The sequence below is a fragment of the Marmota flaviventris genome, chromosome 3 (genome assembly GCF_047511675.1).
Source record: "Marmota flaviventris isolate mMarFla1 chromosome 3, mMarFla1.hap1, whole genome shotgun sequence".
NCBI classification, from domain to species: Eukaryota; Metazoa; Chordata; class Mammalia; order Rodentia; family Sciuridae; genus Marmota; species Marmota flaviventris.
The window spans coordinates 60,461,703-60,533,791 of NC_092500.1; the positions used below are offsets into that span (position 1 = coordinate 60,461,703).

Below are 72,089 nucleotides of genomic sequence, written 5' to 3' on the forward strand. Positions count from 1 at the left end.
TGAGGATCTTTTCTCATCATTGAAGCCAGGGAAGGAATAGGTATGTCATTGGGAACTTCCCGTGGCACTCCCCTGGAGACAGACTGCCCAATGCATATGACCTTCCCCTCCTCTCTGTTAGAAAGGTCCTGCACAGTAGTACTGAAGATGGGCATAACCCACTAGGAACTGAGCAGCCTACCTGCCCCCACCTTTACCCTATTTTAGTGAAGATATTTCCTTGAAACTTCTTTGATGTTTTCTAATATAAATAAAACAAACTTGGGCTTCATTGTTCGTTAGAAGCTGGACCCATCTGGTCAGCTTTCCCATTTGCCTTTGCTTTTGAAACTACTTTCTGTGTTCTGTGATTATTTCATTGTTCTATTTTTCCTAGCTTTTATTTCTCATCCAGCCCATTCTACTGGAGGGGAACTCCATTTCTATCATGGCATGGGACTTGGGCAGTAGCTATCAGGAGGAAAACTCAGTCACATCCAGGACAATAACAACAACAACAACAACAACAAAAATGGAGATGCAAATGCTTTATAGGTAACGGCATTGTTCCCAGATGCCATTGTAGAGAGGAGTCTGGGAATGCAGATATTTGTAAATGAGGCTTCCAAGATGGAGAAATTCTAGAGGAAAAAGTACATGGGTGTTTTAGGATTGGAATCCACCAACATGAGTGTGATGACGGTCAGATTCCCAGCAACACTCAACACAGAATTTAGAAACAAAATGAAAAAAAGCAGAACATGTAGATTTGGGCCATTTATCAGTCCCACCAGGATGAATTTGTTATGGCTGTATAATTTTTCATCACTGATTCCTGAGTGTGGCCTAGTCTGTGTGTCCAAATAGGAGAGAAATTTGAGACAGGAAATGTCAGCAAACATTAGTACTGGGGTCAGGTGAACTTATTAACTGAGGTAAGGTTTTATTTTATTTCATTACGTGTTAATAAAGAGTGCTACTGGTGTGATAGTAAACCAATAATGCAACTGGACTGCCACTGCTGACCATTATAACTAGAGACCAACTCAAAACCTCTTATTAAAGATTCTTACTACTATATTGATATGCTATTTAATTCAATAGCTAAGACATTCTTTGATCAACCACTTCATGGAAATAAGTCTGTTTTATATTATCTATGTGACTAAATAGAAAAACACCATTCTAAAATATATGTGGAGTTTAATTTATCTGACAAATGCATTGGTGATCTTAATTTATGCCTGTCTCCTGCCATTTGGGCTCTAAGGATTCCTATTGCCATTTATGAAGAATATGGAACATTCACGTGGCATCTGCAAAGCATGGGGGGGACGTGTCTTTCTTATAGGCTTTATACTTATATTTTGGCAACACTGACACTATTCAATATTCAAATTTCAAAGACTCATTACATTTTAAGGCATCTAGGTTAAGTAGAAGGTTTGGGAAAACACATTAATTTGACATGAAAAATTTCCCAATTGGATAAAGTATTAAGAAAAAGCTAAGAAATTTTATTGAAATCATAAGATAGTTTACAAATAAACTAGAAGAAACCCCTGTATACTACCTAGTAGAAAATCAGAGAATTATTCAGTCAAGAGAAGTGAATATTGTTAATTGGACAGTGACAGTATATTTTTTAAATCTTGATTATGTTAAAAGATAACATTGTATTAATACATTCTGTTAACACATTCTGTTCTGTGTTAATACAAATAAACAAAACAAAACAAAATACATAAAATATGTGTGGTTTGTAATACCATGAAAATCATAGGTCTAGGTGTACCCATCATCATCTTTGTTTTATGTGAGGTAACCAGGACTGACTATGGTTATGTTTGTGAAGCAAAAAGTTCTCTGCTTTTAGCCTTTGTTTCCTCACTTGTTATGATAATTCATGCCCTCCTGTAAAATCCCTTATGACTCTTTACTTTCTTCTCTTTTCTAAAGGGCATAAAACTATTCTTACATGTCCATTCTAAAGACAGAACCAGAGTGAATTTTTTTTAATCCTACAGCAAATTCATTCTTCTGTTTAAATCCACTCAATAGCTTTGATTTCCCTTGGAATAAAATTCAAGTTCCTTGCTCTGGTTTATGATTCCTCTTGATCACACTGCCGTGTCATTCTAATTCATCTCTTGTTTGTTCATCTGTACCTCAGTTCCTTGGAGAAGCTGAAGTTCTTTTCCACTGTAGGACTTTTGCAATACTTCCTCTCTCTGAAATGCTCTGCTTGCATACTTTCATGGATAGGTCTTACTTTTGAGGCTCCAGCTGAAGTGTGATCCCTCAAAAATGTCTTTCTAGTGAGTCTTATCTATGTTGTAACTACTCCCAATGATATAAAACACCACTTTGTTTATTTTAGAATACTTGTTATAAATTGTAGTTATATATTCATTTGCTTTTTTACTTTCATCCCCTGATCTAAAATAAGTTCCACAAGAACATAGACCATATCTATTTTAAAGACCACTGTAAATCCAGGACAAGCTTTTTGCCTTGAACATAACAGATATTTAAGAACTTGCTACAAATAAACAAGACCAGTTTGTTCTTGACAATGGTTGACTGACTACATTTAAAATATAATCAAAAGTTTACATTTTCAGTTGTTTTGCATTTTAAGCTTTTAATATTCCATTAGTGTCTTCAGTATATAGAGGCAATTTTAGGAATTTGATAGATAAATACTATAAAGACTACAAAGTCTCCAGGTTTTAGACTTTGTAGTAGTGAGTCTTAGAGCATTATTTTGTCACCCACCTTTCAATTCTGCTTTTCTGTTACACTTCTTTCTGCATTGTGAGGAGATCAGGAATTCTTGCCCAGCTCCCTTCCACCAACTTCTTCCAGATGAACAATTTTAAGTGTTGGTGATGATGTGGAGCAATAGGAATTTTTCTGCATTAGTCTTGGGAAGGCAAAATGTTGTAGGTACTTTGAAAAATAGGTTGGCAGTATCTTATAATGTTAAACATACAACTGTCATGTAGCATAGCAATCTTCACTCTTTTAGTATTTATCCCAGATAGATGAAACATGTCTACAAAAGAATTATATATAAATGTTCATAAGAATTTGAACAATAATAGCCCAAAATGAAAAACAATTCTACTGTTCATTAACTGATGATTTGATTAAAAAACCTGATAAACAAAACCAAGAGATTTTTATCCTGAACGATTTGGCAAGAAAATGTTTCCTAGCAGGAGGAATAATTAACTGAGTGTAGTACTGGTGATAGATCAAATAAAACGATGAGTAAAATTTGACCATTTTCAAAAGCAATGGAGTGGTAATAGTGATCCTAAGAAAAGCTATTTTGATGATTGGTGAGAACAAAAGCTTATGGGAGTGGGTTTATGTGTGAGTGGGAGGAAATGATTAAAGACAAGGAATATAAGAAGTGTTTATGGAAATATTGCTATAAAAATCCAAAGAGAAATGTCAGATGAAGTGGTTGGTGGAGATAAAGAAGTGGTTTTAAAATGGAATAACTTATGTGCATAGAAGGACATAAGAACAATCTGTTAAATAAAAGCTGATGATTCAGGAGGAGAGGGGGTTGACTGTGGGAGCAGTGTCTTTCTGAGTGGTTGTGGGGACTGTTGCACAGTGGAGTATGCTCTCCAATCTATTCAGCTAAGTTCATGTAGATTTATGTGTATATGTGGGGACAAAGGCAATTAAGATATTTGAAAAAGAAATAGGAATGTTGGGGGAGAAGAAAAGAAAAAACAAAAAGAAAAAAAATAAAAAAAACACATGACCACATATAGGGACAGTCAAGAATGAATGAATTTTTTTTTTTTTCTGATTGAGTTATATGACTGCCTGAGAGCTACTTAAGAGACCATTTCCAATAGTTAGCCTTAGACAAGTTTGGCTCAGTTATCAGGGAAAAAACACTTTAAATTTTTTCCTGCTTATGTGGAAAGTCTGAAAAATCTATAACAGGCTAGTTTTGGGTAGTGGCCATCACTGTCGTTTTTTCAATACTCCCACCCCAGGATGATTTATTTAACATAATCCCTCAGTAGTAGCAGGAAAGAAAGTAAAGCATATGCTCAAAGAGCCCATGTGAGGGTGGGAATTTATGGAAGGTCTTTTTGGGCTGTTTGAGTCTTGAAGGATGAATGCCATATTTGGTAGGTGAAGGAGGAAGAATATTACAGATCGAGGAGAGTGCATTGCAAAGGCTAGTGAGTAATTTCATGTGACAGAACTAAATTATGATATGGAAAAGAATTAGAGAAGACAGTGGGAAGGAATTTTATACCAGGTTAATAAAGTCCTAGAATGCTGTTTTTAGGAGCTTTGACTTCAGTTTGTTCTCAATAGGCAGCTACTGAAAAAAAAATTGAGGCATGTGAAGAGTTTGTATTCCTTTTTGTAAGATTATTCTGGAAAGAATAGGAATGGTGGGTTTAAGGAATAATGATTTGAAAGGAGACGGAAAGACCAATTTGGGGAAAATGATCAAGAAATACAATTTAGGATAGCTGAGTTAAGGAACCAATCTCGGTGTCCCTCAAAAGGTGAATGAATGGTTGAAGAATATGTTATATATATACAATATGGCGTTTTAGTCATAAGGAAGAAAAAAATTATGGCGTTTGTTTGTAAATGGATGGAACTGGAGAACATCATACTAAATGAAATCAACTGGAACCAGAAAGTCAAATGTTTAATGTTTTCTCTAATATTCAGAAGCTGGAGAGAAATAATGATTTTTTTAAAAGAGGGAATCTCATGAAAATATAAGGGAGAATAGTAGTGTAGAGGAATGAAATAAGGAGGTGAAGAGGATGGGAAAGGGGAGGAACTAAGGGATGAAATTGACTAAATCATGCCAAGTGCATGTGTAAATATATCAAAAGGAGTCCTGCTTGTGAATGTAACTATTAATACTCTGATTAAAAAATAAATTGATAAAAGGGAGACCAATAAAGTAGAGGAGAGGAATCAGGTGAAGTTAAGAAGGTAAGAAACGGGTTAGTACTGGGGACTGAAATGAAGCAAATTATGTTATATGCATATTTTAATATGTAAAAGTAAACTCAACATTTAGGTATAAAAAAAGAAGTATAATATACTGATTCTCCATGTTCCTTATCTATTTATGCCAAGGACAGTATATTTCCAGTTATCCAGACTTAAAGTCTATGAGTGACTTCTCTTTCCTCTCATTTCACTTACTAATCAGACAGTAAATATCATTGATTAATTCTAATTTTTATAACTGCCTAATATAACATTTTCCAAAGTAGGAATGTTTACCTAAAGGGCAAAGTCCAATCCATTTTTTGATCCTGTTCTCTTGCAAGGTATGCTCTTTGCTTCTGACTCTTTATCTTTCTAGATATGTTCTAGGTCTAAAGAGAGTTCTATTTCTTCACAGGGTCTGTCACAATAGGAAGCAGTATTGCATTTTGGTGATGTGTAAGGACTATTCTACCTGATGTATGTCTTTCGTTCTGTGCCTCAGATTTATTATCTGTAATACAGGAATGATAAGAATACTATGTTATTATTAATTATTAACATGTAATGACCATAATAATTATATCCAATATATAGATTTTTAGTTGATTCTATTATTACCATACATATTTCTTAGTATAATGCCTGCCACATAGTAAATAGCGTAAGTGCTTTTATTGTTTTATTTGACCACAGGAATTTGTCTTCATTTTTGCAATTCAGGAGGCATTTCAATATATGTTGTTTTATGAAGTTTCTTGTATTGTTAACCTTTTATGGTTATATATCTTACATATTGTTCTTTTGTACTGGGGCAGATTTATTATTATTTTTTGCACTCCTATACTACAGAGTATAATAATGAACATATATTCAAGTACTTATTAAGGTGTGAACAAAATGCATTGAACACCAGAGTACTAGGATTTTCTCTGTTGCCAGGAAAAATGACTGCCTGAATGAAAAACACATTAGCTTTGTGTAGGTTTTTAATACCCCAAATAGCATTTTTTCACTTTTCAGAGCAGCCACTTTGGGATCAATTGTGCTAACAATATGTTCCCTGGAGATGTTGGTACTGAGGACTAATAAAGACCCTGTTCTTCTAGATCAATTGTGCTAAACAATATGTTCCCTGGAGATGTTGGTACTGGGGACTAGCAAAGGCACTTTGTTCTTTAATGAACAAAGGTTAAATGGATATTTAAGAGAAGCCATCCCACAGAGACTTGTGAGGAAGTTGCAATGGGATCTTCACAGGCAGGTGGTCAGCAGGCTGGAGAGAAGAGCAGCAGAGATGGAACAATGGGTTGAATGCCATCCTTGCATTGATTGGCCTGCAAAAGGCATTTTAAAGTTTTCTCTCAAATCTGTAATTTAGGTAGCCACAGATCTTTCTCATCATGGAGAAAGTAGTCATTTAACTTGAGGATTGTATTTACTTTTTTGTAGACTATTTTTTTAAAAGAACACTTATATAAGAGGAGGAAAATAATAAGGAGGGTGTCCACATATCCTATGCCCAATATCTGCTATTATTAACATCTTATATTAGTATGATGCCTTTCTTACAATTTATGAACCAATACTGGTCATTACTATTAAATAAAGTCCATAGTTTATTCAGACTTTTAACTTTTACCAAATACCTTTTTCTATTCTAGAATCCCTGGGATAGCACATTACATTGAGTTGTCATGTATTTTTAGGCTCCTCTTGGCTGTGCCAGATTCTCAGACTTCCCTTATTTTTGATGACCTTGGTATTTTTGAGGGGGTACTGATCAGGTATTTTGCACGATGCTCCAGTATTGGAATCTGTCTGCTGTGTTTGGGATGACCATAGAGGTGAAGCACAATTTTTGGCCTGTCACATTGAGGTTACTGATCAACATAACATATGACTGTTGATGTTGGCCTGGATCTCCTGGCTCAGACTGTTTGTCACACTTCTCCACTGTAAAGATTCCCTCCTCCCCACACTGTTTCTATACTATACTCTTGGGAAGGAAGTCCTATGTACCTCGCCTAAGGAGTGGGGAGCTATGTTCCCCTGCTTTATATTTACCTACATAAATTGTTTGGACTACTTCTGCACAGGATGTCTCTTCTCCATCATTTATTAATTTATTTAAATATTTATTTGTACCACTGTGGACTCTTGAATATTGGATATTTTGTATTATAAATTAATAATATTTTATTTATTTTGTTACCCAAATTGTTCCAGCTCTTTCAGTTGTTTCTCTGGACTTCTAACATACCTTATCTATATAATTGCACTTAAAAAGATGGTTCAGGAGGCTCATACTTGAAGAAATGTTCTGGATATCAAAGTCAGGGGTGAATGTAAGTGGTCCTGCTTGCCTTACGAGCACTCACTTTTTTCTTTCTGAGAGTGACATATAAATTCTATGTTACCAGGGACCTTTCCCTATTTGTTTAGTGTCATATTCTCAGTGAATAAAACAATGCTTACCACAAGCACTTATTCAATAAATAATTGTTGAATGAATAAATGAAATTAAAATGGCAGTTTTTAGAGGGAAGTGGTAGGAATATTTTCCTTGATAGCCTTGAGTATAATGTAAGGATATAAATAATAAGTATAGTACTTTATTTTCTTCCTTGTCCTTAAATCTTGCATTGTAGCACATTTCCGTGACCACACTCTCATTTCCTTAATCATGCAAATAGCATTTTTAGTGTAAGGTCTTAGTGACACCAAACTAGATCATATCTAATTAAAAAGATATTTTGGGTTGCAATTGTGGCTCAGTGGTAGAGTTCTTGCCTAGTATGTGTGAAGTACTGGGTTCAATTCTCAGCACCACATAAAAATAGATGAGAGGTATTGTGTCTACCTACAAGTAAAACAAAGATTTTTATTTTAAAAGCACATGTGTCATTTTATTAGAATTACTGGAGAAAAAAAATATGAGATACAATGAGGAAATATTTATAAATATTAAATGCATCCATAATTTATATTATTGAACTATGTATGACATCAGAAAGATTTTAGGTTATGTATTAAAATCTGACAACCATATATAGGTGATGAACTGGCATCTATTATCAAGAATTTTTAATTCTTCCTCTGCCAGAGGCATTTGCCCTCAAAGAATAATAGAAACAAGATTAATGCATACGTAACACAAACATTGAAAATAGTAGGGTTATAGTGACAAAAAATGTAGAATAAGAATATTTTTGTTGAGAGACTAATATTTAGATTGGAACTGTGATAGCAATGTAGGTGTATGAGAAGAAAATAAGAATTTTTCATAGAAAAATTAATAATGCTGAGTGACTAAAATTGGGCATAGATCAGGAAAAGCTGAGGGCAAGCAGGGTGACACACATATACACATTTGTGAACATATATGTTTAAAATTTGCCACTTGGTATAAAATCCCTCTACCCTACATGTAAAATTAAACTCCACAAAGTTCTGAATATTTTCATTAATCAGAGTTGACAAAGTTAATTCTGGTCCTCAGTTATTTGATGTACTCCATGTTGAGATTACAGAGACTTGACCAATGCCCTTCATTTGCATTTCCCCTTCTGAGTGGATACAAGAGAAGAGTGCTGCACTGTCCTGAATGGAAGTAGGTGATAAGCTTGTCTGAACCTACTTCATGTCAAGTGTTGGTCCTATCCATAGGTACTTGGTTCTTCAGTGTCAGATTGAGCAGATTTTAAAGATAAACTTTACAATTTTAATTTTATCATCATCAATCAAAGTAAATGACATTATTCTTCACATAAATTCTGCTTGCTAAAAACTCACAATGTGGGTGAAGTTATTAACTCAGAAAAAAATATATATCAATCACATAGGTATATGCTTAAATTGTTGATCAGAAGAGAAACTAGAGAACACTTGTTGTGTTTTGTTATTGTTGTAGAAAGGCAAAAAAAGAATGGCCTTTGGAAATAGTCTGATTTTTTCTGAATATTTTTCAAGTGTAAAGAAAGCTTATACCCATACTATGCCATATATGAACAATGTATAAGTGTGATTAAATTTTAAAGCAATTGATGAGCAATTTGATGTTTGATAAACATAGACAATAGTTACATAGGAACTGTGAAAGCACAAAAGTTTATTTTTATAATTACAAACCATGAAAACAATAAAAAGACTGTTTTTATCAATCAATAGAATGAATTACAAGTATTTGTTTTTCCTTCTCAGTCCCTTATCTCTAAACTCATCCTTGTTTTTCACACTCTGCCTTGATTTTATCTTTGACATCTTAGAATGTCCTTTACAAATGATGAACTTTTTTTTTTTTTTGATACGTTGATCAATCCTCCTAAACTCTAACATTCTTAAATCAAGAGATTTTGCAAATCTGAATAGTTGGGGAACTTACCCAACCAAGATTTAGTCATACTGCTTCTAAAATCAGGGCTTATTCGTTGTAAGTCCATGTCTAAACATCTTCAATGGCAATCTCAGTAGAGGATATTCCACATTTGGTAGTCTTATTCTTTCTCTTTTGAAGTCAAATTGCAGTATGCCCAAATAACATCCAGAAAAGCTAGTGTAAACATTTTTGTAGATTTAAGTTTTCTGGATATAAATTTAAAAGGAAGATCGTAATTATTTTCACTGATTTAGAAATAACCTTACTGACACCTTTGCTATATTCCTGAAAAATGAACATTTTAAAAAAGGAAGATCTTGGGTGTACTATTTTTTTGCTTTAAAGTTTTTCTATTGGTGCCTTTATCTCTTGTAAGCTTCAGTAAAGAGTATTTAATGACTCTTGAGCAACTGGGGTTATATAATGAAGTATTCCTAAGAACTGAGAAGTGGTCTCTGGAAATTTCCATTCTACACCATAAGAAGGGCATGTGGCCAGAGATGCGATTTCTACTGCTTTGCATTTCCTTTTTATAACTTTGGGTCTTTGACTAATCTCTGGGGCATTCAATAATTGAGCAAACCTTTCTGAATAAAGTAAACTTAGAAGAAGACAAAATAAATTGGTTTCGGTTTTTGGATTATAAGAGAAAAATGTTCCAGGGAGGGCATTAGCTTGATGAGTCTACCAAATTGGAAGTAGCCATGTTTGTCATTTTCATGAACAGTGCTCACAGTTATTCAGATTTAAATGTACGTCAGCCTCAAAAAACATCAATAGGCTCTCAGTTCTTTGTGAGAAATACAATCCGTTTTACTGTATCTCTGAAAGCTGCTTTTACTTGTTTGTTTCGAAGTGTATAGATGAAATGGTTAAGTGAAGGGGCAACTGAAGTATTGAGTATGGACACCACCTTGTTAATGGCCACTCCTTCCTTTGCTGAAGGCTTGACATAGATGAAGATGCAGCTGCCATAGGTGATGGAAACCACAATCATGTGGGAGGAGCAGGTGGAAAAGGCCTTTTTCCTTTGTTGGGCAGAAGGAAATTTTAGAATGGTCTTGATGATGTATGTGTAGGAGAGAGTGACACACATCAAGGTAATACTTAGTGTCAGTATGGCAAGAGTCAAGATTATTTTCTCTAAAAACGCGGTGTCTGAGCAGGTTATCTCTAGAATAGGATATGTATCACAGCCAAAATGATCAATCTCATTTGAGTCACAGAATTCCAGCTGGAGGCCTATGCCAAGGGGTGGGAGGATGAGCATCAGAGAAGCAAACCAACAGAAGAGGACGAGTGTAGCACAGACTCTGTTGCTTATGATGGTTGTGTAGTGAAGGGGCTTACAGATGGCCACATAGCGGTCATAGGACATGGCAGCCAGGAGAAAAAATTCTGTTGCTCCAAAGAGGACAACAAAAAATACCTGGGTGGCACAAGCATTGTAAGTAACAGTGTTGTCACCAGTTGTCATGGTGTACAGGAATCTGGGAATACAAAGAGTGGTGAATGAGACTTCCAGGAAAGAGAAATTTCAGAGGAAAAAATACATGGGAGTTTTAAGATGAGAATCCAAAAGTGTGAGTGTGATAATGGTGAGGTTCCCAGCCACACTCAACATGTAAGTGAGAAACAAAAATATGAAAATTAGAACTTGTAGTTTTGGATCATCCGTCAATCCCAGCAGGATGAATGTTGTTATTGCTGTATGATTTCTCATCCCTGCCTTGTGCCAAGTCACAAGCGAGTGGACCTGAAGAGAGGTGTCAAAAGAAGCCAGCATTGGAGCCTGACTGGAGACATCCCAGCCAGACAGCTCACTGCACTTAATATTCCTTTACCTGATAATCAATTATCATATTGAACACACCCATACCATTGACATCTTACAAGAAGGTTTCTACAGGAAATTCTGAATATAGATCTTATGCTTGTAATTCTCTAAGGAGAAGCTATATTTGTAAAGTGTCATTTAAAAATCAAGCAAAACATGAATCATATGTGCAGTATATAATTTATTAACAGTATTGCTTGGAGGTGACACTCTATTTGTTCTTATTCTGGAAGAATTATGACAACTTTGGACTTCTTTTCTCCTACCCTTATCTCTCTTTGCCTTCCCCTGCCATACTGTAATGTTCTATTTTTAAAATCAAAGAGGATTTGTTAATTAGGATTTTTTGTTGATCATTAAATGTTGTTGCAATGAGTTTTAACAGCAGCACATTCATTTTAGTGTTAATTCACCTGTTTGAACTTTAAATTATCTCTAAATTGGGTAAAGGGTTAAAGTACAAAGGTGTAGGGGTGGGATTGTGGCTCAGTGCTTGGGTGCTTGTCTACCTCTGAGGTAGGCAAGTTTGATCCCTGGCACAACATAAAAAACAAAAACAAAAATAAAATAAAATAAAAGTATTGCTTCATTCTACTTAAGAAATAAAAAAATTACAAAGGTGTACATGTTTTGTCATCCTTATATTTGTGAATAAAAAGCATTTCTTTGTATGAGTTCATTTTAGTATACATAATATTAGCTAAACAGTATATTGGGGTTCATTTTAATTTAATTATGTAAGTATGGAATATAATTTGCTCTTATTCAGTCCCCAGTACTTCTCCTTTCCCTCTCCTCCTCTATCTACTCTTTTTTAAAGCTTTTTTAAGTTATACATCAACACAATATCTTTATTTTGTTTATTTATTTTTATGTGGCGCTGAGGATGGAACCCAGTGCCTTACATGTGAGAGGCAAGCTCTTTGCCACTGAGCAACAACCTCAGCCCTCCGTCTACTCTTTTGATCTTTCTTCTATTTATTTGTAATTTTTTATATTAGTTCCTTGTGGATTTACATGAAAATGAGATTCATTTAGGCTTACTCATAAATAAACATAGGACCTTGCGGTCAGATTAATTTAACCCTTCCTCCCTTTCCCCCTCCTTCCTCTTAATTGCTTGCCTCTACTTCATTGATCTCTCTTTATAGTGAAAAGAGTTTCTAGCCAGTTTTGAGACTCTTGGGCATTGTGTTTCCTGAACCTTCGAAGTGGTATAAAGAACCATTTTCTGGAACCTGAGCATGAACCTGATTGAGTCCTGCTGTGGTGTTGGTCAATGACAGAGCCCAGAAGGAGAGATCTGTGGTGTTGCTTTCTTGGCAGCCTGGTCCACCCAGTCTTCTTAGTGCCACTCAGTCACCTGAGTCTGTCTGTGACCTCTTTTTTGAATGATTCCTGCTGTTTCATTCCAATCATTCTCCCTGCTAATTTACCAACTGTCTTCCTAATCTTGTTTGTGTTCTCTGGGTTTTTGGTAATGTAACTAGCTCAGGCAACATCTAGGAACAGATGGACTCTTACAAACTCATCTTTGTAAACAAATAATAAAGTTCCCTACCTTTCTCTTTGGCCTTTATCTCTGTCCATTTCAGTACTTCCCAGAAGTTTCAAGCCTCCTTGTATTCAAATTGATGTATTTTTCAGGAACCACATTAGATATGGGCTCAGGGAATTCTGCTTCACTTTGTATCCAAACTTAACCTCATTACAGTCCCATATTTTAAGCAGCTGTTTTCAGGTATACAACTTGTAAAAGAAAATATTATAAATTCATTATCAGCAGTGTATATGTATGTAATAACTTAAAATTATAAAATGTTATTCTAAAAATTGTCTGTTAGAAGGGGGATTGTTAAATGTTCAATTTTAGATATAGCTCACAATTTATTGAAAAAAAATCCTACAAACTATTGTATAAAAGAGGAAGAAACTGAGTTTTTAATTATTTAAACAACTGCCCCATTTGTACCCAATATTTGTGGTCCATTTGAGAATCAAGACACTGTATGTGAATAGAGAGTTTTGCATCCTAAGCACTGAAGAAAAAGTCCTTGGTCCCAGGATATGTTCTATATTTTGTTTTATTGTGACTTATCACTACCTAATCGAGTGAATAAGGCTTTTTCTTGGAGTGTTTCTGGACTCCAACTCCTGCTATTCCTGTTGATCCTGGTGTCACATGATGGACCTGATTCCAGAGGTGTGCACTGCAGCAGCAGTCTTGGCTGTCCCTCTGCTCACTGCACTACTTGCTATCCACTCAGCACTGCTCTACTGAGTTTTCTCACACATCACTCCTATCTGTCTGTCTGTCATCCCTGACAAAGGGGATAGGTTGGATATAAAGGAGATGCCTCTTTATTGAATAAAGTTTTTTTTAATTTGTTCTTTTTACATATCCATGATAGTAGAAAGTATTTTGACATATTGTACATACGTGGAGTATGACTTCCTGTTCTTGTGATTGTACATGATGTGGAGTTAGTTACACTGGTCGTATATTCATATATGAACAGAGGAAAGTTATGCCCAATTCATTCTACTGCCTTTTGAGTGAAGTTTTGAGGAACAGCTGATGAGCTGTAGCTAACACTGGTCATTTCCCTCCTTGTTCTGCTTCATTTTATCCAGAGTTACTGAGTGCTCATTTTATTGACAGTGACAAATTGCCCAGATAAAATACTACCTGGCCTCCCTGAGAGCTGTTTTAGCTGCCTGGCTAAGATTATGGCTGATGATAGTCTTTACATATTTTAATTGCTATTATTGCTATAGAACCATAAATTTCCCTTTGAATACTGCTTTAGTTGTATTTCAATTATTCACATAATTTTATAATTGTCTTTTAGTTATTTTTCTCAATAATCTTTATGAGTGATTTCTATCTTAATTCTCTTTGACCACATAACATGTTTTGTATAATTTGAATTCTTTAAAATTCATCTAGATCTGTCAGAGAGCTCTGAATACTGTCTATCTTAGTAAATATTTTCTATGAACTTCAGAACATTTATGCTGTTCTTTGGGTGGAGTGTTCTGTAAATACAGTCAGTAAGGCCATACTATGGAGGGTTTTGTTTAAGTCTTGTATATATTTACTGAATTTCTTGAGTACTGGTTCAATTCCTTATTGACACAAATGTTTCTAACTGTAATAGTGTAATTGTCTTTTCTCTTTGTAGTTTTATCAATTTATGCTTTCTATATTTTGAAGTATCATTCTATGCAGAAACACTTAGAGCAGTTATGGTTTCTTAAGGAAAAGAGCTTTTTATTACTCAAAAACTTGTTATTGCTATTAAAATTATTTCTTCTAATTTACATTGTTCATTGTGAATGTGGTCACTCTAACTTAAAAAAATTGTAATATGTAATGCATTATTATTTTTTATAGGCTATCATTCAAGTCTTTGGATAGTGCTATTTTATATTATTCATTCTTAAGAACTGTTCTTCAATTTCTGTTTTATATTAAAATTTACTTTCTTTTAGGCAGCAGAGTTGTCCTTGCCTGTCCCTTATTTTTTATTCCTCCCTCCTTACGTTTTCTCTTTGTCTCTCCAGAGAAAAAGTGAAAATCCACTATCTTAACAGATTTAAAATGTATGCCAAGGCATTGTTAACTATAGTCATATTGTTCTATATTAGATCTCTAGACTAACTTGTCTTGCTTAGCCAACCTTGACCCCACTGACCAAACATCTCCCTGGTTCTTGCACCCACAGTCACTATTTTATTCTTTGCTTCTATTATATTTTTCTTCTTATCTATTTTACATTCCTCATACAAGTGATTAAACTATGGTATTTTTTAGTGTCTGACTTATTTAGTTTAGCATAGTGTCCTCTAGGTTCATACATATTGTCAAAATGGCAAGATTTCCTTTCTTTCTAGGGGGATATTTCTTTTCCTCTTTCCACATTTTTTTCCATTGGTGCATTAGAGTTGTACATAATAATGGGAATTTTGAAATAAAAATTTGGGATCTAAAGCTATAAAAATGATTCAGCCTATTTTCCTGTAATTTCCTGGGCCCTTTCTCTGGAGATAATGAGGATTTCCATACTTTGCTTATCAATTATTGTACAAATAGAGAGCTATTTCCTCAATAAATTGTTGTATTAGTTAAAGAAGAAATGGAGGTGGGGTGCAGTGGCATATGCCTCTAATCCCAGTGATCCAGGAGGCTGAGGCAGAAGGATAGCAAATTCAAAGCCAGCCTTAGCAATTTAGCAAGGTCCTAAGCAACTTAGTGGAATCCTCTCTCAAAATTAATAAAATAAAATAAAATAAAATAAAATAAAATAAAAGAAGGTTTGTGATGTAGTTCAGTAGTTAAGCACCCCTGGGTCCGATTCCTGATACCAAGAGGTGGTGGGGTGGTGAGTTGGGAGAGAAGAAATGGAGAATGTCTTCTCTTCAGCTTTTCAAATTTTTTGGGGAAAGCATAATTTTCATAAAGCATAGCTGCTGAGTCATCTGTCTGAGCTTTAAAGGCAGTACCACTAGTTCTTCCCTAGTCTCAGTTCCTTCATTAGAAAAATTAAGGTGATTTTCTATCTATGTGCATTTCTATGACCCATTTATGGTGCCTAATTGGACAGGTGCATAATAAGTAACACTAACTATATTGGCTGTTATGATTAGGATATTTTCAACTCTTTTGGACATTTTGAAGGGTATTAGGAAACAAAGTAAAGAGTTTGTTAGTACTGAAAATGCAGGAGGCCTTGAAACATGCTGGATGGCTTACTCATCACCAGAGTTCTAATGACAATTGAATCCTGGAAATTCTTGCTAGGGAAGATGAAAGTTGCAAGTAATTTCATTGTTCATCTCAGGAACTTCCTGAAAGTAAGTCTCTGTTGTGACTTATTTCGGTTAGCATGATGTACTAGGTTCACCCATGTCATCACCAATGACAGAATTTCTTGCTTTTTTGTGGATCTGTAGCTTTGAGGTGTTCTTAACTCTTCCAATACACTCAAATCACCAGACACACCAAGGCTCATAGTAGGTCAGAGTTTACCCGTGAACACTTAGAAAACTGAAAAATAGTAGTGACAAAGTAATGTTGAATTGTAAAAAGTGCCACTTTGTGCCAGTGGGGAACTTGGAGGCCTGTTAAATTAGGGTTTTCAGTAAAGGGGGCTAGTCATGGAACTGTGGGGAAGTCTTGGTAAAAGAGCACAAGTTATCAGAAAATTCTATCAAGAGAATGTCAGAGAAAAATTCTTAAAAAAAAAGACAGAAGTGGTGATAATGGTACTATTGTGCTATGGGTCATGGGAGAGCTCTTCCTCTGCTAGAAGCAACTGTCTGTGAAAGCTGGCCATCCCTTCTCCCTAATGCTTGTCCTATCTCCTTGACTACAATTCATCTTGATTTAGGAAGTCATGTGGCCAACAATACTTGTCATCCTTCATTATAATTATTCCCAGTTAATTGAATTTTCAGGGTCGTTTTAAATAAGGTTTTTCTGTTACTGAGCTCATTTTCATTGCAAATTTTATTTCATTAATATAATCATGCTAATAGAAAAATATTAGACACTTTGTTGTGCTTGTAGTATATATTTAAAATTGATTAGTTTTATTTTAATAATGAAAATTTAATAACAATATGGTATATTACATTGGCTGAATCTTTCATGTAGTTTTTGGGTTGATTTTAAAAATTTCTTAATAAATCAAGTTTTTTAAAAATTGCTGTCTTCATTGTTTACTTAAGATTCAATTTAGATTTGTGGGTTCAATATTTGCTTTAGGTTTTTGGGTGCTTTCTGCAGTACACAAACAATTATTTTAGGAACTTAATGGTAAATGCTTTAGAAAGCTAATCTGTTATGAAAACCTGAATGATCAACTTTGGCATTTCTTTACTTTTTGGAAGATAAGGCAATTCTTTTGACTGAGTCATTGAAAGCTTGTTTTACTTGCTTATTCCTTAAGGTGTAGATGAAGGGGTTTAACATAGGAGCAATGGAAGTAGTGAGGACTATCACCCCCTTATTAATAGCCACGGAGTCCTTTGCTGAAGGTTTGACATAGATGAAGATGCAGCTGCCATAGGTGATAGAGACCACAATCATGTGGGAAGAACAGGTAGAAAAGGCTTTTTTCCTTTGCTGGGCAGAAGGGAATCTTATGATGGTCTTGATTATACATATATAGGAGAGAGCTACACAAAGAAGGGTGGTGATAAAGGTCAACACAGCACAGCCTATAACCATCTGCTCAATGACCCACGTGTCTGAGCATGAAATTTTCAGGAAGGGAGACACATCACAAAGAAAGCTATCAATAACATTAGAATCACAGAATTCCAGATTTTGGCTAAGGCTAAATGGTGGGAGTATGATCAATAGGCCAGCTATCCAACAGCAGAGGATGAGTCTTCTGCAGGCTGTGTTGCTCATGATGGTGGTGTAATGGAGGGGTTTGCAGATGGCCACGTATCGGTCATAAGACATGGTGGCCAGGAGAAAAAACTCAGTTACTCCAAAGAGGTCAGTAAAAAATGCTTGAATGGCACAAGCACAGTAGGTAATAGTCTTGTCACCTGTTGATAGGTTGTACAAGTATCTAGGAATACAAGCTGATGTGAAAAAGATTTCTAAGAAGGAAAAATTTTGTAGGAAAAAGTACATTGGTGTTTTAAGATGAGGATTCATTAGTGTGAGTAAGATAATGGCCATGTTCCCAGTTATACTCAGTAAGTAGGTAAAAAACAAAAAAATGAAAAGTAGACTCTGAATTTGTGGATCATCTGTTAGTCCCAGGAGAATGAAGGTTGTTGTCGTGTGGTTTCTCATAACTGATTCCAGCTCTTTGTGAGGAAAATCAGGTATTTTGTTAGAATATAGGGATGCTAAAGTTCATAGTGATAAACGTTAAGAAGTGAACTCAAATATCTGGTTCACACGAATTTTATTCTTTAACTTGGTAATTAATATTGTAAATAATCTCATGGGCTTTGTAAGTTTTCATCTTTAAAAGAGCTATTTCTTATAGATCAGTTTAACTATGCCACAGTGCAATAATTTGTAGATTCTATCTCTTCATTGCATTTTCCCAAATTTCTTTAAAAATTTTTGTCCATATTCTGAGTTGTTTTAATTGATGATGCATTCAGTATTAATATTTTATTTTACTCCCAATGCATTATTCTCTGTTTTGAAGTTGAAATCTTAAAGTTCACTAATAATTTCACATCTGGTTTGTAGATTGATCCTTGATAAAAAAATTACATAATAAATAATTTGGACTTGCTATTGAGGCTTACCAAAATCCACAATCAATTATAATTTTATGTCCATCCTCTGTAATAAAATAATGTTTTTGTCATTTTGTATATAAAATGCATATTTAAAAAATTTAAAAAAATCTACACTTATGGCTCTTAAACGGTTCAGGTTTTTAAAAGTTATTTGTATGTTTTGCATTAAAGGAAAATGTTTGCTACTGAATTAAGTCATACCACAGAATTGCCACATTTTTTGTTGACACCCATTACCAAAGTGACAAGTTGCTTCTGTTCTTGTATCATCTGTGTAATGTAAATGAGTAGTTGAAATTCACTTTGTTTCCTTGAGATAGCTGTCATCAAGATAATGAAATAACAGGTCAACTTTGCAGTACTGAGTTTGAGTCAATAGCTCCTTTATAATTTTCTCCCTTCCATTAACAAATTAACTACAATATCCTTCAATTAAATGTTTCCAGTCAGTGTCTTTAGGTTTTGCTATTTTCCTACATCAGTGAATGAAAGTAGATTTCCTTGGTGGACTCCAATGATAAAGTTTCAAGAATGGATTCAATGCATTGATTAAAATATTCAAAGCATTGATTAAAATATTCTCTTCTTACTAGGATGGGTACAGAGTCAACTTGGATCATGTGTCAAGTTTTCATGTTTATGTCACTTTCTCAGAGAAGTATAATTATCAAGGATCTTGATTTTCTTGAGAGATGGAACTCTGAAAGACAATAGATTTGCATAAGAGAAAATTTCAGTGGATCATATTAAAATGTAGCACTAACCCATCTACCTTCTTTGAACACATTTTCTTCAGCTCACAGTTACCAAATGCTTATGGCGTTAAACTCAGCACTGCACACTTTGTAAAACATTAGAGAATCTCATAATATAATTATTTTATAAAATTGTAAATACCATGTATCTATGAGAAGAACATCTTTCCTACATTGTCAGTGTCAAGTTTTGGCAAAACAATTGACTGTAAAGTGTGACTAACAAATCCTTTTTATTTTCCATTTACAGTTTATGCAAATATATCTAATAAGATGATATCATCTAAGGTCCTCTTTAGTTTGTGGGTGTAGCACATGATGCATTGAAATGACAATAAGTTATGTGACATTTTGATGACTCTCTAAACAACTGTTATTAATGACCATAATATATCTAGTGATAGTACTCTCATGCTTTTTAAAATTAGTCATAGATTTTGTTCACTCTGCAACCTAAAAACTGTTAACAACACAAAACTGAAAATGAAGGTGTTGTTAAGACTTTTGTGTCACCTTGGGATTACTCTTGCTAAACATGTTCACAGGGAGCCTGGGAATTCATGAAGTTTTCTATTAGCAATATACTACAAAAGTGTTCCCTCAATGAATGTTCTATTGTCATACTAGGCAATATATTTTCTTAATTATTCTCTAATATTTCTATTATTGGAATGAAAAAAATTTCCAAAGTGAATAATGTTAGCGACAATCTGGTAGAAAAATCTAATGTCTGAAACTCTTGGCTGAGAGATATTTGTAATTTATAATTATTATATTATAATATGATATTTGTAATCTATAATTAAGTTAAAGACCACAGAATCTTTTGTAACACTGGTTGAAAAGTTAGGAACGGATCTTCTGTGTATTGGAAATTTAAAAAGAATCTAACAGTCAATAGTCATGATGTATCCTCAGAGGAAGTCATCAGTGTCATCTGCCACTGACTGCAAGAACAAAATTTTAAAGTAGCAATCTAATTATTTTCACTTGTTTTTATAACATTTAGGGCAATTGGAAAGTATAAGACCTTAAATTTCCTTTACGTGTTTCTATCATATGGGTAATATTTGAAGTTGAAAAATTTGTCTGAGAAGTGAAGATGGAAAAAGAATATAAAATTAGTAGTTAATATTTCATAACATACAGTTTTATATTTTCTGCAGATATACTAAATATATTATAAATAGTACTCATAGAAATGCAAACATTAAAAACAAAACTAATGCAATTTAAAGTGTAATTTTTCATATGCTATTTACTTTAAAACACTTCATGAATCTATTGTAAAATGTGTTTGATACCTGCTCAGCTTAACCATAATACCCAAACCAAGAAATACTATGATACCTGGTTTCTCTTACCTGTCTTACACAGATAGCTCATCTTCCACTCATGATTGCCATTCATACTTCTTCAGTCTTTCAGTGACATACTAATTTTTAAGGATGTTATATTCTCAGTTTGCATCAATAGCTCTTCCATATTTTTTAACAGGAATCAACTCATTACACTGTAATCTCAAGCACTTTTAATCCTGAATTAGTATGTTTAGGGTTTGAGGTTGGTTTATGTCAATGAATGAAAAGAATATTCCTGGGAGACTCCAATTAGACTGCAAGGTGAATAGTTTTCTGTGTTTAAATTATTTCTTTCCTTTAGAATAAGGAGAGGTTAGTTACCAGGTGTGTCCAGTCTCCAGGAAAATCTGCAGAATATATAGTCACAAAAATAGAAAAGGAAGACAGTTCCTGGAATTTCTGGGGAGTCCCATGACATTTCCAGGGATTATAGGGAAAAATAGGTCAAATTGATATGGACTGAAGGATCATACATTTACAATGTATGTATAGCTCACCTATCCCTCTGCCAAGCCTTTTACTTCAGCTCTCTGGCATTTAGTTCAATATGTAAAAAACATACACTTGCAGTTCTGCCCACCCTGCGTAGAATCCCTTGTTTTAAAATGTCTGCTTTCCAATCCTTAATGGTCTTTCTTGTACAGAATATCAAGAGCCAAAGTTTGAGAAAATTACTGAAACTGAATTCTGACATTTCTATTTTCTTTATGTATGTGAAAGTTTAAAACAAATTAAGGCTGCAGATGCCATATAGTATATCAACTTTTAGTTAGTGCATCATATTTAGAGGTGATTTTTCCATATAAACATACATTGCTTTCATTTTGAAGAGAAAGATGAGTTCTTGTTAGATAACAGTGAGGTAACAATCTAGATAATACTCATTATGTATCATCTTGGCTAAGCTGTGTTTTCAAAGGTTGCACTTTCTACAAAAAATATAACTTAGATATAAACTTAATTCTTTTACAATATTTCAAATAGTTATACACACCATATGATATAGATAAATGTATATAAAATCTAATTTCTCTGATGAAATACTGATACAATCTCAAAAAAGAATAGAGGTACAATTATAGAAGTTGTACTTACTCTTCTGAAAGTCCACATTAGATTCCACTCGATGTGTAACAGCAGCTTTTCTGCAGATGTTGAGGAGGAATGGATCTCATTAGTGGAGGCTGTGTTTGAACTTCTGGCTGCTCTTGCTGTGGACAGCTGATCCTCCTATAGTGCTCTGGAATGCCTTTTGTCTCTGAGATTTTCAAATCCAACACATTGCCAATGTTTTCTCATTACAGATTTCATCCATTTTAAAATGCTCTAGGTTTAAGAATCTATGGTACTCAAAAGTTTTGGGAATATGAAGAGCTCTTCTGGTTTTGAAAGAGTTGGTAATTCTGATTCCTATGGATGGGTTGAGAAGTTTTTACAATTACAAGATTATCATTTGTTTTATTTGCCAAAGTTGAAGTGAGATGAATAAACAAAAGGGACCTTGGGTGACCCAATTTCAAAAATCACTAATGAAACTTCACTATAATGAACTTGGCAGGAATCCTGAAAAATACAGCACTGAAGGCAGTGTCCTCTGAGAAACAGAGACAACAATCATGACCAACATATAACACTGAAACCCAGATGGTTAGGTACATGTCTGTCCCTCTGACATCTGTTCTACCTCCCCTATGGTGGATGATGATTGGGACTTAGTTTTCTTCTTTATTACATTTTTTTTTCCATAGAAGCTTTCCTTCCCTTACACACTGTGGATATCACTTTTTCCTTTAACCAGATTGTTTTTGGTTATCAATTTTTAAAATTTATTCTAATTTGTTATATATGACAGCAGAAGGCATACTACATACTACATACTACAATTCAGATAGTCACAATAAGAAAATATATGAACAATCACAAACTTTTACAGTTTCTATAATTTCCAACTTTTCCCATACACAAATAACTACATCTTACATTTGTATTCCCTATGATATAAATATTCCTTATATAATTTTTAAACTTGTTTCATCATGAAATATTAATATACAAGTATTTTAAGACAATAATGTTAGAAGGTATCATCATTTTTGATATTTTTATAATAAGATTCCTTCAGTTTTTCCATGCCATTCCCAATTCTTGAACATGCTTTGAAGCTGCTTGTTATTATCAGATAGATGGGTGCATATAAATATATTGCATGGTTGAATAAACTGTTTTCCAGAAATTTAGTTTTCTTGCAAATAATCCTTTTATGACCACTTTTGCAAGCTTACAATGACTACATTTATACCACCAGAAATAAAGCACATCCACACTCCAAGGCTTCTGCATCAGATTATCAAAATTTTCTCTAAAAGGTCATGCAGAGAGAAGGAAGATGGCGGCGAGGGGAGTGCATTGCCCCCGTGTGCTGCTTCACTGTGTGGGAGTATGACAAGTCAGGACGGCTAAAGGATATCTTGTTAGGAATTTCCAGCAATAGTGGGGTGCTCCGGAACCTGGAGGAAGGATTTCCATCGCACGAGGATCAGCTACGGGGACTCAAATGCGAGAGGTTTGTCACACGGAGGGTAACACTGCTTATTCAGCAAATGGCCCGCGGCTAGAGTCTGCAGCGCACGCGCTGGGAAACGAGGAGATAGCGACGCAGGGATACAGCGCTGCAGTTTCTGCCAGCCATGCAAGCACCGTACTCAGGGCTGAATTCTGGGTTCGAGACGGGGGAAGGAAGCAGTCCATCTCGGTTCTCCACACTGGTCAGACCACAGAGGAGGCCAGCAGCCACCATGTTGGAAAGCTGACATCACCATCCCTGTTTTCGACTGACCGCAGCTCATTCAGCCATAGAACAGGTAATTTCAGGCTGCAATTCGCCTGCGGCTTGCAGACAGATTGCTAGGGTTCAGTGCCTGGGTGCTTCTTAGAACCTGATCTTATCGGAGCGAACACCGAGTGTCGCGACCCCTTGCCCGCAAGGAAGACGCAACTCAGGAATCTTCTTTCAGCAGTTTATTCAGGTCCTTGATATTTCTTCTTCTAACCCTCGGATGCCCCTCCCAGCCTTAATAAAGCATCTCAAGCCCCAATGCAAAGCTGCCACGTGGAGCTTTCTCATAGGGTGGTGAAAAACCATGCGCCAACTCTCCCAAATAAGGAGTTGTTTGTTACAGACCACAGCGGAGCCAGCGCCATCTTGTAATGGCGACCACGGTCTAATAAGAACGGCTCACCACAACCGAGCGTGGGGCGGCCGAGTTCCGGCTCCCGGAACCGTCCCGGAACCGCCCTGGCCCAGGGCTGCGGAGCCTGCGGAGGCTGCTTCTTGGACCCTGCTCCTATCAGAGCATACACCAAGCACTAAGCGGCCGAATTCCGGCTCCCGGAACTGAGCCCGTGGGGAATGCTTCCTGGAGCCTACACTTATAGGAGCTTACACCGAGCACAGAGCGGCCGAGTTCCGGCTCCCGGAACTTCCCTGGCCCGGGGCTAGGAGCCCGCGGAAACTGCTTCTCGGTCCGGGTCCTGCTGAGGGCCCGTCAGGACTCACCCGTTGCTTTGGTTGCCCGGCAAGGGGAACGAAATGCTGCCATTCGCATAGGATACCAACATGGCAGAGATCTGATGTCATCAGAAAGCGGCGGAGGAGAGAACTTCATCAATACCAGCGGCGACATAAACAGTTGGTCTCCTGGTAGGGGGGGTGAGGCACAGACACCCGAGTCTCCTCAATTTGTCGTCGAGCCAGAGGGAAGGAGCCGGGCCGCCGCCAGCGCGCGGAGCAGGCCCAGCGGCTCGCCAGCGTGGTGACCGCGTGACCCCAATTGGAGAGCTGGCATATCAAATAAAATAGATTTCAAGCCAAAGTTAATCAAAAGGGATAAAGAGGGACACTACATACTGCTTAAGGGAACCATACACCAACAAGACATAACAATCATAAATATTTATGCCCCAAACAATGGTGCAGCTATGTTCGTCAAACAAACTCTTCTCAAGTTCAAGAGTCTAATAGACCACCATACCATAATCATGGGAGATTTCAACACACCTCTCTCGCCACTGGACAGATCTTCCAAACAAAAGTCGAATAAGGAAACTACAGAACTCAATAACACTATTAATAACCTAGACCTAATTGACATATATAGAGTATACCACCCAACATCAAGCAGTTACACTTTTTTCTCAGCAGCACATGGATCCTTCTCAAAAATAGATCATATATTATGTCACAGGGCAACTCTTAGACAATATAAAGGAGTAGAGATAATACCATGCATCTTATCTGATCATAATGGAATGAAACTGAAAATCAACAATAAAAGAAGGAAGAAAAAGCATACATCACTTGGAGAATGAACAATAGGTTACTGAATGATCAATGGGTTATAGAAGACATCAAGGAGGAAATTAAAAAATTCTTAGAGATAAATGAAAACACAGACACAACATATCAGAATCTATGGGACACATTGAAAGCAGTTGTAAGAGGAAAATTCATTGCTTGGAGTTCATTCCTTAAAAAAAGAAAAAACCAACAAATAAATGATCTCATACTTCATCTCAAAGTCCTTGAAAAAGAAGAGCAAAACAACAGCAAAAGAAGTAGAAGGCAAGAAATCATTAAAATCAGAGCTGAAATTAATGAAATCGAAACAAAAGAAACAATTGAAAAAACTGACAAAACTAAAAGTTGGTTCTTTGAAAAAATAAACAAAATCGAGAGACCCTTAGCGATGCTAGCGAAGAGAAGAAGAGAGAGAACTCAAATTACTAGCATACGGGATGAAAAAGGCAATATCACAACAGACACTTCAGAAATACAGAAGATAATCAAAAACTATTTTGAATCCTTATACTCCAATAAATTAGAAGATAGTGAAGGCATCCATAAATTTCTTAAGTCATATGATCTGCCCAGATTGAGTCAGGAGGATATAGACAACCTAAACAGACCAATATCAATTGAGGAAATAGAAGAAACCATCAAAAGACTACCAACTAAGAAAAGCCCAGGACCAGATGGGTATACAGCAGAATTTTACAAAACCTTTAAAGAAGAACTAATACCAATACTTTTCAAGCTACTTCAGGAACTAGAAAAGGAGGGAGAACTTCCAAATTCATTCTATGAGGCCAACATCACCCTGATACCTAAACCAGACAAAGACACTTCAAAGAAAGAAAACTACAGACCAATATCTCTAATGAACCTAGATGCAAAAATCCTCAATAAAATTCTGGCAAATCGGATACAAAAACATATCAAAAAAATTGTACACCATGATCAAGTAGGATTTATCCCTGGGATGCAAGGCTGGTTCAATATACGGAAATCAATAAATGTTATTCACCACATCAATAGACTTAAAAATAAGAACCATATGATCATCTCGATAGATGCGGAAAAAGCATTCGACAAAGTACAGCATCCCTTTATGTTCAAAACTCTAGAAAAACTAGGGATAACAGGAACATACCTCAATATTGTAAAAGCAATGTATGCTAAGCCTCAGGCTAGCATCATTCTAAATGGAGAAAAACTGAAGGAATTCCCTCTAAAATCTGGAACAAGACAGGGATGCCCTCTCTCTCCACTTCTGCTCAAAATAGTTCTGGAAACACTGGCCAGAGCAATTAGACAGACGAAAGAAATTAAAGGCATAAAAATAGGAAAAGAAGAACTTAAATTATCACTATTTGTAGATGATATGATTCTATACCTAGCAGACCCAAAAGGCTCTACAAAGAAACTATTAGAGCTAATAAATGAATTCAGCAAAGTGGCAGGATATAAAATCAACACGCATAAATCAAAGGCATTCCTGTATATCAGCGACAAAACCTCTGAAATGGAAATGAGGACAACCACTCCATTCAAAATATCTTCAAAAAAAATAAAATACTTGGAAATCAACCTAACAAAAGAGGTGAAAAACTTATACAATGAAAACTACAGAACCCTAAAGAGAGAAATAGAAGAAGATCTTAGAAGATGGAAAAATATACCCTGTTCATGGATAGGCAGAACTAACATCATCAAAATGGCGATATTACCAAAAGTTCTCTATAGGTTTAATGCAATGCCAATCAAAATCCCAACGGCATTTCTTGTAGAAATAGAGAAAGCAATCATGAAATTCATATGGAAAAATAAAAGACCCAGAATAGCAAAAACAATGCAAGCAGGAAGTGTGAATCAGGCGGTATAGCGATACCAGACTTCAAACTATACTACAGAGCAATAGTAACAAAAACAGCATGGTACTGGTACCAAAACAGGTGGGTGGACCAATGGTACAGAATAGAGGACATAGAAACCAATCCACAAAACTACAACTATCTTATATTTGATAAAGGGGCTAAAAGCATGCAATGGAGGAAGGATAGCATCTTCAACAAATGGTGCTGGGAAAACTGGAAATCCATATGCAACAAAATGAAACTGAATCCCTTTCTCTCGCCATGCACAAAAGTGAATTCAAAATGGATCAAGGAGCTTGATATCAAATCAGAGACGCGCCGTCTGATAGAAGAAAAAGTTGGCTACGATCTACAGTCGGTGGGGTCGGGCTCCAAATTCCTCAATAGGACACCCATAGCACAAAAGTTAATAACTAGAATCAACAAATGGGACTTACTCAAACTAAAAAGTTTTTTCTCAGCAAAAGAAACAATAAGAGAGGTAAACAGGGAGCCTACACCCTGGGAACAAATCTTTACTCCTCACACTTCAGATAGAGCCCTAATATCCAGAGTATACAAAGAACTCAAAAAATTAGACAATAAGAGAACAAACAACCCAATCAACAAATGGGCCAAGGACCTGAACAGACACTTCTCAGAAGAGGACATACAGTCAATCAACAAGTACATGAAAAAATGCTCACCATCTCTAGCTGTCAGAGAAATGCAAATCAAAACCACCCTAAGATACCATCTCATTCCAGTAAGATTGGCAGCCATTATGAAGTCAAACAACAACCAGTGCTGGCGAGGATGTGGGGAAAAGGGTACACTTGTACATTGCTGGTGGGACTGCAGATTGGTGCAGCCAATTTGGAAAGCAGTATGGAGATTTCTTGGAAAGCTGGGAATGGGCCACCATTTGACCCAGCTATTCCCCTTCTTGGTCTATTCCCTAAAGACCTAAAAAGAGCATGCTACAGGGACACTGCTACATCGATGTTCATAGCAGCACAATTCACAATAGCAAGACTGTGGAACCAACCTAGATGCCCTTCAATAGATGAATGGATAAAAAAAATGTGGCACTTATACACAATGGAGTATTACTCTGCATTAAAAAATGACAAAATCATAGAATTTGCAGGGAAATGGATGGCATTAGAGCAGATTATGCTAAGTGAAGCTAGCCAATCCCTAAAAAACAAATGCCAAATGTCTTCTTTGATATAAGGAGAGCAACTAAGATCAGAGTAGGGACGAAGAGCAGGAGAATTAGATTAACATTTAGCAGGGATGACAGGTGGGAGGGAAAGGGAGAGAGAAGGGAAATTGCATGGTAATGGAAGGAGACCCTCAGGGTTATACAGTGGAGGGGATAGAGAGAGAGGAGGGGAGGGGAGGGGAGAGGTGGGGAGTGGGGAGTGTGGAGGATGGGAAAGGCAGCGGAGCACAACAGACACTTGTATGGCAATATGTAAATCAATGGATGTGTAACTGATGTGATTCTGCAATCTGTGTATGGGGTGAAGGTGGGAGTTCATAACCCACTTGAATCAAAGTGTGGAATATGATATGTCAAGAAATTTGTAATGTTTTGAACAACCCAGAATAAAAAATTAAAAAAAAATAAAAATAAAAGGTCATACAGATTTATACATCTAATTATACTTCATGACAGTACTCCTGTTTCAACACTGAGTTAAACACTGTATATTCTTCTTCTTTTTTATTTTCAAGTCAATAAACTCTTTTCAACTATATTTTTTTAAATTTAATTAAAAAAAATAATTAGTTACACATAACGGTACAATGACCTTGACATATCATACATTTGAATCAGGTGTGATATGATATCTCATTTTTTTCTGAGCATACAAGTTGCAGAATCACATTGGTCATGCATTCACATATATACACTATGTTTAAATATTTTTTCTCTAATTGTTACTGGTCTTTAAATTTGCATATATTACTTAAAAAATTATGATTTCTCCTATTAGTCCTTGGGAATTGTTCTCATAGTTTTAACTTATTTTATATTTATACTTATTTTAAAAAATATTCTATTGTATATTTCAAATTGTTATCTACAAACTCACTAATAAGTTTGATTCTACTATTAGTGCTATTGAAATTACATTTCAAACTATATCAAATATTGTATTTGATATAGTCATTGAGATAAAATTTTTTCTACTTTAATATCTTTCTTTTATTAATTATTTATTTTATTTCCTTTTAATAATTTATTTTACCTTTATTATTTATTTCACTTTATCATACTTTTGTTATTAATAAAATATGGTGAATTATTAATAAAATGTGGTGAATTATATATTTCATTTTAAATGTACAACCAGTATTATATTCTGTTGACAAATTCAAATGTGTTATATTAACCTTTTATATGTTCTGGATTCAATTAGTTAATTTTCTAATATTTTATTTAAGATGTAGTATTTATGATCACAAGAGATTGGTCATTAATTTCCTTTAACTGTCCTAACTAGGTTTTTGTATCAAAAGTACTGTGAGATTTTAAACTGAGTGGTTTTATTTTTTTTCTCTTATTTTTTGAGGATTTAATGTAAGATAGATGATACTTAGAGTAATCTATTTGGAGTGCCATTTGGTCTTGGAGCTTATATTGTGGAAAAGTTTTTAAATATAGCTGCATTTGCTTTTCATAAATTTGGATATAACAAAATTTGAATTAATATTGTATTAAATGAGTTGTAATTTTCTAAGAGATGCCAGTCAAATTTATGTCTAAATTCATTTGTGTGAAGTTTTAGACTGTCATCTCATTTCTTCTTAATGATCCTAAGATCTGTAGGATATTTGGAACTTTGTTAAAAATAAGGAGACAATCTATGTGTTTATCTTTGAAATTTCTTTTCTGTTCCATTGACCTATTCTTTAATCTTGATGCAAATACTGGCTTGATTACATTAGTTTTATAAATTTTAAAGTCAGGTAGTTTTTGTCCCTAATTTTGTCCTTTCTCAAAGCTGTTTTGACTACTCTACATCCTTTGCAACTACATGTACATTTTAGAATCATCTTGTTGACTTTTACAGAAAAACTTGCTGAGATTTTGGTAGAGATTATATTGAAACTATAGAAAAATGCAGGTAAAATTGATATCTTAACAATATTGAGTGAATCTATGAGTATAGTTTATTTCTTCATTTATTTAGGTTTTCTTTAATTTTCATCAGTCATGTTTTGTAGCTTTCCATGTATACATCTTACATGACTTTGGGCAGATTTAGTCCTAAGTGTTTTATATTTTTGCAGCAATTTTGGTACTATTGTTTAATAATTTTAATTTTTGGTTATTTGTTGCTAATGTTTAGAAATAAAATTCATTTTATTTCACACTTGAAAAGTTTACTTTTGGTTCTAGTAGTTTTCGTTATTTATTTATTTATATTTTATTTTTTTTTTTTGTATTGGGGATTGAACCCAGGGAAGCTTTCCACTGAGCTATGTCCCTTGCCTCTGCACCCGCACCCCCCCCCCTTTTTTTTTGAGACAGGGTCTTGCTAAATTGCTTTGGGCTGGCCATTGGGTCTGGTTTATCTTTAGTAGTTTTTAAACAGATTCCAGATAATTTTCTACATACATATTCTTGTGGTCTTCAAATAAAGTTGGACTCCTTTCTTCCTTTCTAGTCTGGATGTCTAATTATAATTATCAGAATAATTATTATTAGATTTTGCTTTATTTTATGGTTAAAATCTCCAGTATAGTTAAAGAGATGTGGTAAGAGAGGATGTCATTATATTGTGTATTGTATTTTAGAATGAAAGCCATCCATTTTCTCATATTTTACTATTAACAAAGTCAGTATATAAATTCTTTTCTCAATTTTGGTTATGCTTTCTTATTTTTTCAGGTTCTTCAAAAATAATTACACTTCATATAATCTCTTTACATATTTATTAAATTTGCTAGCTTTGAATATGTTCAGAAAAACATAATATTTGTGTCAGTGTTGTTGCTGGATCATGATAGCACCAATGACATAAATACCCATTATTGATTCATCAGATTTATTCTTTAATGAAGAATATGTGAATTCAAAAAGTAGAGATAGAGGTACAGATTTAGACTTAGCAAAATTTGTATTTGGAAAAGTTTCAAGATCTTTTGTCCTTTTTTCTCTAATTAGATGGATCTATGAGCTATATCATTTATATCTGAGTCAACAAGACGTTGTTTTAGTGGTTGATGTTAGATTTCTCATCCCAAGGATTTTAAATATTTAAAAAAAATCTTAACAGGTGTTAGATAACCTCATTGGATATTTTCCTGAAAATAGTCTAGGGTGCAGAGTGTTGCACAGACTATAGTGTTCAAGATTTTGGAATTAATGCATATTTGCTTTAAAAGAAAACACTACATTAGAAGTAGAGGTCAAAGATTAAACTCCTTAGACTCTGGGAAATAGTGGAGATTATGGAATTTCAATTGTGGTATTTTTACCATGTGAAGTAGTAGAATAAGAGGAGATTCCATGAATGACTGGACAAGAGGTTTGTTAAAATGTTCAATGTTATTTATTTATCTAAAACTTCTATGTGAATTATTTGGTGTTGAGAGCCACAGTTTAGTCGGAATGACACCTGGCATTTTGCTAGAGGGAATGGTTGAAAGGTGACCCTGCTCTGGGATTAGGGCGGCTCCGGGATTAGGGTGGATCCTGCTGACTCCGGCGCCAGGTACTTTGGAGTTCCTGTTGAGTTCTCGAGGGGTTCCAGGAGAACTGGCGCGCGGAGCCCGGTGGAGGGAGTGTGTTCCCGGGAAGTGTGTGTAGAGTGCGGGTGAGAGTTCTGGAATAAAGAGTTGCTGTTTGAACCTACAAAGCTTTGTGGCGGCTCGGTTATTTTGTGCCCAGCCAGACTGTGGCAATTTGGGGTCAGGGATGAAAATAAAGACAAGAAATACAAAGGAGCTGTCAGTTCTTTGGTGTATAAGAGAGTGTACCAGTAAAAACGTGATAGAATATCTATGTATGAAAAAAATTTTTTTTAAAGACTGCTTATACATTATATCCATCATTAATCATTAAAAGAAGCTCAGATCTAGCAAAATGGAGAGTAATTAATATTTTCTGTGTTTGAAGAGAAAAATTAGAGGGAATGGTTACTGGAATCTGGAAAAAGTGACTCATAGCTGTAGGTGAGCTGCTCACAGGATTTTGGTTTTTGGGTGTGGCCAATTTCTGGCAATCCCATTAGGAACAAAGGGGCAAAATAGATATCCAATTTCACTTTTCTTCTAAACTGTGATCTTTTAGTAGGTCTTTCCATTGGCTAACCACACCTTGAATTTATGAAATTCATGGAAGTGAACCTCATAAAAATATTCAAAAAATTTTGGAAGGTCAGGTTCTGGAGTGTCAGGTCATTTGTTTTGGTACTATTTCATGTTTGGTCAAACCTACTCATTAAAACTTACTGGGAAAATTATAATAAGGCATAGTTCCACCCAACCAACCAGACCCTAAAACATCAAATATGTGTCATTGCTTGAGGTAGTGGTGGTGAGTCTTTACTTTCTTTGCTTGAGGTAGTGATGGTGAGTCTTTACTTTCTTTCTGTTTTTTCCTTCTTCCTTCCTGTATTTTTGAGATCGAAATACAACTTTCCTACATAAACTACATTATAGTGAGGTAGTGTCAATTTGTTCTAAACACATTCCCCATCAGGTAAGTACTTATTTTTTGAATTGTTTTGTGTTACATTTGGTTCTCTTAGTTAAACATTTATAGTAATTTGTAGTTTTGGTTAACCTGGATAGAAGATAAAATTATTATTGTATTTCTTGTGAACATTTAGAGATATATTCCAGTAAAGAATATTAGTCTAACAAAGGTTCATTTATATGAAGAGAAAAGAATAAACTGAAAATTGAGCTTTAGGATATTTTGAGAAAGTTATCCTGAATTAGAACACAGATGAGGAAGGCATAAAATGGTTTTGTAACTTCAGGAATTTGTTAGGAAATCTCTGGTTCCTTGAAAACTTGATTTTTAGATGTCAGCATTATCCTTTAAATATTTAAATTGATTCACAAAATTGATTTTTAAATATGACAATAAATTTGACAACATATTTGTGATGTCTCTGTATTCTCTTACTTCTTTGAAGGTAACTTAATTCTTTTGAAGGAATCATTAAAAGCTTGTCTCACCTGTTTGTTTGTCAGAGTGTAAATGAATGGGTTCAACATGGGAGCAATGGATGTCATTAGCACTGTCACACCCTTATTGATAGCCACAGAGTCCTTTGCTGAAGGTTTGACATAGATGAAGATACAGCTTCCATAGGTGATGGACACCACAATCATATGAGAAGAGCAAGTGGAAAAGGCCCTTTTTCTTTGCTGGGCAGAGGGGAATCTTAGGATGGTCTTGATGATGTATATGTAGGACAGAACAACGCACAGAAGAGTTGTGATGAAAGATAATACAGCACAGGTTATCACCATCTGTTCTAAAAGCCATGTGTCCGAGCATGATATCTTCAAGATAGGATATGAATCACAGAAAAAATAATCAATTATATTTGAGTCACAGAATTCTAGATTTAGTATCATGATAAGTGGTGGGAGTATGATCAACACAGCAATGATCCAGCAGCAGAAGACAAGCTTTCCACAGACTCTGCTGTTCATGATGACTATGTAATGCAGGGGTTTGCAGATGGCCACATAACAATCATAGGACATAATGGCCAGAAGAAAAAATTCAGTTACTCCAAATACATCAATAAAAAACACTTGAATGACACAAACATTATAAGTAATGGACTTGTCACCTGTTGCTATGTTATATAAGTATCTAGGAATACAAGCAGATGTAAACAAGATTTCTAATAAAGCAAAATTCTGTAGGAAAAAGTACATGGGTGTTTTAAGATGGGGGTCCAATAAAGTGAGGGAGATGATGGTCAGATTCCCAGTTATACTCAACATGTAAGTGAGAAATAGAAACACAAAAATTAGACCTTGAACTTGAGGATCATCAGTCAGCCCTAGCAAAATGAAGGTGGTTATTGTCTTGTTTGCCATCATTGAATCCAAGTTTCTTTCATATTTTCAGGAAAAATTCAGAGAAATTTCAAGGGAATACAATGTTATCAAAGGTGAATAGTGCAATTTTCCTTTCTTATTAGAATATAGAGAGTCACCAGAGGCTGTTACTGTCACTTCAGCAACCCAAATGATAAGGTTAGCTACAAAATAATTGTTTTAATAAATCATATCAGAGTTCTGAAGGGTCAAAGAAGCCTGAATGAAATATCTACATAAGATAGTAAATCCTTCACAGGGGAGAAATGACTCTTAACTGCACTTATTTGACGCTGAGGAGATGAAGGTGAAGGAATTTACCGTAAATAGGAATAAAAATAAACTATCTAAATCTTCAATGAACTTTTAGCAGCTTCATTTGGATTTCTGTCACAGATTTTTGAAGATTCTCCACTTTTACACAGGTCCTTATAAGGTACTTGGTAAAGTATTTTAAAGCTCATGAGAAAGTACAGATATTGTCGCAAGTACCTGTAAGATATTCTCTTAATATATTCCAAGCAGAAGTATAAGGATGAGGCAGAGAAAGTGAGAAAAATATTCCTCCAAAACATTCCAGATATACTCAGAGGATAACAGTAACCAATCTGCAATGTCTAGGGGCAGTCTAATAGGGTAAGAAAAAATATCCTAGGATACAGAATACTGGACGTATATTGAAAAGCAGGGAACTCAACAGCATGAAGAAGATAAAATGGTATCCTCATGATGCTGAAAGGAACAAGAACAACAGAAAACATCAACTTAAAATTCTTTACTCAGCAACAATGCTTGTTAGAAGCAAGCATTTGCAAAATAAGAGTTTTTATGCATAAAACTGTACTTAAATATTTACGGAACAGCTGAATTTAAATGAATGTTCAATCATCAAGAATGAAAATAATAATTGCTGCTGATAATGTGGGGAGAAAGGTCCATTGTGGTGGGAATGTAAATTAGTACAATCACTTTGGAAAGCAGTATGAAGATGCCTCAAAAAACTAGAACCACCATATGACTTAGCTATTCCATTCTTTGGTATTTATTCGAAAGAAATAAACATGCTATAGTGAATCATGCATACCAATGTTTATAGCAGCACAATTCACAATTGCCAAATTATAGAATCAGTCTAGGTTTCCACCAATAGATGAATGAATACAAACCGTTTCTTGGATGCCTATAAATGAGGATAGTACCGAACTCACAAATACTGCTTTTTCCTATACATAAATATGTATGATAAAGTTTAATTCATAAAAAAGAAAAAAAGTAGGTGGAATTCCATGAAAATAGAAGAGAGGTCAGTGGAGTAGAAGAAGGAGACTGAGGAGGGAGAAGAGGGGACCAAAAAAGGGAGGAACTGTGGAATGAATCTAATTAAACTTTCCCATGCATATACATGAATATACCACGGTAAACCTCACCTTTATGTATAGCCACAATGCACGAATTTAAATCTATAAATCTATAAATAAAAAGGGCTGTTTTATAAGTTAGGCACAGTAGAACACCAATGACAGTAACTAATAACATGATAGAACAATTATAACAATATATTTTCATAAAGTTGTTTAGAGCTTATTTATTTCTGGAATTCTCCATTTAATACTTTGAAACCGCAGCTGACTGTAGGTAACTAAAACCACTGAAAGCAAAACTGTGAAGGGGGTGGAGCAGGTGGAACACTCACATGTCCATAACACACACAGAAATTGTTCCAATGCATCCTGAAATGCTTAGTACTTAACGGAAGAGCAAGGTAATAATTATGTACCTCTTTGCCACAGTCTGGCTGGGCACAAAATCACGAGCCACTCAAGCAGGAACAAACTTTATTTTTTGAAACTGCCGCCAATGTTCTGTACGCCTCCGGGAAGATCGCCGATCCACACACGAGGCGTTCTCCCAGCACCCCCAGAGGAATTTCCTCCCCCGGAACTCCCTCCTACTGTACTTCCCCAACCAATGGGAACTCTCCAGGAGTCCCGTAGCAGGCCCAGGTGAATAGCAGGAGTCCAATATCCATATGAATGCAAATCTTAACATAATCATATCATCTCAATGGCTAGCTGGCGTCACCTTTCAACCAAAAATGCCATGCATCATATACTTGGCTGACTCTTAGCACCTCTTCCTGCTTTGTCTGCAAACTATAGAGTCCATTCTTTCTACTTTTGCATCTCTAAGTGTGTGTCATTTACATAATGAAGGCAGAGATGAAGAATTTTTTTTTTTTCAGTTCTGAGTTTTGGTCAATAGCTGTTCTGTACACTCTTCCTTAGCTATCAGAAATTGGCCATGAGTGCAGGTAATTAAAAGTTTTCAGTCTTGAATCAGACTAATGGTGGTTTGAGTATTTTATAGAAGTCATTTTAAGTATATTTTTATTAGTGAGGTAGGTTTATGGCCATTCCAACCATGTGATAGTTTCCATAGTTAAACATTCAGGTCTTACCTTCACCATCATAGAAGGGAAGGGTCACTGAGTTGCTTGAGAAGGTATTCAAAATAATGATCTTAAGGAAACTAATTGAGATACAAGAGACTTTAATGAAGACATAGATATCATTAAAAAATCAAGCAGAAATCTTGGAGCTGAATAAGGGAATGAAATAAAAAAATACAATAGAGTGCTTCAATATCAGACTAGATCAAGCAGAAGAAAGACTCTTTGAACTTGATAGGTTTTTGGCATTATCCACTCAGAGATGTAAAATAGAAAGTGAAAAAGAGTAGACATATCTTATAAGACTAATGACTCATTAAACAAAGCCAACACTCACAGAAAATTTACATATTCATGGAAAGCCATGTGATTTAATTTTAATGTGAAATTTCTTTTTCACCATTGTGACAAGAGTTTTTTTTTTTTTCCCAAATAAGAGCAACACTTTTCTGGCGATATCTGGAACACCTAAGAGTGTTGATTCACTAGGGCTCAATCACAATACATCACACTCAATTGTAGTAAAAAACCAGTTCTGCAGCCTGTTTACCATCCCTTGTTTCCTTTTTCCTCAACTGGAAGAGGCCTGCTCTTTTTTACTGTAATTCCCCAGTCAAGCTTGCACACTTAGGGCAGTATTCAGCATTCTGAAAATATTTTCCTCATTACTAATATTATACACTCTTCTTTTTTGATGGCATACTTACTGTCTTTATCATTAATATTTAACACTCAACAATCAGTGAACAATCTGACATTCATTGCCCAGGCTCAATTTAATACTATGTAGTATTAAAGACAGTCTTACTAGGTATTACAAAAAAGAATACATAATTAATTCTTCTGTGTTACTGATTTGTTTATCTTTTCTTTAAACAGTTTTTCAAAAAATTTTAATGAGATAAGGTTATCCAATGTATTATTAATTTTTACTGATGTGTGTGTATGTGTTTTTAGCTTGAGATTGCAAATCTCTACATGAAATCATATGAAATTTAGATACTTCTCTTGACATAAAAACTATCCCCTCAATGATTATAATCTATATGAGAGCATGCTACTTAAAAATGTGTCCCGTAATAACTTAGGTTCCTTTATATCATATTAAATTTAGCACTCACAGCTTTTATTTTTCTGAATTTCTTTAATTTTATTTAAAAATTCAAATATATTTTTAAGAGATACATGCAAATACAAAAATTGCATATATTAATGGGGTGACATGTAAGGTTTGATATATTTATGTATGTAATGTTCAATCAGGTTAATATATGTATCTTCTAAAACATTTATTTATTTTTATAATGTTTTTATTATTATCAAAATTATTCATAATAGTGGGGTTCATTGTGACATATTTATAGGTGCATATAACATAGTTTACTCCATTTTATTCCCTAGTGCTTCCCCTTTCCCTCTCTTCTTCTATTTCCTAATCTCCTTCCTTTAATCTATTGATCTCTCTTGTATTAATTTATTTTTAGTTGGTATATTATAATTATAAATAAAAGATTTATTGTGATATATTCACATATGCACATAGAATTTTTTTTTTTTGTGTGTGTGTTACTGGAAATTGAACCCAGGGCCTTGCACATGATAGGCAAGTGCTCTACCTCTAAGCTATGCCCCTTCACAGTTCTTATTTTGATAGAGGCAAATGCAATCTATCTTGAAGTAGAATTGTGATCAATTTTTCACAGAGAAAATTGTTGAAATAAGACCTTTTCATGCTTATGTGTTGGACTATCAGTCACAACAATGGTTGGTAATTTAACTATCAAAATTTTTAAGGCTATCATTCAAAATGAAGGTATTGTTCAGGCCTGTGAGTTTCCTTACTCAGTAATTCACTTAAGAAAGTCCCAGTCAGGCCTAGGAATGCATAAATACTTCAGAGTTTTTCTTCAGTAATTGCAAAATTTTTCCCTTTGTTGACTGCAACTAAATACCTGCAAACATTTTCTTATAATCTCCATAATTTTAAAAGAAAATATATTGTGAAGAGCCGAAGGCATTATAAACTCTTGATTGGTAAATGTTGATATTCTTGCCACATCAATTTAAACATTTGCTTTATTTGTTAGCTTTGATAATAAAATCTCACATTGGGTAGAAATATCTAATTCAAATAATTTTGGATCATGTCTTTCTCAACTTTGCTTTAAATAATTGTTCTAAGTTATATACATATGTAATTAGTAAATACATGACATAATTTAACACATCATTTATGTTTAAAATATGCTGTGAAACTATTTATATCTCAATAATTGAAGATATTGGCTCTTTAATTTTGGGTTATGTAGATTGGTCATATTTTAAAATTCATCTCCATTATTAAAATTTTGTGGTCTCCCCCCACACTTATTCATTATTAATGTGGATATATTACCTCATTTTAAATCTATTATTAATTATAATTTTAGATTCTACTTTGCTTTTACTTTAAATATGCTTCTACTTTAAAACAATTAAATTTTTGATAGTATTCTTATGTATACATTTCATGCTTGCTATAATCGGTAGAATTTTGGGATAAAGACATGCTTATTATTTAGAAGGTTTTGAATAATGTTACCAAAGTGACTTTCACAATTTTTAAAAATCAATATTATACTTAAAGTTCACTGTATGCGTATCTGGTTTTCTTCCATGAAAATCACTCCTGTGTTGTATTTTTAAAAGAGTATCAACACTTTATTTGTTGTAGAAATTGTTATTGGGGCTCTGAAATCATCCATGAAAATTTTACTTATTCAACATGTGCATAATACTTTCGATTAAAAATGAGCAAAACAAAAATGTTTCTCCTTCTTCTTCTTGGCAGATAAATGTTTCCCTTAGAGAATTTTCTGCTCCCAATTATACCTTATCAATGCATTCTTTTGTAAGGTATTAAGAAAAAAAACTTAAGAGCTTTGGAAAGCTGGATTTTTGGGCCACAATCCTCTTGCTCCACAATAATTTCTAAATTATCATCAATTATTTATAATACTAGTTAATAAAAATTTAAATTTTGAGTTTCTCCAGGGATCACATCTCTTTTAAATTGATGACTTTAAAGACACTTTCCCTAGAGACCCCAATTAGTTTGTCATGTGAATGGTTTTACTCATTTCCTTTAAAACACTTTCTTTCTATTGATATCAGCTTTGTCAATTCCTACTCTGTATCTAGTTCCCATAGATAGACCTCTTAAGTTAGGGAGGAAGGTTTGCTGTCACACTCACCAGGCCACTTTTGTGATGTAGTTGAAGACACTACAACCCATCTGTAATCATTCCATCTTCTTTTCCTCATCCTCAGAATTCCCAGAGTATCTGTGGTTATGTTCTCAGCCATAAATGGAAATATCTCCTGCTCTCCTGCTTCTTTTTTCTAACCAGTAAGACTTTCCTTTATTTTCAAAGTTATTAAGAAGTGATGTTTGGAAGAATAAGAATGAACTATGACTAATTGAATTATGTTTTTCCTATTGGTTTCACAGATCTTTGGATTCTGAGTTTTTGGGTCACTAAGTATGTCAATATTTCATTATATCTATCTCTATTTGTGTCTCTATCTATGTATACATATGCACACACACAGGGATGATTTAGAATGGTTTGACTTAGAATTATTGGTGTGAGAGCCAAATGTATTTAGTGGAAACCAAACTTAGAATGTTGAATTTTGAAATATCCTCTGGCCAGTGATATGTGATATGATATCTCTTGTGATGTTGAGCCATGACAGTGAGCTATAGCTTCCAGTCAGCCATGCAATCATGAGGGTAAAAACTACAGACTACCATGTTGTTAAGCTATGATGCTCTATAGGTTAGGTATATTTAAATGCATTTTCATTTAAATATATGATGGGTTTATCAGGAGGTAACCTCCATCTCCTAAAGTAATTTTTGCAAACTATTTACATAAGAATAGCGTTGATGAAAACATCACAACAAGTAAAGAACTTGACTCTTTCAAAGTTATTTAAATCAATTTTTTCATTGTTAATAGATCAAGTTAATAGATCAAATCAGGAAGTTTCCACCTAAATTATTTAAAAGTAAAAGTGAAATCACAAACATCATACTTACTTTTCTAAGTGCCAATAATAGCTTCATCTGGTTGATCAATCACAATAGCTATGAAGGTTAACAAGAGGAAAGTGTTAGCAAAGTCTTATGTGTGGGTCTCTGGTCACTCTTACTTGTGACCTCACAATCATGTGCACTGGTGCTCTGAGATGGCCTAGATTGCTCTTGATGTTTACTTTCCAACACATCATGAAGATTTTCTCACTGAGGTGATTTACAATTTTTAAAATAGGAAATATCTCCTAATTCTCCAGTTTGGAAGTACATACTGTTTAAAGGCTTCTAGACTATCCAGAACTCTCTTTGGTTTGAAGAATTGGTTATTCTTATCCTAATTTTATTGCCTTTGATTGGGGAGAGTGTTGTTGATAAGACTGAAACTAAGTATATAAACGAAAGGATCCTTGGTGCTTCAAGTTAACAAATTAATAATGAATCCCTTGAGTGAGGCAAAAAGGTACAACATGGGCCCAGTTCCTTAGAGACACAAACATTCAACAACATCAGACATGGCCTAATACAAAAGACTGAAAATCAGCTGGTAAGAAACCAGGAAGACTTCACTTGGAAAGAATCCAATAAAAAAATGGGCAAGTGATCTGAATAGACCCTTCTCAAAAGGAAGAAATAAAGTGGCCAATAAATATATGAAGAAATGCCCAATATCGTTAGCCATCAAGGAAATGCAAATCACAACTACTATAGGATTCCTTCTTACCACAAATATATGATTGGTTTTATGTACATTGGTTTTATGTTTCAGATTTTGGAACCTTTTGGATGTGGAATTTTGGGATTAAGGATGCTCAGTTTGTAATAATATTTAAGTACATAAAACCAATGTCTATGTTGGGTGATGTGTTCAAAGATGCAGCTCAGACCCAGTGAGGGCTCTGTGGATGTTGTTGGGGCTATCCTGGGACTGCCTGGGCTCCATGGGTGTCCGTGGGATGTACATAGGGTATTAATGTCCAATTCTCTACTATGACCCCTCCACTACCTTCACTCCCCTATGCCTAATCCTAAGTATCATATTCTTACCTAATCTCCTCACTCTTATTGTGGATTAGCATTTGCATATGTCAGAAAATATTTCTTTTTTTGGGTTTGGTTTAATTCTCTTAGCATGATATTCTCCATCTACATCCACTTACCAGCAAACGCCATGACTTTGTTCTTCTTCAAGGCTGAGCAATACTCCATTGTGTATATGTACCACAGTTTATTTATCCATTCATCTGTTGAAGGGCACCTAGGCTGATTACATAGTTTAGCTATTATGAATTGAGCTGCTATAAACATTGATGTGGCTGTGTCACTATCATATGCTGATTTTAAGTCCTCCTGGTATAAACCAAGGAGAGGGATAGCTGGGTCCAATGGTGGTTCCATTCAAGTTCTCTGAGGAATCTCTACACTGCTTTCCATAATGGTTGCACCAACTTGCAGTCCCACCAGCAATGTATGGGTGTACTTTTTTCTCCACATTGTTGTCAATATTGATTGTTGCTGGTATTCTTGATAATTGCCCTTCTGACTGGAGTGAGATGAAATTTTAGAGTAGTTTTGATTTGCATTTCTCTAATTGCTAGTGATGATGAACATTTTTTCATATATTTGTTGATTGTTTGTATATCCTCTTCTGAGAAGTGTCTGTTCAGGTCCTTGTCCCATTTATTGATTGGTTTATTTTTTAGTTCTTTATATATATACTAAATATTAATGTGCTTTTTTTAGCAATAAGAAAGCATTTGTTTTTTTTTGCAGATTGTAATGAAATGGGGTTAGAATTTCATAAATTAAAGTAATATTTATTTGGAATTGGGGGACATATTTGTCATATTTAAGTAATTTCCTTTCATCCCAGTTAGACATGGAAGATGATTTTTTAAAATTTATAATAGCCTCGATCAAGATGTATTTTATATAATAAATTATTTGATATTTTTCTGAGTTTGAACCATCCTTGAATTCTCTTAATAAACCATATCTGCCACAGTATATTTTTTGATAAAGTATTGCTACATTTCTGTTACGAACATTTTGTTTGCAAACTTTGCATCTGTAATTTCAGCGAGCTTTTTTTTTTTTTAAAGGTTGCTCAGAGTGTGCTGTTAAAATTATATTAGAGTATCAATCAAGATGTTATTTTTGATACAGAAATAAGCAAACTTTAAAATTACTGAGTTTTAATATAATAAGTTATATATTCTACCATTGTCTAATTATTAGTCATCTAGAGCTCTGCTTTGTATCATGCCTGTTCTACAGCTCAGAAAAACAGAGCAGCTACTCTTTGGAATATTGTTCTTCATAAGAATAGAAGTTTAGAATCCAGAAATATTTTGTAAAGATCATTCATGAATATAACTGTCTATTCTTACAGCTACCAAATAGTGACTCAATTCATTTTCCCTTGGGTAAAATATTCTCACCCTTCTCAATTGAGCTAATCTAAAAATTCTTCTAATAGAAGTCAGCTCTAAGGCAAAATTCCTAGTAGAAATTCAGTAGCTTATACACTGTGATGATATGGATCTGGAGAACTAGAAAATGAAATGAAATGTTAATAACGCCTCACACATTCATTGTGCAGTGATGGAACAGGAACTATAACCTCAAAAACTGTTTCCATCTAGAATGCAAAAAACACACATATGGAAGCCCCTTTTCTTAAGCAATTCTGAAATCTTGCTTTGTAGATATTTTGAAAGTATTGCTCTCTTGATACAGGCAGTATTTCATTATTTGGCCTGAATTACACTTCCCGGACATCATTAAACTTAAATTTTCATTGTTAATCCTTGTCTCCAATTTTGGGGAGACCCCTCCTTTGTTGTGATCTCTCTTTGCCATATTGAAGATTAAATTATTTCTAAATTATACTTAAAAATTTGGTGCCAAATTCAAACAACAGAGATTATCTCCTGGACTTTTCCTGAAAGTTTTATACATTCATTCTTAAAGTTAGGTCTTTGAACTATGTTGCATTAACTTTTGTATATGATGTTGAGAAAGGGTAAACTTCTATTGCTTGTATGTGGCTTTTAAATTGTTTCAACATCACTTTCTGAAAAGGTCATCTTTGCCTCATCTAAAGACCTTGACAAAGCAATAAAAACCTAATTGATTTTAATATGTGACAGGTACACTCGTTTTCTTTTTTCTTATTGATTTTTTTGAAAAAATAAATGACAGTGGAATGCATTACAATTCTTATTACACATATACAGCACGATTTTTCATATCTCTGGTTGTATATAAAGTATGTTGACACCAATTCATGTCTTCCTACATGTACTTTGGATGATGATGTCTATTACTTTCCACCATCCTTGCTAATCCCTGCCCCCTCTCTTTCCCTCCCACCCCTCTGCCCTATCTAGATTCATCTGTTCCTCCCATGCTCCCCCTTCCTACCCGACTATGATTCAGCCTCCTTATATTAGAGAAAACATTTGGCATTTTTTGAGGGGAGGGGGATTGGCTGACTTCACTTAGCATTATCTTCTCCAATGCCATCCATTTACCTGCAAATGCCATGATTTTATTCTCTTTTATTGCTGAGTAAAATTCCACTGTGTATGTATGCCATTTTTTTCAATCCATTCATCCACTGAAGGGCATCTAGGTTGGTTCCATAGTTTAGCTATTGCGAATCTGCTGCTATAAACATTGATGTGGCTGTGTCCGTGTAGTATGCTGTTTTTAGGTCCTTTGGGTATAGTCTGAGAAGAGGAATAGCTGGGTAAAATGGTGGTTCTATTCCCAATTTTCCAAGAAATCTCCATAATGCTTTCCATATTGCCTCTACCAATTTGCATTCCCACCAGCAATGTATGAGTGTACCTTTTTCCCCACATTGTCATCAACACTTATTGTTGCTTGTCTTCATAATAGCTGCCATTCTGACTGGATTAAGATGGTATTTTAGAGCATTTCTCTAATTGCTAGTGATGATGAACATTTTTTCATATATTTGTTGATTGATTGTATATCCTCTTCTGAGAAGTATCTGTTCAGGTCCTTGGCCCATTTGTTGATTGGGTTATTTGGTTTTTCAGTGCTTAGCTTTTTGAGTTCTTTATATGCCCTAGAGATTAGTGCTCTATCTGATGTGTGAGGGTTAAAGATTTGCTCCCAGGATGTAGGCTCTCTGATAACCTCACAGATTGTTTCTTTTGCTGAGAAAAAAACTTTTTAGTTTGATTCCATCCCATTTATTGATTCTTGGTTTTAATTCTTGCGCCAAAGGAGTCTTATTAAGGAAGTTGGGGGCCTAATCCCACATGAGGAAGATTAGGGCCTACTTTTTCTTCTATTAGACACAGAGTCTCTGGTTTAATTCCTAGGTCCTTGATCCACTTTGAGTTGAGTTTTGTGTATGGTGAGAGATAGGGGTTTAATTTCATTTTGTTGCATACGGATTTCCAGTTTTCCCAGCACTATTTGTTGAAGAGGCTATCTTTTCTCCAATGCATGTTTTTGGCACCTTTGTCTAATATGAGATAGTTGTAGCTTTGTGGGTTAGTCTCTGTGTTCTCTATTCTGTACCATTTGTGTACCAGTCTATTTTTGTTTTTCAGGAAATAGAAAGAGAGGCTCTTTTTGTTACTATTGCTTTGTAGTATAGTTCATGGTCTTGTATAGTGATGCTACCTGCTTCACTCTTCCTGCTAAGGATTGCTTTAGCTATTGGGTCTCTTATTTTCCCAGATGAATTTCATGATTGCTTTTTCTATTTCTATGAGGAATGTTATTGGGATTTGATCAGAATTGCATTAAATCTGTATAGTGATTTTGGTAGTATGGTCATTTTGATAATATTAATTCTGCCTATCCAAGAGCAAGGTAGATCTTTCCATCTTCTAAGGTCTTCTTTGATTCTTTGTTTAAGGTTCTATAGTTTTCATATAGTTTCACCTCTTTCATTAAGTTGATTCCCAAGTATCTTATTGTTTTTGAGGTTATTGTAAATAGGGGTAGTTTTCCTCATTTCCTTCTCAGAGGATTTGTCACTAATATAGAGAAATGCCTTTGATTTATGGGTGTTGATTTTATATCCTGCTACTTTGCTGAATTCCATTTACTAGTTTCAGAAGTTTTCTGGTGGAGCTTTTTGGGTCTTCTAGACATAGAATCATATTGTCAGCAAATAGTGTTCTTCTTTTCCTATACATATCCCTTTGATTTCTTTCGTCTGTCTAATTGCTCTGGCCAGTGTTTCAAAAACTATGTTGCATAGAAGTGGTGAAAGAGGGCACTCCTGTCTTGTTCCAGTTTTTAGAGGAAATGCCTTTAATTTTTCTCCATTTAGAATTATGTTGGCCTGAGGCTTAGCGTAGATAGCCTTTATGATGTTGAGATATGTTCCTGTTATTCCTAGTTTTTCTAGTGTTTTGAACATGAAGGGTGCTGTATTTTGTTGAATGCTTGTTCTGTATCTACTGAGATGATCATATGGTTCTTATCTTTGAGTCTATTGATGTGATAAATTACATTTATTGATTTCCGTATGTTGAACCAACCCTGCATCACTGGGATGAATCCCACTTGATCATGGTGCACATCTTTTTGATATGTTTTTGTATTCAATTTGCCAGAATTTTATTGAGAATTTTTGCACCTATGTTCACTAGAGATATTGGACTGAAGTTTTGTTTCTTTGATATGTCTTTGCCTGGTCTTGGGATCAGGGTGATATTCATCTCATAGAATGAGTTTGGAAGTGCTGCCTCTTTTTCTATTTCCTGAAATAAATTATAGATTATTGGTATTAGTTTTTATTTAAAGGTATTGTGAAACCCGGCCGTGATTCCATCTGGTCCTGGGCTTTTCTTGGTTCGTAGGCTTCTGATGGCGTCATCTATTTTATCACTTGATATCAGTCTGTTTAAATTGTGTATATCTTCCTGAGTCAATCTGGGCAAATCATATGACTTAAGAAACTTGTCGATGCCTTCAATGTCTTCTATTTTATTGGAGCATAAATTTTCCAAATAATTTGTAATTATCCTCTGTATTTCTGTAGTGTCTGTTGTGATATTACCTTTTTCATCATATATGTTAGTCATTTGAGTTTTCTCTCTCCTTCTCTTCCTTAGCCTAGCTAAGGGTCTGTAAATTTTATGTATTTTTCAAAGAATCAACTTTTAGTTTTGTCAATTTTTTCATTTGTTTCTTTTGTTTCAATTTCATTGATTTCAGCTCTAATTTTAGTTATTTCTTAGTTCTAATGCTTTTGCTGCTGATTTGTTCTTCTTTTTCTAGGGCTTTGAGATGTAGAGGGAGGTTCTTAATTTGTTGACCTGTGTGGGAGTGGAGTGCAGTATGGAGTTCTGCAGAGATGCTGATAGGTGATTCTGCTAAGGTGCTTGTGAGCTGTGCTTGGGCTAGAACTGTAGGCTTTGGGTTTAGGGAGCCAGGATTCCTGAGTCCTACTCAAATGCTGAGTCTCTGAGCCCTGCACAGGGGTCACAGCACTGGTGATTTCTGCGGAAATCAGCTGCTTAGGGATACTCTTACACTCTCTGAGATGCAGAATTCCAACTAGGTGAGATCTGGGTCATGGAGTGTCACAGAATACTGCCTCCCTCTGGCTCGCCATCTTTGAATTCTAATTTTTTTAAATGTTTATTTTATTTATTATTTTATGTGGTGCTGAGGATCGAACCCAGTGCCTCGTGTGAGCTAGGCGAGCACTCTACCACTGAGTCCTAGCCCCTTAAATTTCATATTAAAGTGACATTTCTAAGATTCCTCTTGGCACCTCTTGTAACTTCTCTATACTAATGAAAATATGAAAATTCCCCAAGGAAAATTGTAAGAGTTTATATCACAAGAAAATTAATGAGTAGAATATAAGAAAATTGAAATGATATTAAGTATATAGTGATATATATATATATATATATATATATATATATATACACACACACACACACACACACACACACACACACACATACACAGGATCTCCCTGTCTCTAAATCTGCTGAGAAATTGGAGCCTCTGGATAAAAGAAAATATTTCACTTTTATTATAAAATCAATTTTATAACTTAAAAAAAACATAGTTTTGTAGTTAAACATAGCTTCCCCCCATATTTCAGCTTCAATAAGTGTAGACTTTGCTTCATGTTCTCGGTTCTGAAAATGTGCATATTAAGGTGAATTCTTCAAATTCACTTTTAAGATGCAGTGAAGGAAAATAGAAGAAAGAATTGTAAGAAATTCTATTCGCAGCATCTTTGTTTATCAACACAGGATAAATAAGCTGATATTACTAAAATACTGCATTAGAGTTTTTCAATATTGTAGTTGCTCTACCTACAAATTTTCTAACAATAAGTGAAGGATTAATTATGCTGATTTATTTCAGTATCCAAATTCAGGTATAACTTTAGCAAATTAAATGTTTTTTTTGTAATTAAAATTTCATAGGCCTGATTTGAACTCCTATAAAATCCATAATTATTCATTAGGATGCAGATGTAAATGACTTGCTTTAAAATGAATATATTCTGTAGATAATACAGTAATATTATCTACAGTAATTCTGTAGATAATACAGATGCTTTATGTAGTAAGATCAAAATCCATGCATTTTTAAAGCTTGTTTGTGTTACTTGGAAAACAAATGAAGAAGTACATTCTCTGATACTTCTGGAGAAAAATGAAGAATGACATATTTTTGTAATAAAAAGTGAATTTTAGAAATGAGAGCATACAACAAATTTTTTAATTTAAAGCAAAATTGTAAGGACATCCCTTATCCATCAGTATAAAAATGAATTTAGAAATTGAGAATAAAAATTTTCTGAATAGTCAACAAATATATGAAAATATGTTCATCATCACTAGCAAATAGAGAAATGCAAATCAAAACTACTCTAAGATTTCATCTCATTCCAGTCAGAATGGCAGCTTATTTTGAAGACAAACAACAATAAATGTTGGTGAGGATGTGGGGAAAAAGGTATACTCATACACTGCTGGTGGGACTGCAAGTGGTGCAGCCAATATGGAAAGCAGTGTGGAGATTTCTTGGAAATTTGGGAATGGAAATTTGTATTGTATTGTATTGTACACAATACAATTTGATTGATAGATACATAGATATAGAGATACATAAAGGTAGACTCAGAGAGAGAGAGTCTTTACCCAAAGGACTTAAAAACAGCAATACTACAGGGACAAGCCACGTCAATGTTTATAGCAGCACAATTCACAATAGCTAAACTGTGGAACCAACTTAGATGCCCTTCAATAGATGAATGGATAAAAAAAGTGGCATGTGTACACAATGGAATATTACTCAGCAATAAAAGAGAATAAAATCATTTGCATTGCATTTGCATTTGTGAATGGATGGAGTTGGATAATCCAATGCTAAGTGAACTTAGCCAATCCCCCAAAAATCAAATGTCAAATGTTTTCTCTGATTTATGGTGGGGTAGGGAAGGGAAGCATGGGAGGAATAGACAAACTCTAGATAGGGCAGAGGGGTAGGAAGGGAAGGGAGGGGGCATAGCGTTAGAAATGATGGTGGAATGTGATAGACATTATTACCCAAAGTGCATGTATGAAGACACAAATTGGTGTGAATATACTTTGTATACAACCAGAGATATAAAAAAATTGTTCTCTATATGTGTAATAAGAATTGTAATGTATTCTGCTGTCATATATAAATAAAAAAATTATAAAAAGAAATAGTCAACTATAAATTAGCAAACTATAAATGAAAACTAAAACTGTAATATAAAATCTATTTTCTAACTTTAATGAATTCAAAACTAAATGGCCTATTAAGCAAGTATAGAATATCTTTTAAGAATAAATATTTTTCATTTTATTGAAATATTTCTAGTAAATAGAGAAAAAGTAATGGGTGCTTACTATGTCCAAATAACTGATAGATACATAGATATAGAGATACATAAAGGTAGACTCAGAGAGGGAGAGAGAATGTACTCAGATGCTTGCATCTGTGTGTAAAAATGCATTAAGATTGTTGCAAAAAAATTGTTCTTTTCTCTTCAGTGATTATACTCATCATGATGCCTGAATACTCTCAATAGCTACACATGCCAGAAAAAAATTTTCAATATTAAATTATTGTTGAAACATTTTTGGTTCAATTTTCTATAATAAGATGTAACATTGCCAGTATAATGAAAAATGTTATTTCATACTGAGTAGTTTATTTTTAGCCTAAATGATACAATGATAATCAAAAAATTAGTAGTTATTTATTTTCATTTTACCTTATACATAGTATAAAGGTGTAAAGCAATACTTTAGAGAATATTCCTTTGTAATTTGTCATGCAAAATAGACTCCTTAGTGAAAATAATATCAAGCTTTTAAAGCATAGCCAGACCAAGGAAACAGGCATTGAGAACTGATTAATTAAATCATAAAAGTATATTTTAGCAAACCCTAGAAATCAACAGCAAAAGTGACCATCACTACTACTTTTCAGAGCTATTGTGAAATCTATAACTAATTAAGATTATAAATAAAAAATTATAGATTTTAAAATTCAAGTAAATCCTTAAATAGAACATAAAACGTACTACTCTTTATAATATATTTTTAAAATATCTGATCTGATGGGGTTCTTAGAACATGCACAATAAGAAACAAACTATTACAACAATAAAACAGTTCAGTAATATGAACAGATTTTTTTAACTCCTAAAAGGGAAAAAATCTTTAGAATAAATAGTACAACATTTACCTTTCTCAAAAAATGCTCATAATATGTATGAGCTCAATGTCATGATATTGTTTGAAAGTGAAAAATACCATGATAAATCCTACATGTACATATAATCATAATGCACACTTAAAAATAATAATAAGAAGAATAACAACAACGACAACAATAGAAGCGAGACCAGTATATTAGCTGGAGGAGACCAGAGAGAGAAAGATACTAGGGGAGATAACAGCTAATGAGATTGATCAAATTATGCTTTGTGCATGTATGAATTGGGCCTAATAAATCCCACTATTATGTATAATTATTCTTCACTACTTAAAAAAAGAAAAAAGTGAAAAATATAACACAATTAAAATATTTAAAATAAGCAAATTCTTTGCATAATTTTACTCACTTAGATACTAATGCATTTTAAGGTGAGGACATTGATGAATATATATATATTCTTACAAAAATATTCTGGCATATTTTAGATACAAAATTACAAAGTTTAGATACAAAACACAAAATACAAAATTTTAAAAATCATGCAGTCATTATTAACTCTTCTATCAAAGGGAATGATCAAATGCAACATAATTTTTTTTCTAATTTACTTAACTATTTAATAATATTAAGAAGGAACTATTAGTGAATTCAGTAACTAATTGTATAAAGTCATGGTTTCAATTTAAGACAATGGTACACTTCATTTTCCTCTTAACCTGAGCAAATTTTTGTAGTTGATTTACAAAATATATTATTTCCAAATGAGCTTAGAACATGAACACTGAAACAGAAAATAAAACATATTATGTAGTATAAAACATTTCCTTTTTTAAGTTAAAATATTTAAAGTAATTTTCTTCCCATTAAATTTTATAATTTAGTATTTTTGCCATTTCCGAAGATTTTAAAAAATTTTATTGCTTAATATAGAATATTTTCCCTCTACATGATTTAGTTCATTACTTCATATATGGATTCAAGAAGCCAACATTACATCATTTATTAATTTCATATTTCCAATAACTTGTTTTCTTTTTCAGTATTTTTATTGTTTCTTCTCTTGTATTAATTTTTTAATTCACAAGTTTGTGATGTAAATGGTGGATCATAAAGAGACACAAATGAATCTATGTCTTTCTTCTTTAATCTCATTTCATTTGGTATTTTTCATTTTGCTAATATGCCTACATTCTTTTTTCTGCTTTTTCTGCAAAACATATTGAGCATTTCTGAAGGTTAAATGGGAGTTAATTTCAAAATGAGGAAGGAGATATTTTTTCAACAAGAGAAAATTAGACAAGTAGTGATTATTAATTAACTTCCAAAAGAGTTATTTTTTTGCTATTTTAAAAAATGTATTAAAATAAAATGTGAAGTCATATGCTAGGAAGAATATCTTTCAACTTTGCTATGTTTAATTGATTTCTAAAATTTCTTAGATTTTCTTTATTTAGTCAATAAAAATGTAATGACCATTTCTTCACAGCTCTCCAGTGCAAAGTTTGGTTTGAATTACCAAAGCATCAGAAATTCAGGTGCAAGTATAAAAATGAAACTTTCTGTACTTGCATTCATGGATTCATAATATAGAAAATAAACAATTATTCATGTTTTATAAAAAGAGAAATGATAAAATATCATGTTTGAATAACTGTTTTTTATGTTTGTGTAACTTACATTGTTTGTGTAATTATTCCTAAATATTTGAAAAAATTCACTACTATTTTACTTACCATTATAAGTATATGTTGGTATATTTTTTCTCTATAATATATGAGTAGCAATAATGAAAGGCAAATATACTCATTGAAAACAGTATTTAATTTTGTTGGCAAAAATAAACACAAAATAATCTCTCAGGTTAATTCAAAGCAGAAAATTAAGATTTAATATTTTAGTAATGTAATTTTCCTTCACTAATACATGTGTCTGAACATATGAAAGTATGTATGGAATGGATAATAAATATTTCTGATAAACTCTTATTTTAAACACCAGATATTATAAGATAATATATAGATTATCATAACTGAGATGGTTTTCTGGAAACTAGCAAATTCTAGTCTCCAATTATTTAAAAGAAGTAAGTGCTTCTTTGTGATAAGTCTAAGGGGACAAGGTCCCTATGGAAAACAGGAAAGATTTAAAAACATTCAAAACAACCTACAAAACCCCAGTAGTTCTTTTGTTTTTATCATTTAATAAAAGTAGATTTATTGTTCTTAGCATAATGATATAAAGTATCATTTTATTCACATTAAAAATAATCATATCAATATAATCATGGAGACATTAAAAACTAGCAAGTTGTTTTGGGTCATAGATAACATATATATGCCAAGATATCAAGATAATTCCTTTCAAGGAATAATTCTGTAGGGATACATTCATATTTCCAACATATGAATATATCTCTAAGAGAAAGACATCCAAGTACCTAACACAAATATTATTTCTATTTAATGTTTAAACATGATGTTCAACATTAAAAAAAAATAAAATGTCTGCATGGTGTTGCCATTAGAGAATGAGTGTTACAGTATTTTCCTCAGTGATTTGAAGATTAAGACCTAAATTCAACCTTTTTGAAGTATTACTAACTATGATGTATTTTCCTATCATGTGTGAACATTTACTACACCTGAAGCACTGTTAACAAAATGTATTCAACGTAATCATTTTAATAGGAAAGAGAAGCATAATTATAAACAGTTTAGTATTGCAAAAATAAAAATTAGGAAAATTACTTATGCACACTCATGACAGTTTAGAAATTATGATGACTGGATTGCAATGAGATGTTTGACTCCAATTATAGTTTGTTAACCATTACACCATACTTCCAACAACACAACTGCTACCACTTGACATGCTCACTACTCAAAAGCCAATTCTCAGGAAATGAGAGTTGGTGGGAAGGAAATCAGTTTATTTGAGGTTTGGCCTTGAGAAGTTGGATGGGGATATTGTCCCCAAAAGAAGACCGTCTTAGGGGTCTCTGAATTAATTATGACAACCGATAAAAATACCCGTAAAAATCATTAACAGATCAATTTGGGAAATTTGAATATGGAATACAATTTTCCAATAGCATTATTTAACCCACAGGGATTTGAAACAGTTCAATAAACATCCAATGAAAAGTAGCACCTTACTTAAAATCATTACACCTAATTCTAAACAATAAAAGCAAATTGGTTATTATTTGGAAGAGATCACTATTTGCTTTAAGTAGGAAGATTTGTGATAGGGTGTTCAAAATAATGAAAATATTAAAATATCTAATGTTCTATTTGTTCAAACTTGGTACACCACTCTTCTGTCTTGTAAAATTTTGTTTGATATATATATATATCTTGGACTCCTTTTCTATGAGAAAAAATACTGGAAATTAAAGGAAAAATGCATAGAAAGTAAAGCTTTTATAAAGAACTGCAACTGAAACGTTGAATAAAGGAGTCTTCATGAACATCAGTATTTTGAATAGTTCCTTTGGTACCCTTAGGATTTCATATTGTGGGTCCTTGTGTTATAGTAATAGAGCAAGGCTGAGGATGAGTGAGAAGAGAGCATGTCTTGGACTGGGGATGTGGCTCAAGTGGTAGTGCGCTCACCTGGCATGCATGCGGCCCAGGTTCAATCCTCAGCACTACATACAAACAAAGACGTTGTGTCCGCCGAAAACTGAAAAATGAATATTAAAAAAATTCTCTCTGTTTCTCTGTTTAAAAAAATAAAAGAAGAGAGCATGTCTTTCATAATGTGGGAAAAGGACAATTGTAAAGAAAAATTAAGAAAGAAGAGCAGTCAACCACAACTGAATCCTTATGCATTTTTAAAAAGAGTATATAGAGAGGTAGATATCCAGAAGTTGTATACTGACTTCTCTTTTTGAACATAATATGCATAGTAAGGTAGAAGATAATTCCAATATTGAGAGACAGTGTTGGTTTGGTTTTTCTGGGGGACAGGAGGGGCTTCCATTTATTTCATGTTTTTATGTGATATTTTCCCCTTGCTCCCCCATCCCCTCTTTTATCTGTTTGGCTGAGGCTCAGGCCCAGGAAGCAGGGTTCAGGATTCATGGCTCCAGCAGTTGAAAGAAGCTGGGAGGCATGGTTGGGATAGTAGCCCATCTTTATCCAGAGGTGACAATACACTCCAGCCAGCCTCCCAAGCCATTTCCACAGGACTTTTTTTTTTTTTTTTTTTTTAAATATGCAGGTCAAAGAAAAAGCACAATTTCAACAGGTTACATAAGTGGGCACATGTTCACAAGCAGATTTGTATGACTTTGAGTACATACACTGAATCAGACTTTTTTATGACCTTGACTACACACTGAAAACATAACCCTCCAGAAACTTTTGTAAGGGAGTGAGGCTATAGCCATTTTGAGCTTACCCAGCACTCTCTGCCTCTCCCTCTCTCTTCTTTTTTTCTTTCCACCAGAGACCTAAAAACATGAGCAGTCTACCTGCCTGAAGTCCTTTCTTCACTTGATTGCCATGATACACATTCACATGGTCTTCTTCCCATCCATCTTTCTATGTTTTCTTCTTATTTTCTCATCTCTCCGTATTCTGATTGTGAATATTATATTGGATCTTTGGACCCAAACTCTTGTCTTCCTATACTTACTCCCACATGTCCTCATTCTGGATCATGTCTTAAAGCCACTATACAGTCTTATACATTCTCAATTTTAATCTCTAGTTCATACCGCTCCACAAAACTCCAGAACTGTATGTACAATTATGTAGCTGCCTAAACAAATCCAACTTCTCCAAAAGGAATTATTTATAATAACCAATTTTGTTTACTTTTAACTCTTTACTCACAAGATACTAGAGCTAAACCTTAATTTTTTCTTTAGCACTAAAGAGTATTTTTTTAGAAAATAGCGACAGATCTTCAAAATATTTCTGGAATTTAACCACACCTCATCTTTCTCACTGCCACTTTTCTGGTTATAACCACTCATATTTTTTGATATTAAAAAAACATGTTTAGTAGGCAAAGAGGTTGATATTGAAGCCATATCATGAGAAACTAGCATTAGCCATCAACCAAAGGTATGATAATTATTTTATTATTTTTAAATATATATATATTTTATATATATATATATATTTAAAAAATATATATATATTTTAATAATATATATATAATAACTAAATATATATATATATATATAAATATATATATTTAGTTATTAATTGACCTTTATTTATTTATTTATTTATTATTTTATATGTGGTGCTTAGACTCAAATCTATTGCCTCACACATGCTAGCCAAGTGCTCTACCGCTGAGCCACATCCCCAGCCCTAGTTATTTTATTCTTAACATGAGTTAATATATAGATAAAAATTAGCATTTTAGGTGGTACTTGAAAATATATTACCACAGATTTTTCTTCTTAGATTTTTATCTTTTTCAACCTCCAAAGAAGATAAGTCTATAGACTCAGTTGAGGTGAAAAAATGGTGAAATGAAGGAATTAGAAGAGACCAATGAGCAATTGTTGGATGGCAAAGGAGAAGAGGAGAAAAAAACATGACTATCAGGAATGTGAAGCACATGTGAGAACATACCTTTAAGAGTATTTTTAAGAAGTTTTATGAAATATCCCACTAGATCATTAGTTACACTCCCATTGTTTTATTTCAAAAATTTAATCAGCTCTTAGTATTAGTACTAACTACATCTGTCTCTGAGAATTTCTGTACTATATAAAAACCTCAGGGCAAAACTGGTTGACATGCAACTTATTCTTCAATTATATCTAAATAAAACATTAGTGTCAGTCCATTTGTGGTCCCATAACAAAATATCTGAGACTGGATAATTTATAATGAGCACAAATTTATTTTCTCACATTTATTTTATTTTTATTTTTTTATTTTTAATTATTTATTGTTGGTTGTTCAAAACATTACATGTTTCTTGATATATCATATTTCACACTTTGATTCAAGTGGGTTATGAATTCCCATTTTTGCCCCATATACAGATTGCAGAATCACATCAGTTACACATCCATTGATTTACATATTGCCATACTAGTGTCTGTTGTGTTCTGCTACCTTTCCTATCCTCTACTATCCCCCTCCCCTCCCCTCCCCTCCCCTCTTCTCTCTCTACCCCCTCTACTGTCATTCATTTCTCCCCCTTGTATTATTTTTCCCTTTCCCCTCACTTCCTCTTGTATGTACTTTTGTAGAACCCTGAGGGTCTCCTTCCATTTCCATGCAATTTCCCTTCTCTCTCCCTTTCCCTCCCACCTCTCATCCCTGTTTAATGTTAATCTTCTTCTCCTGCTCTTCGTCCCTACTCTGTTCTTAGTTACTCTCCTTATATCAAAGAAGACATTTGGCATTTGTTTTTTAGGGATTGGCTAGCTTCACTTAGCATAATCTGCTCTAATGCCATCCATTTCCCTGCAAATTCTATGATTTTGTCATTTTTTAATGCAGAGTAATACTCCTTTGTGTATAAATGCCACATTTTTTTTATCCATTCGTCTATTGAAGGGCATCTAGGTTGGTTCCACAGTCTTGCTATTGTGAATTGTGCTGCTATGAACATCGATGTAGCAGTGTCCCTGTAGCATGCTCTTTTTAGGTCTTTAGGGAATAGACCAAGAAGGGGAATAGCTGGGTCAAATGGTGGCTCCATTCCCAGCTTTCCAAGAAATCTCCATACTGCTTTCCAAATTGGCTGCACCAATTTGCAGTCCCACCAGCAATGTACAAGTGTACCCTTTTCCCACATCCTCGCCAGCACTTGTTGTTGTTTGACTTCATAACGGCTGCCAATCTTACTGGAGTGAGATGGTATCTTAGGGTGGTTTGATTTGCATTTCTCTGACTGCTAGAGATGGTGAGCATTTTATCATGTACTTGTTGATTGACTGTATGTCCTCCTCTGAGAAGTGTCTGTTCAGGTCCTTGGCCCATTTGTTGATTGGGTTGTTTGTTATCTTATTGTCTAATTTTTTGAGTTCTTTGTATACTCTGGATATTAGGGCTCTATCTGAAGTGTGAGGAGTAAAGATTTGTTCCCAGGATGTAGGCTCCCTATTTACCTCTCTTATTGTTTCTTTTGCTGAGAAAAACTTTTTAGTTTGAGTAAGTCCCATTTGTTGATTCTAGTTATTAACTTTTGTGCTATGGGTGTCCTATTGAGGAATTTGGAGCCCGACCCCACCGACTGTAGATCGTAGCCAACTTTTTCTTCTATCAGACGGCGCGTCTCTGATTTGATATCAAGCTCCTTGATCCATTTTGAATTAACTTTTGTGCATGGCGAGAGAAAGGGATTCAGTTTCATTTTGTTGCATATGGATTTCCAGTTTTCCCAGCACCATTTGTTGAAGATGCTATCCTTCCTCCATTGCATGCTTTTAGACCCTTTATCAAATATAAGATAGTTGTAGTTTTGTGGATTGGTTTCTGTGTCCTCTATTCTGTACCATTGGTCCACCCGCCTGTTTTGGTACCAGTACCATGCTGTTTTTGTTACTATTGCTCTGTAATATAGTTTGAAGTCTGGTATCGCTATACCGCCTGATTCACACTTCCTGCTTAGCATTGTTTTTGCTATTCTGGGTCTTTTATTTTTCCATATGAATTTCATGATTGCTTTCTCTATTTCTACAAGAAATGCCGTTGGGATTTTGATTGGCATTGCATTAAACCTATAGAGAACTTTTGGTAATATCGCCATTTTGATGATGTTAGTTCTGCCTATCCATGAACAGGGTATATTTTTCCATCTTCTAAGATCTTCTTCTATTTCTCTCTTTAGGGTTCTGTAGTTTTCATTGTATAAGTCTTTCACCTCTTTTGTTAGGTTGATTCCCAAGTATTTTATTTTTTTTGAAGATATTGTGAATGGAGTGGTTGTCCTCATTTCCATTTCAGAGGATTTGTCGCTGATATACAGGAATGCCTTTGATTTATGCGTGTTGATTTTATATCCTGCCACTTTGCTGAATTCATTTATTAGCTCTAATAGTTTCTTTGTAGACCCTTTTGGGTCTGCTAGGTATAGAATCATGTCATCTGCAAATAGTGATAATTTAAGTTCTTCTTTTCCTATTTTGATGCCTTTAATTTCTTTCGTCTGTCTAATTGCTCTGGCCAGTGTTTCGAGAACTATGTTGAACAGAAGTGGTGAGAGAGGGCATCCCTGTCTTGTTCCAGATTTTAGAGGGAATGCCTTCAATTTTTCTCCATTCAGAATGATGCTAGCCTGAGGCTTAGCATAGATTGCTTTTACAATATTGAGGTATGTTCCTGTTATCCCTAGTTTTTCTAGAGTTTTGAACATAAAGGGATGCTGTACTTTGTCGAATGCTTTTTCCGCATCTATCGAGATGATCATATGGTTCTTATTTTTAAGTCTATTGATGTGGTGAATAACATTTATTGATTTCCTTATATTGAACCAGCCTTGCATCCCAGGGATGAATCCTACTTGATCATGGTGCACAATTTTTTTGATGTGCCTTTGTATCCGAGTGGCCAGAATTTTATTGAGGATTTTTGCATCTAGGTTCATTAGAGATATTGGTCTGTAGTTTTCTTTCTTTGAAGTGTCTTTGTCTGGTTTAGGTATCAGGGTGATGTTGGCCTCGTAGAATGAATTTGGAAGTTCTCCCTCTTTTTCTATTTCCCGAAGTAGCTTGAAAAGTATTGGTATTAGTTCCTCTTTAAAAGTTTTGTAAAACTCTGCTGTATACCCATCCGGTCCTGGGCTTTTCTTAGTTGGTAGTCCTTTGATGGTTTCTTCTATTTCCTCAATTGATATTGGTCTGTTTAGGTTGTCTATATCCTCCTGACTCAATCTGGGCAGATCATATGACTTAAGAAATTTATCTATGCCTTCACTATCTTCTAATTTATTGGAGTATAAGGATTCAAAATAATTTTTGATTATCTTCTGTATTTCTGAAGTGTCTGTTGTGATATTGCCTCTTTCATCCCGTATGTTAGTGATTTGAGTTCTCTCTCTTCTTCTCTTCACTAGCATGGCTAAGGGTCTGTCGATTTTGTTTATTTTTTCAAAGAACCAACTTTTAGTTTTGTCAATTTTTTCAATTGTTTCTTTTGTTTCGATTTCATTGATTTCAGCTCTGATTTTAATTATTTCTTGCCTTCTACTTCTTTTGCTGTTGTTTTGCTCTTCTTTTTCTAGGATTTTGAGATGAAGTATGAGATCATTTATTTGTTGGTTTTTTCTTTTTTTAAGGAATGAACTCCAAGCAATGAATTTTCCTCTTAGAACTGCTTTCAATGTGTCCCATAGATTCCGATATGTTGTGTCTGTGTTTTCATTAATCTCTAAGAATTTTTTAATTTCCTCCTTGATGTCTTCTATAACCCATTGATCATTCAGTAACCTATTGTTCATTCTCCAAGTGATATATTCTTTTTCCTTCCTTCTTTTATCGTTGATTTTCAGTTCCATTCCATTATGATCAGATAGGATGCATGGTATTATCTCTACTCCTTTGTATTGTCTAAGAGTTTCCCTGTGACATAATATATGATCTATTTTTGAGAAGGATCCATGTGCTGCTGAGAAAAAAGTGTAACTGTTTGATGTTGGGTGGTATATTCTATATATGTCAATTAAGTCTAGGTTATTAATTGTGTTATTGAGTTCTATGGTTTCCTTATTCAACTTTTGTTTGGAAGATCTGTCCAGTGGTGAGAGAGGTGTGTTGAAGTCTCCCATGATTATTGTATGGTGGTCTATTAGACTCTTGAACTTGAGAAGAGTTTGTTTGATGAACATAGCTGCACCATTGTTTGGGGCATATATATTTATGATTGTTATGTCTTGTTGGTGTATGGTTCCCTTGAGCAGTATGTAGTGTCCCTCTTTATCCCTTTTGATTAACTTTGGCTTAAAATCTATTTTATTTGATATGAGTATGGATACTCCTGCTTGTTTCCGAAGTCCATATGAGTGATATGATTTTTCCCAACCTTTCACCTTCAGCCTATGTATGTCTTTTCCTATCAAATGCGTCTCCTGTAGGCAGCATATTGTTGGGTCTTGTTTTGTGATCCATTCTACTAGCCTGTGTCTCTTGATTGGTGAGTTTAAGCCATTAACATTTAGGGTTATTATTGAGATATGGGTTGTTCTTCCAGCCATATTTGTTTATTTATGTTACTAAACATGGTTTGTTTTCCACTTTGATTATTTTCCCCCCTTTAGTGTCCTACCTCCCACTGTTGGTTTTCATTGTTATTTTCCATTTCCTCTTCCTGTAATGTTTTGCCAAGGATGTTTTGAAGAGATGGTTTTCTAGCTGCAAATTCTTTTAACTTTTGTTTATCGTGGAAGGTTTTAATTTCATCTTCCATCCTGAAGCTTAATTTCGCTGGAAACACAATTCTTGGTTGGAACCCATTTTCTTTCAGTGTTTGAAATATGTTATTCCAGGATCTTCTAGCTTTCAGAGTCTGTGTTGAAAGATCAGCTGTTATCCTGATTGGCTTACCCCTAAATGTGATCTGCTTCCTTTCTCTTGTAGCTTTTAAAATTCTCTCCTTGTTCTGTATGTTGGGCATCTTCATTATAATGTGTCTAGGTGTGGGTCTCTTATGATTTTGCACATTCGGCGTCCTGTAGGCTTCTAGGATTTGGGGTTCTGTCTCATTCTTCAAGTCTGGGAAGTTTTCTCGTATTATTTCCTTGAATAGATTGCTCATTCCTTTGGTTTGAAACTCTGTCCCTTCCTGTATCCCAATGACTCTTAAATTTGGTCTCTTGATGTTATCCCATATTTCTTGGATGTTCTGCTCATGGTTTCTTAACAGTCTTGCTGAGCTGTCTATGTTCTTTTCAAGTTGAAGTACTTTATCTTCATTGTCTGATGTTCTGTCTTCTAAGTGTTCTACTCTGCTGGTAGTATTCTCAATTGAGTTTTTAAGTTGGCTTATTGCTTCCTGCATTTCTAGGATTTCTGTTTGTTTGTTTTTTATAACCTCTATTTCCCTGTATAGTTGATCTTTTGCTTCTTGGATTTGTTTATGTAATTCATTGTTGAAGTGATCTTTCATTGTCTGATTTTGCTGTCTGATGTCTTCCTTGAGACTCCAGATCATCTGAAGCATGTATATCCTGAATTCTTTATCTGACATTCCATCAGCTGCAGCTATTACCTCTTCTAAAGTTGAGTTGACCTGCAATGCTTGTGGTCCTTTCTTTCCTTGTCTCTTCATACTGTTCGCTTTCCTTTCTTCTTGGTGAAACTGTTGTGCTATTGAATTTTCCCCCTATATATTTATATTGGTCTTGTATAGTTGCAAAGTCTCCCTCGCAGGCACGGGCGGCGGCTCTGCCCCTCCGCCAATTGGGGCAATGTGCCTACCACGCCGGCAGGCCGCTGGGCCTGCTCTGCCAGTCGGTAGCAGGTCCGCCGTCCTTGCAGGCGCGGGCGGCGGCTCTGTCCCTCTGCGGGCCGCTAGGCTTGTTCTGTCGGTGGTCGCCGTTCTGCCTACTTTGCAGGCGCAGGCAGCGGCACTGCCCCTCTGCAGGCCTCTGGGGCTGTACTGCCAGTGGGTCGCAGGTCCGCCTACTTTGCAGGCGTGGGGGGGGCGGCTCTACCCTTCCTCAGGCCACTGGGCCTGTTCTGTCTCTCGGTTGCAGGTCTGACCTGTTCTGATGGTGGTCTCAGTTCCGACTACCTTGCAGGCGCAGGGGGGAGGGGGCGGCTCTGCCTCTCAGCAGGCCGCTGCTCCTCTTCTGCCGGTGGGTCGCAGGCCCGCCTACCTTGCAGGAGTGATTGGAAGCTCTGTCCCGCCGCGAGCCACTGGGCCTTTTCTGTCGGTGGTCACCCTTCCCCTACCTGGCAGGCGAGGGGGGTGGGGGGCGGCTCTGCCCCTCAGCAGGCCACTGGGCCTGCTCTGTGATTGGTCCCAGTTCCGTCTACTATGCCAGCGCAGGGGGAGGGGGCGGCTCAGCCTCTCAGCAGGCGGCTGCTCCTCTTCTGCCGGTGGGTCGCAGGCCCGCCTACCTTGCAGGAGTGATTGGAAGCTCTGTCCCGCCCTGGGCCACTGGGCCTTTTCTGTCGGTGGTCACCCTTCCCCTACCTGGCAGGCGAGGGGGGTGGGGGGCGGCTCTGCCCCTCAGCAGGCCACTGGGCCTGCTCTGTGATTGGTCCCAGTTCCGTCTACTATGCCAGCGCAGGGGGAGGGGGCGGCTCAGCCTCTCAGCAGGCGGCTGCTCCTCTTCTGCCGGTGGGTCGCAGGCCCGCCTACCTTGCAGGAGTGATTGGAAGCTCTGTCCCGCCCTGGGCCACTGGGCCTTTTCTGTCGGTGGTCACCCTTCCCCTACCTGGCAGGCGAGGGGGGTGGGGGGCGGCTCTGCCCCTCAGCAGGCCGCTGGGCCTGCTCTGTCTTTGGTCCCAGTTCCCTCTACTATGCTGGCGCAGGGGGAGGGGGCGGCTCAGCCTCTCAGCAGGCGGCTGCTCCTCTTCTGCCGGTGGGTCGCAGGCCCGCCTACCTTGCAGGAGTGATTGGAAGCTCTGTCCCGCCCTGGGCCACTGGGCCTTTTCTGTCGGTGGTCACCCTTCCCCTACCTGGCAGGCGAGGGGGGTGGGGGGCGGCTCTGCCCCTCAGCAGGCCGCTGGGCCTGCTCTGTCTTTGGTCCCAGTTCCCTCTACTATCTCCCAGTTCCCTCTACTATCCTGAATTCTTTATCTGACATTCCATCTGCTGCAGCTCTTACCTCTTCTAACGTTGAGTTGACCTGCATTGCTTGTGGTCCTTTCTTTCCTTGTCTCTTCATACTGTTTGCGTTCCTTTCTACTTGGTGAAACTGTTGTGCTATTGAATTTTCCCCCTATATATTTATATTGGTCTTGTATAGTTGCAAAGTCTCCCTCGCAGGCGCGGGCGGCGGCTCTGCCCCTCCTCCAATTGGGGCAATGTGCCTACCACGCCGGCAGGCCACTGGGCCTGCTCTGCTGGTCGGTAGCAGGTCTGCCTACCTTGCAGGCGCGGGCGGCGGCTCTGTCCCTCTGCGGGCCGCCAGGCTTGTTCTGTCGGTGGTCGCAGTTCTGCCTACTTTGCAGGCGCAGGCAGCGGCACTGCCCCTCTGCAGGCTTCTGCGGCTGTTCTGCCAGTGGGTCGCAGGTCCGCCTACTTTGCAGGCGTGGGGGGCGGGGCGGCTCTACCCTTCCTCAGGCCACTGGGCCTGTTCTGTCTGTCAGTTGCAGGTCTGGCCTGTTCTGATGGTGGTCACAGTTCCGTCTACCTTGCCGGCGCGGGGGGAGGGGGCGGCTCTGCCTCTCAGCAGGCCGCTGCTCCTCTTCTGCCGGTGGGTTGCAGGCCCGCCTACCTTGCAGGAGTGATTGGAAGCTCTGCCCCTCCGCGGGCCACTGGGCCTTTTCTGTCCGTGGTCACAGTTCCGCCTACCTGGCAGGTGCGGGGGGTGGGGGGCGGCTCTCCCCCTCAGCAGGCCGCTGGGCCTGCTCTGTGGGTGGTCCTACTCTTCTTGTTCAACAGAGAAAATGGATTAAAATTAAAAATATTCAATCATCACTTGTGAGTATCATGACCCACTATTCTCCCTTTTATTGTTTCATTGTACTTCTTTGACACCATCACCCTTTTCCATAAAGTAATCCAGTTCCACTGGCAAATTATCTTTTTGCTCTTGTCCCTATTGGTTAATAATGGGTATAATATTGGACATGTAGTAATCCAGTATTACATGTCAGGAATCCTTTCTCTTTCCCATCCAGTGGATCAATTAATAAGATGATATAAATATGGAATGAAAATGAAGCAAGCAAAGAGGAAAATTTATCTTTCTGGATGTTACGAATATTTCAAACCTTACAGACTGAAGATGGCTCATTTGGTTCCTTTCTAAGTGAAGAAATAAGGTAAGTTCTAAAAACAAATTGAAAGATGAGGAAAGAAACAATACAATATTTGATTGTTTAGTAAGTCACAACATGGCTAATCACTTGGGGGAAAATTACATATCCTTATACCTTACACCAAATTATGATTCATATGGGACACAGATGTAAACATAAACAAAGTAAATAATAAAATTATTGGAAGAAAATATAAGTAACATATATGTCCAGATCAGGGTCATAAGAAAACCTTAAATAGTCCTGCTAAATTTAGAAATAATGAATCAAAATCAAGAATATATTTTATGATGTAGTAGAAAATTTTGCTAAATATCAGTACTATTATTAGTATTAAATATTAAATCACAAAGTAACATTTCTAAGATATAAGGCTTCAAAAGACTTAATAACAACTAGATGTTAAGCACATGCAAATATCTTAGGAAAGATAAGAATTCAGCAAACATTTTTACCCAAAAATAGCCAGTGGGCAGTAATATTGAATTTATTAAGATTAAATTACAAATACACATTGAAGAAATTTCTATATCATTAGCAACCAACATAATGTGAATAAAATGAACAAATACCAAAATATTTTTTGGATCATTATTTTTGGCAAAGATACTATACTGATTTGCTTCTTGACCTTGGAACTATAATGCATTGTCATTCTCCAAGGACACTATCCTAATTCCTATGTGCACTAGTTAGCTTTTGTTTTGTCAATAACATAAATTACATTTTACTTTCATTAGTGACATTGAGGCAGGGTCACCAAGGACACTTGTTTTTTTAAGCTTAGTTAATCCTTCCTGATACAGGGTGACCATATAAAAGATTCTCCATCATGCCTGTGGTGATACTCTTAAAGGACTCACCCTATTTCAATCTTGTTGAGATTGGACCCTTAGTTTTTAAAAAATTAAAGAAATTTTTGGTTCTCCCCAGATAATTTATTACTCTTTCCTTCTCTTAAGCCACACAAATTTGCAGAAATAATTTCCTTTTAAAATTTAAGCTGATATTGGGATTTGTGATAACTGTTAGACATCAGGATATAAAACTTGAGGTAACCTGCTATATATATTTCTACTGCTCCCTTTGAGTGCCAGTTCAATAAGAAAACCTGACTAGATTGTATCCACATCACTACTAACAAATTTTACTTGGTTGTGAATTGCACTAATGAGGCTGTGGATAAAATAAAACTAATGCCTGAGTGACAGACTAAAGTGTAAGTAGTTTCATATTTCTGAAGTCAATTTTTCTTTTGTAAATTTGGTTAAATAAGATTTTTCCTGTCACTATTGGAGACAGATAATACAAATATTGATATTGATATATGTGTATGTGTGTGTGTTAATTTAGTTTTTAAGGATATGAGCAATTAATTTCATTACTTTAATGTTATTTCTTTGTTGAGATTATTAACCACAGGCACAAATTAAGAAGACTTTAAGCCTGTTTATGAATTGAAAAAAATTCTGGGTAACAAAATGGTCAAATACAAAATGTATTCTCACACAGTTACAAGACTAAGTAGATACAGTGCTGTAGAAAAGTTATTAGCTAATATCTACAAACTTTTAAAATAACTTGTTACCTTACTTTTATCATTTTTTTACATGATCTATATTAGAATTTAAATGACTAGTTGGGCAGATGAAATGCCTAGTCTGAGTAATTATGTCATAATGCTCAAAATTTGTACTGAAGTGTCAGGGAAACACATACCTGTTTTTCTATTGAAGGAGCTATCTTTAGTATGAGTGTAGTACCTTCTATATGGGCCACAGGAGTAAAGAATTTTCTCAAGTAAAGAATACATCCTGGTATTTGTTTGTCAATATCTATGATATATACATTCAATATCCAGAGAAATATATTCTAGGAAATGTATTAAGATATGCATCATATTGTATAACAAAAATATCACAGTTTAAGTAGGCAGATTGGTAAATAGCAGTACAAAACAGCTCTGAAATAGAGATGATGGTTCTAAAAATGCAGTGGAGGTGGTTCTAGCTACTTCTACAGGAATTGAGATGGTATGTTAGTACCTACTCTAGATGCAGTATGGAATATGGATTAAAATGATCAGAATAGAAGATGTAAAGTCCAGTTAGAGAATTAATGTTTCATTCTGAGTGTAAAATCAAAATGATAGAAGTGAGATGGAAGCATGAAATGGAAAATATGAATTGTGTTTATAATATATTAAGTATCTTAAGAATGTACATCCTAAAGAAAATGGTCATTATTTAGATGTGCCCAATCATGTGGGATAACTTTTGAGAGAAATCAACACAGTTTTGGGTTTGGCAAGAGGAATAACATTAATAATTATGCAAAAATAATGATTGTGGGCTAGTAAATAAAAAAGTCATATATATATTTTGTTTCAGAGGATAACAGCCAGAATAATTAAATGCAGGAAAAAGTATAGCGTACTATAGACTCCACAGAAATTAAAAGGGTATATATTGGGATTGGAATGTAGCCCAGTGGTAGAGTACGTGCCACCAGGTGCAAGGCCCTGGGTTTGATACCCAGCACTAAGAAACAAAGAAGTATACCCACACACAAACAAGGTGAATTTATGATTTGATTCAAAAGCTTTATAAAATAGCATGGCTTTTGAAATACAATGATTGAGTGTATGTAAATCTGGGCTACACTAAATCAATATAACTTGTGCCAAGCTTTTCATTATATTGCAACAAACTACTTACAGATAAAAAGAATTTTCTGTATTGATCATTACCAAAAAGTATAGAAATAAGGAACTGTTATGAAATATTAAAGGGTCAGATGAAATGACCAACCTCCATAATTTTTCTGTATTTATAGTTGTTAAATTAAAAAATATTTTTTTCTTTCAATTTTATTAACATGTATTAATTGTACATATGAATAGGGTTGTGTGAGATATTTGCACTAGTCAAATCCAGCCTCCCTTTACCTGCCCTTGCACCCACTCTTCTCAATCTCTAGTATTCATTATTCTACATTCAGGTTGACAATTTTTGGCTTCCATGTGTTAAAACATGTAGTAGTTTTATTTCTTTCTGTGTCTGGCTTTTTACACTTAACATAAGGCTCATTCATATAGTTTCATCCATTTTGCTGCAAATGTCAGGATTTCATTCCCTTTTACGGCTGGACAATATTCTATTGTGTATATATGCCACATTTTCCTTACCCAGTCATCTATTGATGGGCACCTAGACTGATTCCTTATCTTAGCTATTGTGAATAGTGATGCAATAAACCTATACAGGTAGTTATTTCTTTGGTGAATTTATTTCATTTCCTTTGACTGCGTACCCAGAAGTGGCATATCTGGATCACACTGTACACCTATGTTTAGTTTTTACGGAACGTCCATACTGTTCTTCACAATAGCTGTGCTGATTTACATCCCTAAGAGTTCCTTTCTCTCCACATCCTTGTAGTATTTGGGTATTTTGTTTGTGTTCTTGCCTTTTTGGTAATAGTTCTAACTGTGGTGAGATGGTGTCTCATTATAATTTTCATTTTCCTTTCTGGGAAATGTCTAGTGATTTCCTCCTTTGTAATTCCTGATATTTCTAAAATGTGTGCTTTCTTTCTGTTAGTGATTTTGTGTGTGTGTGTGTGTGTTTGTTTTATTGTCAGCCTGGTTAGAGCTTTATTAGTGTCATGCATCTCTCAAAAGTCAATTTTGCATTTTGATAATTTTTCTCTATTGCCTTCTTCATTTTCAATTTTATTGACTTTATTGTCCTTATTATTGCTTGTCTTAGTATACTTAGTTTTACCTTTTTTTAAATTGTACTTCATTGTCAAAGCTTATAAGTATTGTTTTTTCTTCTGTTTAGGTGCTTTGACTTTTGATATGCAGATTGCCTAAAACATCAAAATCAGTTATGATAAATCACACAGCAATAACAACATTCATCTTGTTGGGACTTACAGATGACCCACAGCTGCAAATTCTGGTTTTTATCTTTTTATTCTTAACATACATTCTGAGCGTCACTGGTAATCTGACTATTATCATTCTCACCCTGACGGATTCCCATCTTAGAACACCTATGTATTTTTTTCTTCGAAACTTCTCCTTCTTAGAAATCTCATTCACAACAGTCTGTGTTCCCAGATTCCTCTACAGTATATCAACTATGGATAACACCATAACTTACAATGCTTGTGCCAGTCAAATATTTTTTATTGGACTCTTTGGGGCCACAGAGTTTTTTCTCCTGGCCGCCATGTTCTATGATCGCTATGTGGCCATCTGCAAACCCCTTCATTACATCACCATCATGAACAACCGAGTCTGTGCCATCCTAGTCTTCTGTTGCTGGATCTCAGGGTTGGTGATCATCATCACACCTCTCAGCATGGGCCTCCAGCTGGAGTTCTGCGACTCCAATGTCATTGATCATTTTGGCTGTGATGCATCTCCTCTTTTTAAGATCTCATGCTCAGATACGTGGTTTCTAGAACAGACCGTTATTATTTGTGCAGTGTTTACTTTTATTATCACACTAATAGGTGTGATTCTTTCTTACATAAATATTATTAGGACAATTCTACGATTCCCTTCAGCTCAGCAAAGAAAAAAAGCTTTTTCTACCTGCTCCTCCCACATGATTGTGGTTTCCATCACCTATGGCAGCTGCATCTTCATCTATGTCAAGCCTTCAGCCAAAGAACAGGTGGACATAAATAAAGGGGTATCTGTGCTCACTACATCTGTTGCCCCTTTGTTAAATCCATTTATTTATACGTTGAGGAACAAGCAAGTGAAACAAGCTATCAATGACACAATCAAAAAAATTGCCTTTATCTTACACAAATAGGAGTATCCTGGATATAAGCAATTAAATGAAAATGAAAAGTTACTTCCTTTACGTCTTTCTTGAAGTTTCACTAGATTAGCTGGATTAACTTTCTTATGGTCCTTTATTGATTTGTGACAATTTTGTGATTTTTTATACTAATTTGTTATATGTGACAGCAGAATGCATTACAGTTCATATTAAACATATAGGGCGCATTTTTCATATCTCTGGTTGCAAATAAAGCATATTCATACCATTTGTGTCTTTATACATATACTTAAGGTAATGATATCCATCTCATTCCATTATCTTTTTTACCCCCATGCACCCTACCTTCCCCTCCCACCTCTTTGCTCTATCTAGAGTTTGTCTAATCCTCTTATTCTCCCTCTCCCAACCCCACTATGAATCAGCCTCCTTACATCAGAGAAAACATTTGGCATTTGATTTTTTGGGATTGGCTATTTTCACTTAGCATTATATTCTCCTCTCCATCCATTTACCTGCAAATACCATGATTTTATTCTTTTATTGTTGAGTAATATTTCATTGTGTATAAATGCCACATTTTCTTTATCCATTCATCTACTGAATGGCATCTAGGTTGGATCCACCGTTTAGCTATTGTGAATTGTGCTGAAATGAACATTGATGTGGCTTTGAACTGTAGTATGCTGTTTTTAAGTCCTTTGTGTATAGACTGAGGAGTGAAATAGCTAGGTCAAATGGTGGTTCCATTCCCAATTTTCCAAAAAATCTCCATACTGCTTTCCATATTGTCTGCACCAATTTGCAGTCCCACCAGCCATGTATGAGTGTACTTTTTTCCCCACATCCCTGTCAACACCTATTGTTGTTTATATTCTTAATATTTTCCATTCTGACTGGAGTGAGATGAAATCTTATAGTAGTTTTGATTTGCATTTCTCTAATTGCTGGAGATGTGGAACATTTTTTTCATATATTTGTTGATTGATTGTATATTATCTTCTGAGAAGTGTCTGTTCTGTTTTTTTGGTGTTAAGATTTTTGAGTTCTCTATATACCCTATAGATTAGTGCTCTATCTGACATGCATGTGGTAAGAATTTGGTCCCAATTAGTAGGCGCTCTATTCACCTCACTGATTGTTTCTTTTGCTGAGTAAAAAGCTTTTAGGTTTAAATCCATCCCATTTATTGATTCTCAATATTAATTCTTTTGCTATAGGAGTCTATTTAAGGAAGTAGGGGCCTAATTTGACATGATAGAGTTTAGGACCTACTTTTTCTTCAATAGATGCATTGTCTCTGGTTTAATTCATAGATCTTTGATCCACTTTGAGTTTTGTGCATGGTGACAGATAGTGGTTTAATTTCATTTTGTTGCATATGGATTTCCAGTTTTCCCAGTACCATTTGTTGAAGATGCTATCTTTTCTCAAATGCATGTTTTTGGCACCTTTTTCTAATATAAGATAACTATAATTATGTGGGTTTGTCTCTGTGTCCTCTGTGCTGTACCCATTGGTCTATGAGTCTATTTTGATGCCAATACTATGCTTTTTTTGTTCCTATTGCTCTGCAGTATATTTTAAGTTCTGGTATAATGATGCCACCTGCTTCACCTGCTTTTCTAAGGATTGCTTTAGCTTTTCTGGGTCTCTTATTTTTCCAGATGAATCTCATATTGTTTTTTTTTTATTTGTATGAGGAATTTCATTGGGATTTTGATTGGAATTGCATTAAATCTGTATAGTGTTTTTGGTAGTATGGTCATTTTGACGATATTAATTCTGCCTATCCAAGAACAATATTTTCATATTCTAAGGTCTTATTTGATTTCTTTCTTTAGCATTCTGTAGTTTTCATTGCAAAAGTCTTTTAATATCTTTTGTTAGGTCAATTCTCAAGCATTTTATTTTTTAAGGGTATTATAAATGGGGTAGTTTTCCTTGTTTCCCTTTGAGAGGATTTGTCACTGATATGCAGAAATACCTTTGATTTATGGGTGTTGATTTTTCATCTTGCTACTTTGCTGAATTCATTTACTATTTCTAGAAGTTTGCTGGTGTTTTTTTTTTTTTTTTTGGGTGTTCTATGTATAGAATCATATCATTGACAGATAGTGCTAATTTGAGTTCTTCTTTTCCTCAATCTATCCCTTTAATTTCTTTTGTCTGTCTAATTACCAGTGTTTTAAGAACTATGTTAAATAGAAGTGGTGACAGAAGAATCGTGCATTGCTCCAATTTTTATAGTAAATGCTTTCAAATTTTCTCCATTTAGAATGATGTTTGCCTGGAGCTTAGCACAGATAGCTTTTATGATGTTGAGATATGTTCCTGTTATCCCTAATTTTTCTAGTGTTTTGAACATGATGGGAGCTGTATTTTGTTGAATGCTTATTCTGCATCTTCTAGAGATGATCATATGATTTTTATCTTTAAGTCCATTGATGTGATAAATTATGTTTATTGATTGCCATACATTTAACCAACCTTGCATCCATGGGATGAATCCCACTGGATCATGGTGCACAATCTGTTTGATATGGTTTTGTATTTGATTTGCCAGAATTTTATTGAGAATTTTTGCATGTATGTTTATTAGTGATATTGGTCTGAAGTTTCCTTTTTTTGATATGTCTTTGCCTGGTTCTGGAATCAGGGTAATATTTCCCTCATATAATGGGCTTAGAAGTACTCCTCCCTCTTTTTCTATTTCATGAAATTATCCATAAAGCATAGGTATTTGTTCTTCTTTAAAGGACTTGTAGAACTCAGCTGTGTACTGGTCTGATCCTGGGTTTTTCTTGGTTGGTAGTCTTCAGATGGCGTCTTCTATTTTCTTGTTTGAAATTGATCTGTTTAAGTTGTGTATATCATCCTGATTTAATTTAGACAACTCATATGCCTCTAGAAATTTGTTGATGCCTTCTATATTCTCTGTTTTATTAGAGTACAAGTTTTAAAAAATAATTTCTAATTATATTTTGTATTTCTGTAATGTCTGTTGTGATATTTCCTTTTTCATCACGTATGTTAGTGACTTCATTTATTCTCTCCTCCTCTTTGTTAGCATGGCTAAGGGCTTGTCAATTTTATTTATTTTCATGATGAACCAACTTTTTGTTTTGTCAATTTTTTTCAATTGTTTCTTTTGTTTCAATTTCACTGATTTCAGCCCTAATTTTAGTTATTTCTTGCCATTTACTGCTTTTGTTGATGATTTTTTCTTCTTTTTCTAGGGCTTTGAGATGTAGTGTT

General features: G+C 35.0%; 3 protein-coding genes and 1 pseudogene across 3 annotated transcripts; 1 reads left to right on the forward strand and 3 right to left on the reverse strand.

Moving 5' to 3' along the window:
* Positions 1 to 10,139: 10,139 nt before the first annotated feature.
* Positions 10,140 to 11,078, reverse strand: LOC114087907 (olfactory receptor 6C2-like; annotated as a pseudogene).
* Positions 11,079 to 17,073: 5,995 nt separating this feature from the next.
* LOC114087880 (olfactory receptor 6C2-like) lies at positions 17,074 to 18,009 on the reverse strand. The gene has a single exon (XM_027929391.2). It carries the CDS (start codon positions 18,007 to 18,009, stop codon positions 17,074 to 17,076), a length of 936 nt encoding a protein of 311 aa, XP_027785192.2.
* A 14,922-nt stretch (positions 18,010 to 32,931) lies between these two features.
* LOC114087918 (olfactory receptor 6C2-like) lies at positions 32,932 to 33,867 on the reverse strand. Its single transcript, XM_027929423.2, has one exon. It carries the CDS (start codon positions 33,865 to 33,867, stop codon positions 32,932 to 32,934), a length of 936 nt encoding a protein of 311 aa, XP_027785224.2.
* Positions 33,868 to 67,922: 34,055 nt separating this feature from the next.
* LOC114083964 (olfactory receptor 6C2-like) lies at positions 67,923 to 68,861 on the forward strand. Its single transcript, XM_027925179.2, has one exon. It carries the CDS (start codon positions 67,923 to 67,925, stop codon positions 68,859 to 68,861), a length of 939 nt encoding a protein of 312 aa, XP_027780980.2.
* Positions 68,862 to 72,089: the final 3,228 nt, after the last annotated feature.

Bases quoted from the DNA above. Each gene is read 5' to 3' on its own strand.
- LOC114087918 (XM_027929423.2), bottom strand. From the start codon at position 33,867: ATGGCAAACAAGACAATAACCACCTTCATTTTGCTAGGGCTGACTGAT.
- LOC114083964 (XM_027925179.2), top strand. From the start codon at position 67,923: ATGATAAATCACACAGCAATAACAACATTCATCTTGTTGGGACTTACA.
- LOC114087880 (XM_027929391.2), bottom strand. From the start codon at position 18,009: ATGAGAAACCACACGACAACAACCTTCATTCTCCTGGGACTAACAGAT.